General features: G+C 39.3%; 2 protein-coding genes and 1 long non-coding RNA gene across 6 annotated transcripts; 2 read left to right on the plus strand and 1 right to left on the minus strand.

The window, feature by feature from the left end:
* The first annotated feature begins 5,030 nt into the window (after positions 1 to 5,030).
* On the plus strand, positions 5,031 to 34,976 carry cep162 (centrosomal protein 162). Of its 4 annotated transcripts, none has more exons than XM_041794055.1 (30): positions 5,031 to 5,127; positions 7,688 to 7,790; positions 8,798 to 8,936; positions 11,796 to 11,852; positions 12,661 to 12,768; positions 13,378 to 13,555; positions 16,339 to 16,418; positions 16,498 to 16,559; positions 16,905 to 16,935; positions 17,190 to 17,264; positions 18,300 to 18,500; positions 18,663 to 18,744; positions 18,829 to 19,099; positions 19,944 to 20,193; positions 20,314 to 20,468; positions 21,909 to 22,049; positions 23,436 to 23,570; positions 24,472 to 24,584; positions 25,637 to 25,736; positions 26,337 to 26,463; positions 26,554 to 26,717; positions 26,895 to 26,999; positions 27,095 to 27,334; positions 29,651 to 29,851; positions 29,926 to 30,250; positions 30,934 to 31,066; positions 31,150 to 31,291; positions 32,073 to 32,171; positions 33,560 to 33,694; positions 34,649 to 34,976. In XM_041794055.1, exons 2-30 carry the CDS (start codon positions 7,731 to 7,733, stop codon positions 34,859 to 34,861), a joined length of 4,122 nt encoding a protein of 1,373 aa, XP_041649989.1. In that variant the 5' UTR covers positions 5,031 to 5,127; positions 7,688 to 7,730; the 3' UTR covers positions 34,862 to 34,976. The 4 variants fall into 4 exon arrangements, with proteins under 4 accessions (XP_041649989.1, XP_041649990.1, XP_041649991.1 ...); XM_041794056.1 differs by having other exon boundaries at positions 19,956 to 20,193; XM_041794057.1 differs by lacking the exon at positions 11,796 to 11,852.
* Positions 33,607 to 40,250, minus strand: LOC121514003. The gene is made up of 3 exons (XR_005992242.1): positions 40,193 to 40,250; positions 34,661 to 34,789; positions 33,607 to 33,685 (listed from the first exon to the last, which is right to left on the minus strand). It is a non-coding gene; the product is annotated as an uncharacterized LOC121514003 (long non-coding RNA).
* On the plus strand, positions 37,493 to 59,109 carry LOC121514002 (GTPase IMAP family member 9-like). Its single transcript, XM_041794059.1, has 2 exons — positions 37,493 to 37,598; positions 57,831 to 59,109. The coding sequence occupies exons 1-2, from the start codon at positions 37,520 to 37,522 to the stop codon at positions 58,838 to 58,840; spliced, it is 1,089 nt and encodes a 362-aa protein (XP_041649993.1). The 5' UTR covers positions 37,493 to 37,519; the 3' UTR covers positions 58,841 to 59,109.
* The last annotated feature ends 12,261 nt before the right edge of the window (positions 59,110 to 71,370 follow it).

A 71,370-nucleotide genomic window follows, 5' to 3' on the forward strand; every position in this document is an offset into this window, starting at 1 on the left:
CATTAACACCAATGGTGTTGAAAAAAGAGGACTACGGCATGGTGGACAAAGGAGACTACAACTTTGATAAAGAAGAAGATGAAGAAATAATTGAAATTTGATATGTGATTTTTTTCAAAACCAGGCCCATAGCTCTATATTAAAGACAGCCACTGTTTATTATTTGATCTGTACTTTTCCCTGTTGTGAGATGTTTTAATGTTTGCCTTTATATGTCAAAACGTGCAGCAACATCAAGTAAGTTAAAGAGACTATGGTAGGCTTTTATTTGAGGTTCTGCTGTATTTTTTATCCTTAGGAGAGTATTATAATAAACTATAGGCTTTGTGGATATGTTGCGGTGTAGTCAGGTTTGCTGTGATGTCTTGATCTACCAGGAGATCCATAAACCGGAGCGAGGCTGTAGGCATGACAGATCAGCAAAAACACAACTGCTCATATGACGTCTCCTCCTCCCCTCATATCCTTCACACACACCTTGAGTGTTTAAGGTGTGTGTGTGTGTGTTTGCAAGGTTATGAGGGACAGGCGTACAGAGAGGCAAGTGAAAACAGAGTTTATATGGATCCATCCTGACCTCTAAATGTAAGAAATAAAGCCAACAGGCCAGGGTTTATTAGATTACTACTGATCTCTGGTGACAGACTGCCCTTCTACCAACAGACACCAGGAAGACACAGGCAGATCCTCAACTCAACACTGCCACCAAGTGGAGAAAATACAAGCAGGCACTACAACAACGGCCATTTAATGTTGAACTGCTGTCCAGACCACTGAGGTCATTAAAAAACATGTTGAGACGCTATGCAAAATGCAGATAAAACAGAAGTAAATGATTGTCAAATCTCATAAACCCGTATTTTATTCACAAAAGAACATTAAAAAAAAAACATATCAAATGTTGAAACCGAGACATTTAACCATTTATGAAAAATATTTTGAATTTGATGGCAGCCACATGCTTTAGGGATAGGGACAGGGCAACAAAAAGAGCAGGAAAGTACGTGGTACAAATGGAAAACAGCTGGAGGTTAACTGACTACAGGTCAGTAACATGACGGGTATAAAAGGAGTCCCTGGTTCACTTCCCGGTCAGGGCCTTTCTGTGCGGAGTTTGCACTTTTTTTGCAATCTGATATCTGCAGTGGGCCATACTGATTTCATCTAAATTTTGCCCTACAACCAACTAAAAAATCCAGAAAAAACATAACAAAACTAAGAGTTAATGAAAATAAAAATAAATCCAAACAAAAATGGCTTAACATTTTTACAAAATTAGTCATCAAATCCTGTTGTTTTGCCCCTACTTCAGGGATAATGTGGTTAACAGTTCAAGACACAAGTCTATACTGTACAAGTGTGAGACTTTTCCCCAACACTGAGCAGTCTTAAGACATTTGTTCAGGCAGAGGTCGAGATAGAGTAGTAGCAGATATCAACCACACTGGTGAGCTGGCACTCTTGCGGTTTCATTGTGAAAAACCAGATATAATTCGATGAGATGACACTGCTATGCAAGGCCAAGCAAACAAGACATGCTGCGTTTCACTGTGTGCACACTAAAAGTGAAACCATGTGTTGGAATTCACTCATTCCTTGTATAATGAAAGTAGCATTGTGTTTTAAAGGCAGCTAATATACTGTGTGCTGACTATGCCACTCGATCTTTTTGTAAACCAGTAGTTCAGCACCAGTTCTTTGAATCCTGAGTAAATGTAAGGCTGTGAGGTTAAGGCCAACCCTTCCTAGATCGGTAGGAAGAGCTTCCCAGGACCTCTTCCAAAGAGAACGGCTAAAGCCTTTAGCCGATGAAGTAGCTGGCCCTCAAGTCAAGAAAGCTGAGGGCCATTTTAGTAGAAGGCCGTCCAGCCTCCTTGGCCCCCTGGCCGAGGAAGCTGGGGGCCTTTTTAGTTATGGCCCCCAGCTTCCTCAGCAGAAGCTGCTGGAGAGGTTGTGGATGTGGCACCCCTTGTTGTCCAGTCCAGCCTGCAACAGGAGGGCTGAGACCCCATTGTTGCTGCCTGTAGAGCCTCTGACCACATCCAGCAGAGAGGTCAGGGCTACACCTGTACGTCGAGCTGCTGAGGAGCGCTTTAATGATCACTAGAGGCAACACCACCCCGAGGTTAATATCAGCAACAATGTGGCTTCCAGGTGCCAGGAAACAGCCCGAGATGAAATTAAACAGAAATGAAATGCTGGAAATGTGATGTCTGTGATGGAATGCTGTCAGACCATCACAGCTTGAACAGTGCAGAGCACAGACCCCTAGGAGGTTTTCACCATGACACACAGTTACTGGCCTCAGATTTTGCCAAGTCCAGGCCTATCACATGATCACCAGTGGACTTGTCAGACAGACACACAAAACACAAAGGCACTGGGGGGCTGCAGTTTCAACTAAACTTCCTCACTCAGATCCAACAATGCTTGCAAAACAAGTTTTAATCTACACCACCACTGTCTTGCAAGGCCAGTAACACCTTTATCTAACCACCTTGCTGCTTTGAAAGCGGCAGGTGCAGGTGGCATCTGGTCATCCCACAGGCTCAGAATCCCGAAACCACATAAAGGTGTACCTCTAACAAACCCCTGAGCCGGCAGGACAAGCAGACACTACCCACAGATGCTGCATGCTAAGGGCACAAGATGCTCCTCTAACAACTTGACATCTCACTGCCTGTATTGGCAGAGATGGCAACAGACAAGGCAGTAATCCTAAGTCTATGCTCACTGCCACAAACCATATCTATCAGAAGCACCCTATCACCTAGACCAAAAAGACATACAATAAGCTGGGAACAGGCATACTCACCTGTGAAAATTTGAGTTCCAGTGCACAGTGAGAAGATCCGTCTCTGGATCAACCATAACCTGGCAGTCTCATTCACATTCAAGGGTCCGAATAAGAGAACCATGCACACTAATCAGCCAGCCATCTGTCTACAGGTTGTCCTGAGAAGTCTTCTCAAACCCAAATCACCATGCCTGGCGTCCACAAGGCCTGCAAGGCTTAAAGGAGAGTCCTGCGTCTTAGCATACAGCAACCACAGAACCTTGACACACCGAGAGCTCAGGGGTTTGTGTAAAAGGTACACAATTATATGGTTTCGGGATTCTGAGCTGTCAGGACACCAAGGCGTTTTCTGCAGTCACAATACAACTAGACTTTTTGTCTTGTTTTTTTTTTTTTTTGAGTGTAGTGTTATCAAAGAAGGACTACAAATCCAGATAAGCTTACTGATCTGAGTGTGTCATGATCGTAGGTCACCACTCCATCCTCTTCAAAAGAACCTAATAAGGGGGAAAAAAATAAATCATTTTAGAATAAAGAAAACATTCCAGTTTAATCACCAATATCCTGAAGTTCAGTGTAACCACTAACCTGATATTTCATCAAGGTTCAAAGCACAAGGTTCTTCATTATCACATGAAGTCCATCACACATCAGCAGAGTGCTAAAAAAAAAGAAAAAAAAATAGGATCAGAATATCTCAAATACACCTGCAGATGTTTAGCATTTAATTTCATACATTTAAGTAAGTTTTAATGAAAGTTTGACACTTTTCAACTTCCCCCTCTTTGCTAAAAATAAGATAAATTTAGGGCCATATGATATCCGTTTGTTTTAATTTTTTGGAATTCTGTTTAACCTTTCCACTAATTTCACCCCCCAAAAAGAGAGTCTTGTTTATGTAAAATGAATAAAATGTTCACTATTTAAATAGAAATGACCTTAAATATATTGAAAAGAGGGCCATAGTTGGCCCAGGAGCCATTGTTTGGATAACCCTGATATAAAATAATTATAACCAGTGTAACAGTCAGATATTTCCAACATTTAAAGACACATCCTCACTGATGTTTATAATGTAAATGAAGAAATCCTTCTGTTCTCTCAAACACAGAGTGATAGTAACTTAATAAGAAGGTCACATTAAAGTTAAATGGTTAAAAGTAAAACTGTTACCTAAACTTCTCTTTACTCTCTCAATATGTAACGGTCCATGCAGTTTGATGCTGCACTGTGTTTTACTCCTGACTGTAACGGTTCTCTCCATCCTCACATTTAGGGATGATTCCCAAAATGTGTCACTGCGATGAGAAGGAATGCAGCACTGCAGGGAACTCTGGACAGCATGAATGCATGTCAAGGTGGTGTTGGAAGCCGTTTCTTGTCAAGTTTGCTGCTTTTACTCCTTCAAGTGTTCACAGGTTTAAAAGGGCAGTCTCCCTCTCTGTGTCAATGGTCTTAACTCTGCAAAACACAAAATAAGTTATTCAGTAATCTCTTACTATAACAGAGTAAAGGATTGCTGATGTACATGGGACCTTTATTTTGTTTCCTCCTGGTATAAAGAAAAGGTACAATTCTCAAATTCAGTTGCTCATTCTTATGAATCAGTCCCAACCACACAAAATAAAAAGATAAATAAAAAAAATCTACATATATAATGGGTGTAATGGTACAGAAAAATTTCGGTTCGGTATTTACCTCGGTTTTGAAGTCACAGTTCGGTACGTTTTCGGTACGGTGATTGAAGCATATAAATAAAATTTAATTGCAATTTTTAAATTAAATTGTATTAAAACAAATAGGCTGAATAAATTACATTTAAATTATAAATAATGCTGGGACCTCCCTCCAAAAGTTCTTCAATGATTAAAAATATTAATAAATAAATACATTTTTGAATGACTAGGTTATTTTCATTGATATATTGATATATTAACACCCATTCTTTAAACACTAAAATTTCCCAGCTCAAATGAACGCATCATCACAGAACCGCAGTTTATTAAATATTCAAATTAGCGTCTTTTTGGCCGATTTCAACACGGACTTCAGCACTGGATTACTTTTTAACCAATGGGTCCTACTACAAATATAATGTACTACATCTACTAATGTAAGCTATTTCAGCCGAAATTGCAATTTTGATCTCGTTAAGGTTTATTAATGCCGTGTCTCTTTATCTGTAAGTTCATTGGTTCAAATTTATCATGACGTCACCTTTTAAGCCAATCAGGTCGGTCTTATCACCCGGTAGTTGTCGCGGGAACTGATAGAAAAACAAACCGAAGAAACAGACGTTCAACAAGGATTCGTCCTGGAGAGCTGCAGAGGTATGAAGCCTTTTCTGAGTTCCGTTGATATATTTTGTGTATTCTCCTGTTAAAGTTTCTGTTTTATTTATCATTTGTGCGACATTTAAGCCAGTTATTTCGGCCAGCGAATAATATTAGCAAAGGAGATTAAGCTACTGGTCATCCACACCGGAAATAGCATTATACGTTCTTCAAAATAAAATGGCGTCGAAGTTAGTAGCTCCGATACGGCACTTCCAACGAAGGATTCGAACATACGTTGTCGTTCCGCAAAGCAAAGTACAATAAATTCAATAAAAGGACTAGAAAGGAGGCCAAGATCGTGACACAATTGCTTCTTAACTGCTATGATCGATTGCGATTATGGATTTATTTCGATAGACATACCCAGAAGTAGTGCTGTTGTACCCATTAGCTTGACTCTTATCCAACCGACAAAGCCCGTTCTGTTTTAAGTAAATTTTATAACGTCTTTGTTTTGTTGATTTTGTGTTTGAATTAGGTGAACTGTTTTTCCTGACACAAATCGTAAGTCTGTCAAGAAGGATTCGGCTATATAATTTTTGACGAACAGCATCGTATCGCATAAAATTTCACCTTTTAGAAGTGATTTAAGTTAATCCCAAGCGTCACAAGAAGAGTACAGAGACAATCTAGGTCCCTGACAAATAAAAGACAACGTATGGTTGTTAACTATGAGATATTAAACTATTACAAACGTAGAATAAATGGTCTTTCATTTAAATTGCATGGGCATTTCGTTCATTTAATTTCTATCATGTCAACGGTAAAACTTAGTTTCTTTTAACATGCTTGTAAAAGGCTGTCAGTTGAACGTTTTTAATTTTAATCAATTAAAAATCTCTCATTTACCCTTCATTTATAAATCAGGCTCTTCAATTGGAAGCCATGGGCCCGGGTCAGGCCCCAAGGTAATTTTTGTGGCCCTTTAGTAGACTACTTATGCTTAACGATGACCCACACAAGATATCAATGAGATAATGTGAGTTCATTGTATTTTACGATCATTGGGCACTTTAATTTTCAGATTTGTTTGTTCCACCTCTCTGCTTCAGTTATCCTCTTTTCATACATCCCTTATTCATGCCTATCACACGCACCGCTCTCCACCCCAGCATGTCAGCATCAAAGTTCAGCTCTTGTGGACAGCTCTGTAACAAAAAGGAGTTACAGGGAACAGAGACTTACACAGTGAATAGATGGAGAAGTAATGTATTCTTATGTGGTTGTGCAAGGTCTGTGTGCTTATAATGCCATGAGTGCATATTGGTGTGCAAGGAGTAACATTTGAGAAGGCATTTTCAGAAAAAGCATGCTAACTTTGGCACCACTTCTCTCCCCAAGGCTTTGGGGCAGACCACAAGTTGAGAGCAAAGATGTGGTCCTTTTCTGGGCTTGTACTGAACAAGAGAGGGTTAACAGCATCGCGACTAGTGGCATGGATTTAAAGCAGATTTACATCTGCAATACCATCAATATTAGGGGTGCAACGATACACAAAATTCCCGGTTTGGTTCGGTTCAATACGTTTTTGTCATTGTTCGATACTTTTCCTATATCAAATAGTACTGTGTCATTTGGGGGTCCCTGATGGTGTTTTTTCTATTTTTGGCAGAATATAAAACAAACACACTCAATCCCTGACATGAAAACAGTTTGAGAAACACTGTTCTATGGTGTACACTTCTATAAGAATATTTTAAAAAACATCAACTGAAAAATTAAATGTATCTGGTGCAGCTATACCTGACACATGTTCTGCTGTGCAGAACATATCCACTGAGCTTTCAGCACAGAGCGCCTCGTCAGAAGTTGATAAAAGAAATATAAAATTGCGTATTGTTCGATTCAGTGGTCTCGGTTCGGTGCGCACTGTATTGAACGGTTTAATACAGATACATGTATTTTGCACCCCTAATCAATAAGTGTATGCTTTAATCAATCGAAGAGGTTATGATGGCTCAGAAAATCCAAAACAGGTTGACTGATTGACTGAACCTATAAAATGATTAGATAATCTGTTTGTCCTACCCATCACAAACTAATCAAATATCCCTGCCTTAAAGTTTTTGCATTTTTAGAAAGCACAACCACAGTGATTCTGTGGCACCGTTTCTAGGTTAACCTTAAGGGACAGAGCTGGCGAGTCTGGTGACAAATCTCAGTGTTTGAGTGGTTTGTGCTCGGACCATTGGGATGCAATAACTGGGATAGTACCTTGTACTAGGTCAGAACTATTTGCAAAAATAATCAAAGTGTGACCCCAAAGTATTGTGATTCAATATATGGTTTTAATTAGGGCTGGGCAATTAGGCTAATCGAAAACAAATGGCAACACATTTGCACTGTAATGACTTCTTCGTAATGTGTATAGCTGTTATAATATCACTTATATTTAAAAACTTTTTGAGATGTAATCTGCTGATACCAGTATCATGCCAATAATATTGCACATCACAAATGTTGTGTTCTTATCACACACAAATCAATGCTCAACATTTTTAAAAACGTGCAACATGTCAGTTATTCACTCCTGAATATTTTGTGTCTTTTTTAGCTGTTTGCTTTCCCAGTTCACTGATCAAGAAGATGTCACCAAAATGTCTCACAGACTGACTAACGAGGAGCTGGACGAGCAGTTTGAGCTGTTCCTAAAGGAGGTAACGTAAAGACCGTAATACAATATTCATTCATTATCACGCCATTTATTGATTTGTGCAGTATTGCGTAGAAGAGACAATTCCAGTCAATTTCAGTAACACTAATAAAAACTGATTATCCTTTAATTGTATATTAAGTTTAAAGTCAAACCATAGCATAAATGGTAGAAGCATGGACGTATTGCCCTTGTTTGACGAAAAGGCTTACATCCTGACTCGGCAACATAAATGGTTAACATATTGATAACTAAAATAATGAGGGGTTCTCAATAAAGGATTTTGTCTGATATCAGATATGTTAATATTTTCAAACTCATTTATCTGTTATTGATATGATACCAAATTATATACGCCCTTTTTAATTGTTAAGAACTCTCAGTCTCTCCTGAGCAAGAGTTGGCTTATTGCTCTTTTTAATGAAAGTGTAATAGTTTCTGAATCAGAAATCTGCATTTTTTTAGAGCTTCAAACAGATCAGCAACCACCTGCTTATAAACAGAGAGTTATGTGAAGTTTGAAAATAAAAATGTGACTTTTTTATTCAGCTTATACTTGCCTATTGAAGTTAACTGTACCTCTTAAGCAGTGGGTTTGCAATGTGATTTACTGAGACAATCCTAACAAAGGGCTTGAAATAACACGCACATTTTTCTCTAGTGTAAGCCATGAAACAAGCTGTAGTTCAGATGTAAACCTCAGTCCTCAGAGCTCACTTTAAAGCCTAAGGAATGAGGATGATAAACATATGGAAGTATTAATTTTGGCCCACTCGTTCCTCTGAAACCTGAACAAATGTATTCATGCATTCTGCTGATATTCACTGCTAATAAATAAGCTGTAAATTTCAGCAGAAGTTCATGCATCTGCAGACAGTGATATTTAACTTTTAAATCTATTATCTTAGATACCGATGCCTTGCTGCTACTATCATACATCCCTTAACCCAATAATGATTTCTCGTTTCATAAAGTCCCTGCTCTAAACAAACCCCCTTTCCTTGTTTTCAGTCTGTTTCAGATGACTCGGTGGATTTTGGCAGGTTGGAAAAGTGGACTTCTGCTAAAAGCAGCAAGAAATCATCAACCAAGAAACCAACAGTGTCATGGTGGCAAGATGAAGATCACAGCGATGGAGGATCAAGGAGAGGTAATAATAAGAAAGGACTTTTTTTTTTTTTTATTATTTTTGGGTGAAATATCATGACAGAAAATGAAGTATTGACACTGGTGACATGCAGGACTAACAGCATAAAAAGAAACTTAAAACAACACAACAACATGAATGAAGCAGGGACAAAATGCAGGTTCCATACACAAGTATGGGGGTAAGGTTTCTGCTTACAATCTGGGGGTAGCTTGTACAGTTGGAACAGGTTATAGTTGTCATTGGCTCAGTGACGGTCTAAATGGTCAACTCAGCCGTAGAGTTAATGACTGTGTCTATTTTTCTAATTAAGTAGTAAAGAATTTCATCCAGTAATCTGGATATGTCAACATGTTTTTAGTCTGAAAAAATTACGACTAGAAATGTGGAATTGAGGAAGAAAGTACTGCACAATTTGAAAATTATGGGGAATTGCAATTCTACTGGAAGTTACTCTTACTATCATGAATGGTATCATGAGTCTTCTTGCTTGGTTATCAATAAAAATACAGAGAATAATGATAGTTTGGCATGTTAATATTAAGTAGCAGAAAACATGCAAATCCTGAAGTTTTTACAGTGCTACATTTAAAATGACTGTATTCCAAAGATAAGTTTTTCCTTGTTTGAAAGTAAAGGTACTACAAAGTTCAATAGTGGTACTATTGTAAACTTAAAGGCCTTTCTGCAGACATTAGGAAACCTTTGAAGTACTACTGAATACTAAAGTAATGGCAGCATTTTATGCAATTATGTAATTGCACAGCATGACATTGCTATTAAAATAAGTTGTATAAAACTACAATCAGGGTGAAAGACAGTGACTGTAAAAAGTCTGCATACCCCTGTTCATATACCACATTTTCTGGTGTAATAACTGAGGCAAAGACATAAGAAAATGTAACCCAAAACATATAATTCAACTGAAAAGCAATCAAAAATTTTTCCAGGAGAAATACACAGCCTTGGACTAAAATTTAATTTCATCACTTCATCAGCACCTTTTGATTTTATGACAACAATCACTATTAGTGTATACATGCCAAAGTTTGCTCATTCTTCCATGCAAAAACGCTAAAAATCTGTCTGATTATTTTCGTTTCCTGTGCACAGCCCTCCTAAAGTCACTTAACAGATTATCAGCAGGATCTCTGGGTTCTGGCTGGGCAAGAAATGACTGTTATGTTAAAATAACATTGTAGGTGTCTCTTTGAATTATGTGATTTAAAAAACCCACAAGGCCTCAAACTCAGTAGGGTAAAAAGCAATTCTGGCTTGATAAACCTCTGCTCAGATAAGAAAAACCAACAAAGTTTCTATTTTCCCAGCCTAACTCCTTACAGCACCTCTCCTCTCTATCATCACTATCTCTTCTCTCCTTTTCTAGCAAGATGAGCATGTTTTCTTTCCTTTGCATCTGTTATTTCTGTGTGTGTCCTGTGTAAACTTTTTTCTCCCTGAACCTCGCTTTGAAAACCGTTTCATTTCAGGGCTGTGAAAAATGTGTCAAGGTTTGATTTTTCCAATTTTCACGTCTTTTAGAGACAAACTGAGACTGAGGGGTTAATGAGATGAAAATAGTAACTGTAATTTAGTTTAACAGATTAAACTACTGTTTTGACCCAAGATTACTTGATTTACACATTTTTGCATCCTAATTCTTAAAAAAATATTTAGATGAATTGGCATTTTAGGGTTTGAAACCCCAAACCATGTTTGGCACAGCTAAGAAATAAGATGTATGGACTGGTGCAGCCACGCAAAAGTAAGCCCCACTTAGTTAGCTTTGAACCTAAACGTTACACATTGTTGTATTGCAATCTCCATAGATTGCCATCAAATGTAGTGTTAACTCCATGAAAACATGGCTGTCTTTAACAGTATAGCACCAGAACACTGACTGACAGCTGACAATGATCCTTGATTTATATTTGGCAAACATGAACTTGCTAAGTAGATCTCACCTGTGCTTTATTGATGAAGAATTTCTTACCCTTCCCTTCTCAAACAGCCGCATTATTGACCCAACCACAGGAAAAATACATCAAACTATAAATGCACAACATTAGACAGAATATTAGACTCCTTTTATCTTCAGAACTCTCTTAATTCTCTCTCTGGGAAAGTTTCAACACGGTGTTAGAAACATTCCTCAGAGATTTTGGTCCATATTGACATGATAGCATCAAACGGTTGCTGCAGATTTGTCAGCTGCACATCCATGATGTGAATCTCCCATTCTACCACATCCCAAAGGTGCTCTATTGGATTGAGATCTGGTGATTGAGGGAGATCTGGTATTGTCATAACGCCAAGACCGAGGATATACTTCCTTAAAACTTCTCAGGTAGAGTTTTATGACCAGCTTACACCTGAAGATTAAGGCTGAAACTTTAGCAAGACTTCCATGATTTTACTCCTACTTTGTTTTGTCTACAATTCTGAAATTTGAGGAGAAGTTGTTAGGTGTAAAGCAACCTTTAGTCATTTCCTATCCCTGACCCGTCTCCTCGACAACCTATTGACTTGCAAACAGTCACGTAGGCAGTGTATGATGGTTGATGGCAAGATCACAATTGTATTCCTGTTAATCTCTTGGCCAAGACAGGACAATGTTTTTGTCCCATCATCTGACATGGCACCATCTTAATAGACATGGAAAACCATGTAGTCATTAATTGTTGCCTTTTGTTTGACAACATCCAACAATTAATCACTCTTACTTTGAAACATCACATTAAGAACAAAAACATGAATACTGAGGATAGCTGGGAGTATTTTTCACAGCTCTGTACGAGTCGGTTTACTTTCTTTTAAGATTTAAAAACCTGTCTTCTTCTGTTTTTCCTCTTTTTCCTGCAGAGACAACCAAAAGCAGATTTATTAAAACCAGAAAGCCTCAGCCAAAGAGTGATGAAGGTGAGAAATAGTTGAAATGAGGTCTGACTAACTTTCGAGTTTTTTAACACTGTCCTCTAGGGTTTTTTATAATCCCAAAATTAAAAATGATGTTACATTTCAAAGGATTGTGAGCATCTGTACCTCATTGCAACCCCAAGTTCGGAACTTTTATTTTGTCTTCTTCATGTCTGAAGTCGTCAGCTCAGAGCCCGTTCTTAAGCCGGTTCCCAAACCTCGCAAAAAAATTCTGGATAAACCCGACAAGACCTTCAAAGAGAAGGTTCCTCCCTCAGACGACTCAGATTCAGACAGTGTGAGTGCTCCTGCTCACATCCACAGTGAGTCAGAAGAGAGGAGACCGGAGGAGAGTCACAGCAGTGATTCTGCCGCAGACAGCAGTGAGGGCCACACTCACAGAGAAAGTGATGATGGTAAATTTAACCCATAAAACCCTTAAACCCTTGGCTAGTGCTGCTTTAGACCCTTAGAAGTAGAGAGATTTTAGTTGGACCTTTGGCTCTGGCAAGTGTTCGTCATTGTCTCCAGTAGTCCATTTTTAGATGATCAACTTGTAGTTCTCCTTAGAAAGCCCTCTCTGAGCAAGAGAGCTTAGAACCCTAACCCTAACCTTAGCTAGACTGGACCCAAAAATTCCCCACTGACCTTTTCTGAGCCGTGCACCTTACCTTCAACCCGTCCGGTCTGATCGTATTTATTGGCTGGAGCATGATTTAAGCCTCAGTTTAATACCCCATGGGTTCACAGTTTGGTGTTGTGAGTAATTGTGAATTGCAGTAATAAACACTTCTCTGTGCCACATCTTAAGGTCTGCAGGAGTCTGGGAAGACTTTCAGGAAGTCTCAATCGATTCAGGAGGAGAACGAGGATCCAGGAGGGTCTGGATTAAAGGTTGGAGAGTTTAAAGATGCTGATGGTGAGAGTTACACATTGGAATGCATGATATTATCACCATAATAAAAGTTCATCAATGGTAGATATAAATTGGTATTAAACATTTTTTAAGTATGTACAGCAAATGTGAGTCATACATATCAGTTAAGGATGTTCAATTTTTAAACAGAATGTAGAGTCCAACACAGGTCCAATTCTGCACCCATAGAGCTCAGAACCGCGACTTGACCAATTACCTGCAATATCCCACATTTAATACCAGGATCCGCCTGGACTTGTGAATAAACACAATGAATACAAACAGCCACTAACTTTCTTTTAAAGTGCTGTATTTTGTAAGTTGCTGCGCAATCAGTGTCTTTACAATAAGGGTGGTGGGCGACTGCACATCCCTTGATATTCACATGCTTGTGTGCACTGTGCACACAGATTAGCAGTGGTAAAGTCAACTGCGATGCTTTTCTTCCTCATCAGTGAATACATACTTCTGCTAAAACAACTGCCCACCTGTATGTATTGTATTATATTTTTATGGACTAGTTTACCTCTCTAGTTTGTGTTTCTTATCCTCTCTGAACCAGCTATTAAGCTAAAATTTTTATACTGAACCTTAACCTTATTCAATGTGCAGACACTGAGCTGGTTCCAGCTGTCAACACCACCAGTTTGGGTTTGGATACTCTGGAGGAGGAACAAGAGAAAGCTCGCTTTTTCTCACAGCTGGAGGCTGGAGCTTCGTCAATGATCGATTACTCCAGACTGAACAGAGAGCTTGACTCTATGAGCTCTACTGACGGTGCGAACATCAGGTGTGTTTTTATTCTCTTATCAGATACACTTACTGAAGAGTAAAGACCCGTTTATACTTCTGTGTTTAATCTACACCTTAGGGGCCTATGCTGTCGTTATGTGACGGTGTGTTGGCGATGCTCTGCGGTACTCTGCCTAAATATGAGTCGGCTGTGATTTCTACATTTAGAAGAAATGTGTCTCTTAGAAAAAGAGACAGAACTTAATTCAGTTCTCTGTCCTGCTGAAACTCAGTTTACAGGTGCATCTGAAAAATCAGAATAATATAAAAAGTTCATTGTTCCCTATGATTTAATTTGAGAAGTGAAACTTCCGTACATTCTAGCTGCATCTCATACAAAGTGATCTAAAAGCAGCCTTAAGCTCATCTGGATTGTTGAATCTGGTCTCTCTCATCTTCTCAACATTTTCCTAGAGATTCTCTATGGGGTTCAGGTCAGACCAGTTTGCTGGCCGGTCAAACACAGTAATACCATGGTCAGCAAACCACTTTTTCATGACACCTACAGTGTTGTGAAAAAGTATTTGCCCTCTTTCTGATTCATGTTTTTTTTGTTTGTTTGTTTGTTTTTTTTTTTTTTTTGCATATTTATCACACTTAAATATTTTGGATAATCAAACCAATTTTAATATCTCACAAAGACAACCCAAGTAAATACAAAATGCAGTTTCTGAATGATGATTTTATTTATTAAGGGAAAAAAATCCAAACCTATCTGGGCCTATGTGAAAAAGAAATTGCCTCCCTTGTTAAATCATGAGTTAACTATGATTAATCACAGTTCTTGGAAAGCTGAGTTCAATTTCACTGGCCACACCCAGGCCTGATTACCACCAGATTTGTTGGATGAAGAAATCCCTTAAATAGAAGCTGTCAGACAAAGTGAAGTAGGCTACAAGAAATGCATCATGCCACGATCCAAAAAAATGAAAGAAAAAATAAGACACAAAGTGATTGAAATCTATCAGTCTGGAAATGGTTACAAAGCCATTTCCAAGGCTTTGGGACTCCAGCAAACCACGGTCAGAGCCATTATCCACAAATGGAAAAAAAGTGGGAACAGCGGTGAACCTTCCCAGGGATGGTCGGACAACCAAAAGGACTCCAAGAGCGCAACAACGACTCATCCAGGAGGTCACAAAAGAACCCATAACCACATCTAAAGAACTGCGTGCTTCACTGGCCTCAGTTAAGGTCAGAGTTCATGCCTCAACCACAAGAAAGACTCTGGGCAAAAATGGCATCATGGGAGAGATCCAAGGCCAAAACCACTGCTGACAAAAAAGAACACAAGGGCTTGTCTCACATTTGCCAAGAAACATTTTGATGATCCCCAAGACTTTTGGAGAAATATTCTGTGGACTGACGAGACAAAAGTTAAACTTTTTGGAAGGTATGCGGCCCGTTATATTTGGCGTAAAAATAACAAAGCATTTGATAAAAAGAACATCATGCCAACGGTCAAACATGGTGGTGGTAGTGTGATGGTCTGGGGCTGCTTTGCTGCTTCGGGACCTGGACCACTTGCTGTGATTGATGGAACCATGAATTCTGCTGTCTACCAGAAAATCCTGAAGACCAACATCCGGCCATCAGTTCCTGCCCTCAAGCTCAAGCGCTCTTGGGTTATGCAGCAGGACAACGACCCAAAACATACCAGCAAGTCCACCTCTGAATGGCTAAAAAACCCCACAAAATTAGGTTTTGGACTGGCCAAGTCAAAATACAGACTTAAATCCAATTGAGATGCTGTGGTGTGACCTTAAAAACCCTTGGAAAACCCCCCAGTATGGCTGAGTTAAAACATTCTGTGAAGACGAGAGGGCCAAAATTCCTCCATGGCAATGAGAAACACTCATCACCAGGTATCACTAATGCTTAATTTCAGTTATTGCTGCCAAGGGTGGCACAACCAATTATTAGGTTCAGGGGGAATTACTTTTTCACATAGGGCCAGATAGGTTTGGATTTTTTTTCCCTTAATAGATAAAATCATCATTTAGAACTGCATTTTGTATTTACTTGGGTGGTCTTTGTGATATACTAAAATTGGTTTGATGATCCGAAACATTGTAGTGTGATAAATATGAAAAAAAAAAAAAAACATGAATCAGAAAGGGGGTAAATACCTTTCACGGCACTGTAGGTATATTAATGAAAAGCTGACTGGAAGAGAAAAGTATGGTAAGAAAAGTTGAACAAGCTCAGCCCTCAGAGGACTGTCAAACAAAGCAGATTCAAGGACTTAGGGGATCTTCTTCAGCTGGAGAAGGAGGAAAAGAACATACAGCATCTGAGAACAGCCTGCCCTTTCAGCAGTGACCTTCTGTGGCTTGTAGAGGGTGTCAGTTATTGTCTTCTAGAGAAATGTCATGTCAGCAGTCTTCCCCATGATGGCAGTTGTGTGTGCTGAACAAGAGTGAGAGATTGAAGGTTCAGGAAACCTTTGCATACGAGACTTTTCCACAATATTCTTACATTTTGTAGATATACTAGATAGTAGATTTTTTATTTTTGTTTGCCGTAATCATCAAGATTAAAACAAAGAAAATCTTGAAATATTTCAATTTGTATAAGATGAATCTATAATACATGGAAATTTAACTTTCTGAAGTAGGTCACAGGAAAAAAATGAACTTTTACATATTTTCATTTTTGAGATGCACCTGTAAAAGTGAAGTTATGGGATAAATGAAGTATTTTCAAAAGACCTGAATGAAATCAGTGTTTTGATTTTAGTTTCCAGGGTTGTGGTTTTGATTTCAATGACATTCCCCTTAGGAAAGCTGAAGAAGACATGGAGCAGAGTGATGACAATCAGAGGAAGGCCAAAGTGATAGAAGCCATCAGAGAGTCTTCTGGTAGGAACAATAAAGCTTCAGATGAAGTCTCCTTTTCTTTTTGTGAGTCTTAATTAGGTTTTTCTCTTCACCATTACAGGATCCCCACACTACAGCGACGATTTCGAGGAGGAGGAGAAGGGAAAAGAGCCTCATGAGGAGGTCTGAGTTTATAGAAATTGGTCTTTGAAAATTTGGTTGACTTTTTTAAAGACTTCTACTTTATTTAACATTTACTCTTTAATGGTTTGACATGCTGATGACTCTAATTGTACCTTAGACAGCAGAAGTCCCTTTCTGATGTGTCTGCTCTGCTAGGACATAAATAAGCAGGAAGTAGGCCTACCTGCAAAACCCCACATGGATATGTTATTTTTTGGCTCCTAGTTGTGTTTGCTGGCGATGCTGTTTGTGTGTGTTTCAGAGATAGGCTGTTTAATTTTTAAAATATCACAAGCTAATCTTAGGCTGGCTTTTTCAGTAACCCATGCTGTTTTTTTGTTTCAGAAGTCTAAGATGTCGCCAATTCTGGCTAAAGGTAGGAGAAAATGGTGATGCTTAGATTTAGAAAGTTTGTCTCTTTATCTTACAGTAAAAGAGAACACACTACATCCAGCTTTTACATCAGGACATAACAAAGCACTGCAGCAGAGACAAAACCAAAAATCCAGAAAATTGTGCATATATGTTTTAGTTCAACATGGATATCAATACTCCTCCTAGGGAATTTTGCAGATCTGTATAAGAGTTTCTTTATCAAAGGGAATGACTCTTACTAAAGCATTGTCTCAGTTTCTCTGTATGATTCTCTGGAGGACACCGGGGGAGACGGCGGAGGAAAAAACGGCGTAGGATCACTGGACAGAGGTTAAAAATTTTCAAATTCTAAGTGATTTTTTAAGAACAAGCTACCTGGTCTACTGGCTCTGACTGGTGTTTGTAGGTGTTTTGTTGGCAGCAGCCTGACCTAGAATCATTAATGCATTATATGGACAAAAATATTTGGTAATATTACTTGTACTGGGCACTAAATTCAAGTGTTTCAATCAGTTCCCACAGGTGTATAAAATTAAACACATCGCCATGCAGTTTCCATTTTCAAACATTTGTGATCCTAAATGGGTCGTTCTGAAGAGCTCAGTGACTTCTAGGATGGTGCTCTGATGGATTCTGTCTTTGCAATAAGACAGTTGGTGAAATTTCCTCCCTGCTAGATATTCCACAGTCAACTGTAAGTGATATTATGAGAAAGGTGTAAGCGTTTAGGAACAACAGCAACTCAGCCATAAGGAAGAAGAAAATGTAAAATCCCAGAGTGGGGTCAATGACCGCTAAAGCCCTGACCTTAACCCAGTTGGGCACCTTTGGGATAAACTGGAATGGAGATTGTGAGCCGGGCCCTCTCGTCCAACATCAGTGCCTGACCTCAGATTGAATAGATACAAATTCCCACAGAAATACTCCAAAATGTTGTGGAAGGCCTTCCAAGAAGAGTGCAGGCTGTTATAGCTGCAAAATGCCAACTCCATATTAAAGTACATGTCTTTGAGTACTGTCATTACAGTCCCTGATGGTAGAATGGTCAGGTGAACAAATACTTTTGTCCATATAGTGCATCTTAAATAACCATGTGGACTCCACACATTCAATGATTTGACTGGGATGAGCTTTGACTCAGGACCAGCCTCATCTCCTGATCGTCAGAGGTGGCCCTAAAGTCAGGCTTAAAATCATGTAGTGTTTGCCCAGCCTCCATAAAATCATCATCCATAAAAATGTGGCACCAGCCATCAGATTCTCACAGAATACTATCATTAGTTTGCTTTGACAAAAATCTCTTTTGCCCCATGAGAGCAGCTCTTAGTTCTTGGTTTTAAAACTGATTTTTTGTGTTTGGTCCAGGTCAGCCGTACGTGCAGAGTGGAGGGTCAGAGATGGAGGCTCTTCATGAAGCCTACAGACAGATCCACAAGGTGGAAGATTCAGATGACCATCAGCCATCTATAGAGAGGAGAGGAAGGATCAACAGGACTGTGTCTCCATCTCCTCCTCCTCCTCATCATGTGGGACAGTCTCTTCAGCCGGCTTCTACCACTGAGTCAGGTCAGAAACAAGAGGTTTAACCTAGTTTAATTTACTGTTTTAACCAGGGGTTTTGTGGAGATACCTGCCACACAAGTATGAACAGTTTGAACGTACTCCCCTTTCTGAGATGATTGGGAGAAAACAAAAGATTAATATTAATCATCTTGTTTTTATTTCTAGAGCTCCCCACTGCAGAGGAGTTAATGAGACCCATCAGACCAGAGACAGACCACGTCAGAGGATTCACCCTGCAGCCTGTCAGGTGAAATATTTAAACTCCTCACTACTGGTCATTTTCTACCAGTTACTGACCTTTCTTCTTCTGTCTTTACTTTTCTGATTACAGTGCTCTAGAACAAAACCGGGAGCAGCCTCACTTCCTAGAGAGGACTTTTCCAGATGTGACTTCTCCAGAGTTAATCATGAAAGACTCAGAAGTGGCTGATCATGCTCAGGGGAAATACAGAGCGAAGGGACCAAGCAGCCAGCCACTGGGCTCCCCAGACTCTCCAAACATTAACCTTACGTGGAGCATCAGACAGGAAGTGGAGCGGCTGATGAAGGATCAGAACAAGCATGGCACGTCCTCTCAGTTCAGCAGAGCTAAGAAACAAACGGTGAGGAAGACTTCTCTTTGAATCTGCAGTTTTTTATGCTTAAAGCAGCAGCTTATACAAGGAGAGAATGAATCATTTTACATTTGTTATCATGGTGTTGGGATCATAGCTGAAGAAATATACAGCATAACCGAGAGCTATGTGAGTGTAAAATGCTGTGTTGTGCTCAGAGGTGAAAGAAATATTAGACTCTTGACTCTTGACTTGAACAAGTACAGCTACTTTGGTTAAAATCTACTTCGACAAAAGGAAAATTACTGGTCTGTAGACTCAAGTAAGAGTAAAAAGTAATTCAGGTTAACTTAAACTGCTGAGTAGCTACTTATGATAGTAAGGGGACTTGGACAGTAAAACTAGATCTTTTCTAATTAACAACATAGGAACATGGATCTTCAAACCAGGTTTGTCAGGTGATGTCACACTTTTATAATAACGTGAAATGCTGCAGCTGTTTTTGGGCGGAATGTGGAATCATTCAACGATCCCTGTTACCGCCATGTGTAGTCAAACCTGAACCTGAACAACTGCCCAGTTTCATGTCATTGGCAGAGAGGAGGAACCTCTTTGTTCTGACTTTAGGTTTTTATTTTGTATTCATTAGTTGATGCCTTTGAAAATAATACAGTGAAGCACAACACTTTAAAACTTCAAAACATACTTAAGTAAAATATTTCAAAATGTACTTAAAGAAGTACAAGTACACAAAAAGCTACCCAATTACAGTAATGTGAGTAAATGTTATTTGTTACTTTCCGCTCCTGGTTATGCTCCCGTAGAAGATAAAAGATTGTTTGACATCAACCTTGTTTTAAGAAAAACACATTTTATTTTCAGTCTCATTCAGTCTTTTCCCCAGGTCTCCCTTGGCTCCACTTTTTCTTACTCCCCTTCTACATCAGTGAAAAAACCTGCTGCGGCGCCTGCAAGAGGTTGGAGAGTTGAGGGGAGAACAGCGGTTACTTCCAGGTCTGCAGGGACGAGTAGAGCTGCTGCTGCTGCTGCTGCTAAAACCTCATCTAATGTTTCCCGACCTCTGCAGCATGCACAGGGAAAAACTAAAGTCCCAAAGAGCAAGGAAAAAGAAAACTTCCCAGGTGAACAGAGATGAAAAATGATCGATTTGCCTCCTCTTTGAATCTGTGGGTATCTTATTTAGACAGAAAGCTGGTGTAGTCTGTAAACGCACATTTAATCTCCATTGTTTTTTGTTCCAGATCCAGGCCTGAGGGTGAGCAGTGAGCTGGTGTCATCAGTTCAGTCCTTGGTAAACGTCCTTAAACAGCAGATAGACACTTCACATGAGAGGGCTGCAGAGGCACAGGAAGTCTATGAAGAAACCAGACTGATGCATTATTCACAAAAGAACAATGTAAGATTTTATTTTTAATTTCAGGAGCATAAAGCTAAAATGTTTTTGGATGCAATATCTGTTGTGCATTTATGAGTACATTTAAATGATATCGTCCTATCCTGCAAAAGTTCTGCTCATTTATGCATTTTTCTAAGGATATGTGAAGAAATTGAACCCTTATCTAGAAGATAGACACCCTGATGAGGATTGTTGTGATATTTCTCTCTCTCTTTTTTTGTGTTTTGTTCCTCCTCTCTTGAGCACTCAACGCTTGAAAATGATCCCGTCTCAGTCCATCTTATGGAGGTCATTCAGACTTGCATTATCAGGGATTTACTTTCCATGCATCTTTACTGAGCATTCAACACATCTTCACTGACGACCAGAAATCTCTGTCCCTCCTCTGATTCTAACAACCCATACTTAGCTTCTGTGGCTTTCTTAGTGTGGCTGATATCTCTACATGCTCTTTGCAGTGGAGTTGCTGCTAAAAATGAAAGGGGGCAATTAGCCACGAGCTAAGAGGGCAGTGGTGCCTCTTTGACAGCTTTTCTTCCTCTCATTTTGTTATATACGTGCTTTTAAGGACACACTCATATGCTATTTAGCTTAAAAAGTAAAGACGAGAAGCTATAAGAATGGTGAGGTGTCGTTTATATGTGAGCTGGTTTTTAGAGCAGACTTCTTTTGTAAACAGCGGGAGCAAGCTCCTGTTTGAGAGACAGTTTCTTCATTTTTGTTGTAGGTTTAAAGACATTTAAAAAGCCAAATTGTACCAAATCAGGAGCTGTTTGAGAGCAGAACACTACGCTCATATTGCTGAGCTGAGAAAAATAAGCCAGATATCTGAAAAGAGATGCAATTCCCATCGCTCTGAGTGAGGCTGGACAGACATAAATCAACTGCTGTGCATCACGGCTGCATAACGGCTTGGTTTTCATTTCAGTGCGCATGTTTACGAGTCCAAGCCTTCAGACTGTCTGTGTGAGGACATTTTGAGAACAGAAGGCTCGTCTATTTTTACCTCAAGCTGCACAATCAGCCATAACTGACAGGAAAATGATAATAGAGAGCCATACTTGCCTTGTTTGAGAAGATCTATATTTCCACTTTAGAAGAATTGGTCAAAAGGAAGGCAAACACAGAACAGTTACACTTCCAGTTTGTGCTTTTCAAAGTAAAAGCCTGCCTTAACATTCTGTAGAGAAACTCATTTGTACATGCCTTTATATTGAAATTTTCCCATCCCGAGTGTACAATGAATCAAGTCACTTCTAGAGTGATTTAGTGACGTAAAACTTATAAAGATATCCCCCCCACACACAAGGATAGAGGATTACCAATAGTTATCTGAATGCTTGAATCAGAAACAAATCCCTGTTGGTGTAGTCCAAACAGGGTAATAATGCGAGTTTTGATTGACCACAGTTCAATACAGTGCCATTGTCCCTTTCATAGAGGGATGACGAGGAGCAGCGCCACCTGTTGGAGGACCTGAGAGCTCAGCTGGCTCAGAGAGAGCAGGAGCTGCAGGTGATGAAGGACAAAGCCGAGGAGATCAGCGCACTGAGACAGCAGAACTTCCTGCTGCAGAGCAAGGTGATGAAATAAACTCATGACACATTCAGAACTTTCTTTTTTTTGTTATAATATAATATTATAATATTTTATTTGTGTTTATTGATTTGGTATCTCTCTATAAATAGTGGGCCGTAATTAATTAGAGCTTCTTTACTGTGCACCACAGCGTTGATGTTTTACAAGCTTTTTAGGACAAAAAGCCCAAGTGAGACACAATGGTTAAAAAATGTCACAGCACTCAGAGGTTTAAGGACTGAATTACCTAGTAATTATGTATTAATTATTAAGTAATTCCTTGTAATATTGTGGCAGTTCTCTGGTAATTCGGTGGTATTTTATGATGTCATTTCTTAGAAATAAGATGATCATTTTCTTTTTAAGTTGCTTGATAATTCCTAGGTAATTCCTATATTTTGGCCCACTTGATTAAAGTGAGTCTTTCCTGAATAATTTTCAAGTATTTTTTTAGGGATTAGGTTAGTGGCAAGGGTTATGGGTAAAGGGTTGGGGTTAAGGTAAAAAAACCACCTAATTACCAGAGAATCGTTACAATATTACAGGGAACTACTTGCTAATAAATACATTGTTACTAGGTAATGATGCCTTAATATGAGCTTATTTCTGAGTTAGTTTGGTGCAATGCCAACTTATTACTAGATAATCACTGCTTATAACTATGAAGTTACTTAGTAATTAGGGCTTACTGAAACAAAGTGTTACCATTATAGTTTTGATCTATGAAATTATTCCATTTGATTTTTACATGCCTTTAAAAATGGTCAGTGTCTTTGTCTCAGGAGTTTGTTCCTCTAAGTTACAGCAGGCTGAAGCACTACTGATATTAGACTGTCTGATGTTAGTATACATAGTAACCAGCTGATTGGTGATTAATGCAGCTACAGTAAGATGAAAGTAAGATGTCAAAGAAATGTCTGAATCAAAGTGATCATACACACTGAAAGTATCATAAACCAGCAGCAACATTCAGCCGTTGTTCCTCCACGACTCCTCAATATCAGTGGAGCCAGTTGGTAAACTAGGGTGCTTTCACACCTAACCTGCTTGGTTCAGTTCAAACAAACTCAAGTTTGTTTGCGCTGTGTGAAAGCTGACCGACAAACTCTGGTGAGGTTTGTATGTGGTGGGAACACGAACTGACCTTGATCCAGCCTAACTCTAGCAGTATTGAGCTTTTTCTGGATTAAATCAGCCACCGTAGCCAGTTAAATATGTGTTAAAACCCACAGACAGACCTGTGATTTTTTTTTTTTTTTTTTTTTACCAGAAGGAGGCCCTGGCTGAACCATTATGGCAGCCACTGCTCTAACCCATCATTGAAAGTTGGAGAAAATCTTTACATTTGAGTAGCATGAGTCTTTAATGAGGTGTGTTTTCAAACCATAGCTTCGAGGTGAAGAGGAAGCCAGTCAGAGGAAGAGATCGGCAGAGACTGCTGCAGACTCTGCTGCAGGCGAGAGACTCCAACATATGGAAAAAGAAATCAAAGAGCAGGAGACACTTATCAAAGGTTACCAACAGGTGGGTTTTTCCTCCATGTTTATCTTTTAATGTGACTGCTCTTTATTTGGTTTTGTTGCTTTCCTTTAATCTTCTTATATAAATCTTTTGGGATTTAAACCTCCACTTTATTCAGCTTTAGTGTCAGAAATAAAAGCCCTGAAGTACTGATTCTTATGCAACACTTGAGACTGTCCTCCAGGTTTAAATTATGTGTGTATCACGTATTTAAGGGCTGCACAATTATTTTGATTTCAAACATTTTGATGTTCAATCAAAATCAAACATTTTTGACTAGAGAATTTGTATGAATTTTGTCTCAGTTCTGCCCCAGCAACAGACAGGTAACAGGAAATAAACATTTTTAAAAAAGTCCCTAGAATTAATTAACAATCTGGATCTCATTTTTGATCCAAATAATTGTGATAAACTGGTTAAAATCATGAAGCCATGTATTCATGCTCTCTAAACCAGTGATTTCAGCTGGTGGGTCAGGACCCAAAAGTGGTTCCAAAGCCGTTTCCAATGAGTCTGAAAAAATTTGTGGTAAAATGTCTATCATGTATGGAAGCCCTAAATGGACATACAGTACATCAGTATGTCATTTTTTAAAAAATGTTTTCTCCTATTTTTTTTCAGCTCCCTTTGATAAGAAAGCCTTTTCCCGAGATAATGGGAACATTCCTATAAAGAAAAAAAATTAGATAGCATTGATATCGATATTTGCTAAAATTAATTAGTAAATGCCAGATATTTGCAAAAATCCAATATTTTGCGTCCCTAACTGTAAATAAATCTCAGCAGTTGAACATTTTTGAATATTTTGGTGTCCATTTCTCATAAGGAGGTGGTGGGTCATGATGCCAGAGCAATTGAGAAGCACTTCTTCAAACTGTAATCACACCTTTGTGTTATTTTACAGGAGAATGAGAAGCTGTATTCACAGCTGAAGGCTCAGCAGGCCAGGGGTAAAGCCAACGAGGAGGCCATGTTCAATGAAAACCAGACACTCTTGAATCAGCTGGCTTTCACCAGGTGGGTTCAGTAAAGGAGTATGTCATGGCAAGACCCGTCAGTGGATGTATTATTGTGTCTTTGTCGTAGAGTTGTTCCGATTCTGATATCAGGAATGCGTCGAATACTGCTGAAAATACAGGCATTGACATCACTGAGTTCACATGTTTAAGCACCGACCTGATACAGTTTTTTTCTTAACTCACCGTTCTCAGAGTTATTGTTAGAAACCAGAAATCAGTTCTTTTCCGCTACATGCTTTGAACTACCATCTTTAGAGCAGCAAAGAAGAATAAAGGAAAAAGGTTTGGAGGCATCATGACATTCAATATTCTCTCTATGGTTCTGTTAAAAACCGTCTAGACCTCCATTGTCGTATGCCAGTCCAGAGTAAAGCACCAGGCCAGGACTAAACTTTGTACTAATAAACGTTATCCATGCCAGCTACCAGCTCAAACAACCAAACAAGGACAGGACAGGAGTCTGATTTGATGAGCAATAACATACAGGAAGCAAAGGTGCTGGGTCGTGATTGGAAAAAGTGGGTCACCAAAAATAAAGTATAGGAAACACTTGTGTAAAGGCTATTAAGAGCCCAAATCCAACGGCCAGTGAGTTTAGCATATTGAATATGACATTTCTTATAAAAAAAAATATTTTCATGCTGTCAAAGAGTGGTCGCTGGTTTATAGTCAGTAAGAACACGACACCAGTCCCACATATGATCTCTTTTCTCCTCTCTAGTTTCATCCCAGAGCCATAGAGCTCTTCTTTTACATTCTGTCATTTGAGGACAAAAAAGCCTTGAATTGCAGCTTTTTACTTGTTTAAGACAGAAAAAACAAAAGCTTGTAATAGTGTTGCTGTTGCTTTATTCTAATCTACTGCCTTTAATTCTAGGGGCTGTGGTCACCCTGGAGCAGGAAGTGCCGTTGCACTGCTCCCTTTAATATAAACGTTTGGCTGCTGCCCTTCCATCTTGCCCAGACAGCAGACATGATTGTTTTCTAAAGATGTATTCCTCTGTAAAAGCTTACGTTCTTTACTTATTTATGTTTTTCCATCTTGATCAGGGATCAGCTGAGTAAACACTCCAGGCCTGTTGGAAACGTGTGCTTGATGGATCACACTCGACGAATCACAGACTTGTTGGCTCAAATAGAAACGTTTGAGGTGAGAACTACATCAGTAAAATACTGATATTCCATGTGCAGAAGGTTTGTTTTTACTGATGTCTCACAACCAATCCACTCTGATTTAAACCTATGTAGCTGTTTATAGAAAAGTTCATTGTGCTCCTTGAGGTAGGAGTGCAATGAAACTTCAGCGCCATATTTTTAATTGACTATTTAAGGTGCAATCTGAAATTTTTCAAACTGAAATGTCCAAATTAATTAAAAAATGGCTAATATTTTTTTAGGATGGGGTGGTATTCAATTTTTAATACAAATAAAATCTCCAAAAATGTATTTGTAATCTGGTGGTTGAGTTTTGAGCCCAGCTGTTGGTGTGAAGTTGATGAACCCATGGTCCTCAAGTGGTTCTGCCTACCTCCTCTAGTCACCTGTGGAGTCTTTTCAATCAAACCAGGACTGTATGAGGTTTATACACTTATCAGTAGGCCCCTGTCTTTGTTACATGCAATTTGGATGTACAGTTATTTCTGGCTTCTATTTAAAGTGCATCTTAAACTCCAGATTTTAGAGTAAATTGTAGCCAAAAGTTGAGATTAAATCCCCTTAAATTCACCTTGAGATTTGTGTCTGCTTTTAGAAGAATGAGGCCAAGCTATGTGAAGACATTCACAGACTGAAACAGGAGAAAGAGGCTCTGGAGGTGGACCTGCAGCTGATGAAGAGGGAGAGAAACCTTGCCAAAACTCAGGCCACATCTTCTTCAGGTGAGGAATATGGTTCACTTTTTTTAAGCTGCATGTGCATGATATCTTTTTGGTTTCTTTGACTTCATGTATTGTTTGGGAATGCGTCAGATGACCGGACTTTGGAGCTGCATGCATTGGAGGAAAAGCACAGAGAGGAAGTGACGGCGCTGAAGAAGAAGCTGCAGTGGTTCGCTGAGAATCAGGAACTCCTGGATCGAGATGCCGGTAGACTGAAGGCTGCTACTGCTGAGATATATCAACTTAAAGAGCAGGTGAAGCTCCAGGAACACTGTTAAGACTCATTTACATTTTACATTGACATCCGTGGTGGGAAATTAGATACCAGAATGATTACGTTGACGGTCTAGGACTGTAGATTTGCTTTGGCATGAAAAGACGTGTTTAAATCAGAGGCAGTGTTATATTCACAGATTTTCTCTTCATTTCAGGTAGAAAACTTAAAAACAGAGGTGAGCAAACGCAGCAGTGAGCAGCAGAGAAAAGCCAGAGAGAAAACAGCTGACACTAAGAGGATGCGGGATTTGGAGAAACAGGTTCAACATAGTGAAGCTAACATTTAGCACCCTTCCTCCTGGTTATGTTTCTTTATAGTTTTGAGATGGGTTTTTTTTTTTTTTTTCTTTACCAGGTGAAGGAGCTCGAGCAGATCCTGAGACATAGAAATCCAAACTCTCTTCCCGCTCTGATCTACGCTGCAGCCTCCGCTGGTGGTCCAGAGGACAAGAATGTTGACAAAACGTCCCCACCGAGCAGGATCAACACCCTGCTGGAGCGAAGGATTCAGCGTTTGGAGGCAGAGCTAGAGAGTCATGACGAAGAAGCCAAACGCAGCCTGAGAGCAATGGAGCAGCAGTTTCACAGGATCAAGGTAAACATGGTTTTTCCTCAGTTCCATCTATCACTAGATTGCTTGCAGATGTTAAAAATAATCTCTGCCTGAGGTTCCAGTTCAACAAGAATAGAGATCCTGCTGTTAGTTTAATCAGCCATCAGAAAATTTGTAGGAACAGTGCCTATAATAAGTACTCACCCCTTGCATGTTTTACCCTTTTATTTATGTTATAAATCAGTCATGGACAATATTGTTTGGCTTTATCGACAAAAAAATGCAAAAACCTCTTTAATGTCAAAGTAAAAACAGATTCCTACAAAGTGATGTCAATTATGTAAAAGGTTGCGCATAAATATTACCCCTTTCAAGTCAGTATTTAGTAGATTCCCCTGGCTCTAATCATAGCCCTGAGTTGGTGTGGATAGGTCTTAATCAGGCTTACACATCTGGACAGTGCAGTTTTACTCCATTCTCCTTTGCAAAACTGCTCACACTCTGTCAGGTTGCACAGGGATCAGGCATGAACAGCGCTTTTTAAGTTCAGCAACAAATTCTCTATTGGATTGCCACACCCATTTTACCATCTGCCTTTTCAACCCTACTATGGCTGGCTGCCAAAAGGCATCCCCACAGCATGATGCTGCCACCACCGTGCTTCACAGTGGGGATGTTGGGTTTGTGGTGATGTGCAGTGTTTGGTGTCTTTACTGATGACCAAAAAGCATAATTTTGTGCTCATCAGACCAAAGAACTTTATTACACTTGACCGTGGAGTCTCCCACATGCCTTTTGGTGAACTCTAGTCCAGAACTTATCTGGGTTTTCTTCAATAGTGGCTTTCTCTTTGCCACTCTGTCGTAAAGTGTTGACTCTGCATACAACAACTATTGGCCAAGTTCTTCACCAGTCAAAGCTTTATGGGAGAGTGGCAAAGAGAAAGCCACGATTGAAGTCAACAATTGTTGTATTAAGTGTCTCTCCCATCTCAGCTGCTGAAGCTTGTAACTCCTTCAGAGTCATCAGCCCTGGACAGAATGAGCTGTTTCTGTGTCTGTGTTTTTAAATGGTAATTAGCTGTCTGACTCTGCCCCCTGACCACACTCCCCACATAAAATGGGTGTGGCACTCCTGATGTTACAATGTTACAGACACTTTTATGCAAAGTTAAGGACCTGGCTGGGATTTGAACCATCAGTCCCCCAGACCAAAATCGGCAGGGTAACCCACTGAGCTATCCAGCATCTCAACTGACAGCTGAGATGAACATAATGAGAGGAGGGAGGAATTTTCTTCCAAGCGGGGAGGGCCAACCAAATCTCGGGGCAGTGCTTACTCCCCACATGAGGTCATGAGCAGCTTGTTTCAGCACACATTTCCTGCAAGGTGGAGAGAGAGGGTGGAAGAGAATGGATTTTTCACAGGCTAGGGGCACATATTTTTGTTTGAAAAACCTGAAAAAAATAATATGTCCCCTTTAATGCAGCCACTTGTTTCACATTGCATATTTTTTTATAACATTACTCTGTAGCAATCTGTTTTGACTTTGACATTAAGAGTTTTTTTGTCATTTTTGTGAAAAAAGCCACATTATATTGACCATGATTGAGTTATAAATTACATAAAAGGTGGTGAATACTTACTATAGGAACTGTACACTGAGCATGATCCCTAAACATATCAATGAAGGGATTTTTCCCATGAGTTCAATGATTTTCCTGATTGGTGGTGATCAGTATTACAAATTTCTTCGTCCTGTAGAGCTCCTTAGCTGTGCAGGAGAACCCTGTGGAAATTGTGGGTAAATGCAAGAGAACGTTGCACACATCAGACATCCGTAAATGCATGCGTAGTAGAATCATCCATGAGCATCTGTGGTCAATTTGGATATTTAAAACTGAGACGTAAAAGTTACAGCAGATCTTATACAATGGTGAATTAGAAGTTAGTTTTAAATTATCATTCAGAATTCACCAATTATTTACATCTTGTACTTTTCCAACTTTTAGTTTGAGTCATTGAACAATTAACTTAATTATTCATGAATGAAAAAATCTTACGTTTATGGCTACCAAGGCTTCCTCCATTTACATCAGTCTTTTTCTTTCTTGTCTGTCTCTTGCTATCATTCCTCTTGGCTGAAAGTAGTTGATGATGGTAAACTACTCTGCAGGTGTATGCACCAGTGGAAGTCAACTGCACATGCATTTACAAATGCCTGATGTCTGCAGCCAAGTGCCTCTTGTTAATTGTGGATTAACTGTTTGATAATATCAAGTTAATAACTATCATTTCAAACAAACTGTTAATCTCGAAAAGCATTTAAAAAGTGTTTTTCATTGTTTGTGTTCAAAGCTCCGCTATGAGCAGCAGATCTCAGATCTGGAGCAGCAGCTGGAGCAGAAGCAGCAGCAGAAAGAAGCTCAGACCGAGACAAGAACCTCACAGGTTCAAACTCTGGAGGAGGAGCTGCAGCGTGTCAAAGAAAATCACCAGGAGAAAGAAAAATCTCTGCAGGACCAGATCGAGTCTCTCCAGAAACAGCTTAAACATAAGGTAGGTCACAGGAACTTCTTCAGTTTTAGCCTCTCTGTTAGCTCTTAAACTAACATAAACATGTTCCTTGTCAGGTCCAGCCAAGTCCAAGTCGACACCAGCGACAGACTGAGGCAGCGTTCGGCGTCAGAATTGACCGTCTGAACCAGGAGCTTGCCACCAAAACCCGAACCATTCAGGAGCTGAGCCACACAGTGGAGAGGCTGCAGAAAGAGAGAAGGAATATGCTGCCTGGGCCAAAACCAAGACCAAGACCAGAAACTCGGCCTGCAGAAACCAGACTACAACAAGGACCTGCAAAGACTCAGAGCTCAGCTCCTGCAGCAGTGATGTGTGGAGAGGAGGAGACATTTCCAGCTGCTCAGTACGAGAAAATGTACCAGCCCACTGTCTTTGCAGGTACGCAGGAGGTTCAGGGTACTTTTTTTCCCTAAAGATTATTATGTGGGCATTTTTTGCCTTTTTTGATTAGACAGCTGAAGAATTGATAGGAAATGTGGGGGAGAGACCAAACATGCACATGAGACCAGGAATCGATCCTGGGACCAGTGCCTTGAAGACTAGGGCCTCTGCTTATGGGCTCCCTCTCTAACCTCTGAGCTACACCGATGCCTACATTGACTGTACTTTACTACTTACATTAGAAGTAGATTGTGTTGTTGCCAAAAAAACAGAATCTTTCTGTAGTGAAAACTTAAAAACAGATAGTAAAGGTTGGTTGCATCACTGCCAACAATGTGTGTTAAGTGTGTAAAACCTGCAGGAGCTTCAGTTAGATTTTTTACATGCACAGCTATGTTTAGTCTGTCGTTTCATCTGCGAAGCTGCAGCTTCTTCTTCTCTGGGTGTAACAGCTGGTCACATACCACTACGCCACCTCCTGTTTCAGAATGTGTAGTCTCCGGAGGAAGAAAACAAATGCCTTAATCAACGGTGGATTTCATTGCTTTGTGTTTTATTTTTTTGAGTAGTAGGATTGAACAAATATTTGTGGTATCAGCCTATTATTTATCAGTCATGTGTGCCTAAAACATACTGGTTGTTTTCCATGTTTCTTGTCATGGTTGTGTGTTCATGTTCAGGCAGTCACATCTCCGAGGTAGTTCAGGAGAACGAGGATCTGAAACAAGAGCTGGAGCGTCTGCAGCTGCAGAGTGAGCGGGACAGAGAAGAGCTGAAGGCCGATGCGGCCAAAGCTAGAGAGGAGCTGAGCAGGTACAAGAACCGCTGTGAACTCATGATCTCATGCTTCCTACAGACCCTGGATGTGATTTAATATCTTTAATATGTTCTGTCAGGCTGCAGGAGAACTCTGCAGAGCAGCTATCCTCTCTGAAAGCCGAACACCTCAGAGTGTTGGATCAGCTGAGAGCTGCTCACGCTCTGGAATATTCTGCATCGGAGGTGGCCAAACTGACCAACAAAGTCCTCACACAGGAGGTACAGGCTCACTCACCACAGGGCATTTTCACCTGGTCTGAATCATGGACTGATTTGATCCATTGTTGCATAATTACCTCAAGTTTTCCTCAAGGGATCTACAAGGAGACTAAAAGGTGTGATGTGAGAGGAAAATGCTCCCTGATTGGTTTGAATTTCTTGTGAGAAAAGTTCCTGAAGTAAACAGACTGGATGACTCCTGCCTGGCTGTTGATGCCCTAAAGACACTTGAAAAATTGTGAAAATGAACAGACACCTACACAGACTCTTGGCTCTGCTTATTAGTTTATATGTAGAGATTTTTTTATTTACAACAAACCATACAGTTTGAAAATGAGGCACAAATGCTGCTCTAACATAAATTTTGATGGAGTGGAGGCCCAAAGGTGCTTCTCTAGAAAGTTGAGGAGAAGGGTACCCTAATCCTCCTGAACCATCGTTTCTGGAGATCAATCATCTACAGCTGTGGTCTAAACATGTCCATCTGGCTACAGTTTAATCCAGAAAAGCTCTGTACTTCCTGCAGGAGCAGATTAGGGTTGGTTTATTTCTCACAGCAAATGAGCTGCACCAGAGACTGAAAAATAGCAAACTGAGACCTACCTTTCCAGGTGGTATCAGTGTGGTTTGTTTGGTTCACACCAGACTGACTGCTTTTAGACCTGCCCAAACAAACAGTACTAACTCTGCAAACGGACTCCAGGTTACAACAGGTTAGATTCGAAAAACTCCTTTAAAACAAAGTCCTAAGAAAGATGTCTTACTTTGATTGTTTTTGCAGATAATGTTGAGACATCAACAGGAGCAGCTGAGGGAGCTGCAGGAAGCAAAAGACGCTCTGATGATATCGAGGACCAGAGAGGATGTTCTGCAGAAACAGGTGGGGGCCTGATGGAATAGGATGATCTTGGTAATGCTCTGGTAAAGAAAAAATGAACAAGTGTATTTTTTAAATCTTCTCTTTTCTAATTTAAATATTTTATACAGAGTGTGTGTGACAGCTTTTTTTTTCCCATATGAAAATAAATGTAGGTTTTTTTCTCAACTGGTGGGTCAGGACCCAAAAGTGGGTCACGGAGCAGTTTTCAGTGGGTCGCGTATGTGTGTCTGGAAACAATGGTGGCAAAAATCAATCAAGAACATACAACCATACTGTTTATTTTACTGTTTATTGTGATAATGGGTAAATATAAACATTTTATCAGTATGTCGACTGATTTATCTCCTTTTCTTGCAATAAAAGAGCTGCTTTATCATGTTAATGATGTAATGTCTCAAGATCTCTGTAATTGGCTAAATTTGACACGTTATCATGGGAAAAGCGGGGTGTAAGCATGTCAGTTTTGCCCTGCCTCTTGTCCCTTTCATTAAATTCTGTTCCATCCAAGATCTTAAGTGAAACATTTTTATTTACAAATCATGTATTGTTTTGTTTTGTTTTGTATTGAATTGTTGTTGAAAATTTTTGGAAATATGGGTCACAATTTGCCATCAAAGATATTGGTGGGTCTTGAGGCTAGACAAGTTGAGAACCACTGCCATAGTGGGATCTAGCTAACAATAGTTTGTTTCCTTCAAAACATACTTGGACCTTCTCGCCACATTTTGAGTGATACATAATAAAATTAAATCATGCTTTCTCAGCAGTGAAAACAACCCTTAACTTTAGCAGTAGCAGACAGGGGTGTCAAACATCTTCATGGTAGCAGCATAAAGACAACACTTGGTCGAATAGTTGAGCTGAAAAATGTTATTGATTGGACAATTACAGAGAGAGAAAATGCTGGTAGTTATAAAGAAAGCAGGGACACTGAGTGATAAAGTTTTATTTTCTGAATATTTCACAGTAGTTATGTTCTAAAGAACTAGAAACATATCGACAACTCAGCACAAATGTGCAGGAAGGAGAAGGATTTTGTAGTAAAGTGGCGCCACAAGTCTCTGCTCCTCCCACTGTCGCAGCTTCTAACCCTGCTGCCAGCAGTCAGCACATACAATTCATACTTTATCATCTCACTAAAACCCACACATTAACATTATTTTCTGTTACAGAGAGCAGCAGAGAGAAAAAAAATTAGGTTCTGATCTGTGGACTTCTAGATCACCTAGGATGTTACTGTAACAGTATATATGTTCAGACATCACAAAGCACAGACTGGAGCAATATTTCTTTATTGAATAATCACATATTTTAACCTTTGTTACATTATTCTCTGCAGTATTGTTTAATGTCACTAAAAGTGATGCTTTCTTTCTGCTGGTGTTTAGTTGACCAGACTTCTGCAGGAGCTGAAGGAAGCTAAAGAAGCTCAGAGTCCAGAAGTGAAGCTGCTCTGCAGTCTGGAGAAGAAAATCTTCAACATGGAGCTCAGACACCAACACAGAGAGAAGGAGCTGCAGCAGGTGAGAAAAAAAGACACATTCAGTGTCTGTCAGGGGTTTGTGATTGTGTTTTAATGAACCCAAGTCATGGGTGATTTTAGGATCAGACCTTTAGAAGTGCTCAACTTGACAAATTTTTGTATGTAGAGTTTCTAGGAAATGTTTAGTGCTTTCGCAAAACCACAAATTCCATGATATTGGACTGTGATCTTGGGTGAAAAATACTACAAGACCCACAATCCTAGAGTGTTAATAGAAAGCCTCTGATTGGAGTAGCTGGCTGTGACCCATGTATTTCAGCTGTCATTTTTATTATCAGAGTGACTGTTTATAAAAACATCAGCAGTCACTGTTCAGCTCAGCTGTGATAAAAGCTGACACCACAACATCACCTGACTCCAGATCAGCCAGTAGAAGAATTCAGTGGGGAGTGAGTTTCAGCCAGTAGAGGGCAGTCACTGTGCATATTTTCTAAAATAACATGTAGAAGTTAAATTCTCAGCAGTTCCAAATACCTATCCATATTATATTAAATTATATTATATTATATTATATTATATTAAACAGTATGTTATCCATAAATGGTTGATGCATCAGTTAATACAGGCCTTTTTGGTGCATTTGAAACTGAAATTACACTCTTTTGCCAAAAGTATTTGGCCATACCTGTTAATTATTGGGGGCAACTCCATATTAAAGTACATGGATTTGAATATATGTCATTACAGCCCCTGTTGGTGGAATGGTCAGGAGGCCAAATACGTTAGTCCGTATAATGTGAATATCTCTTTTTCGTGCCTTTTGTGTTATTCCTGTACTTTTGTCCAGTGGTTGTGCATAATTATCCATCTCAGCCCAGGTGCTGATCCTGACTTGGTTTTAGTTGTACCTTCTCTGTACTTGTAAACACATTAAAGAGAATTTAGTGAATACAGCCCAGATATGCATCCCGGCCTCTCCATCTTCTCCCTGCAGGTAATCACTCACTCATGGCAGACATTAAACACCAGTCAGCACTCAGAGGTGGAGCGTTGGAAACATCTGGCTCAAGAGAAGTGCAGAGAGATAGATGCTTTCCGTGTGGAGCTGGACTCTATTCTGGACATCCTGAGACACCTGCAGAGACAAGGAGTGACTTTAACCCCCATCAGCGCCATCACAGCTCCAAACACTGCACAGACGAGCTAATGCTTGCACACACATTTTCTTCATAGCTTATTTATTTTCTTTACAGTTTATTTATCTGTTTAAATTGTTCAAACTTAAAAATGCAGTCGTGAAATAAAATTTTGTTTATAAAGTCTACACTGTCCTCTGTATTCGTCCGTGTGTTTTCCTCATGTACTCCTTAATCACACTGTACAACATTATCAAAGCTCTGACTCCGTCTACAGCCTCACCTTTAGAGCAGTGGGGATCAACACATAGCTTGGGCCACATGAGGCTCTTTGAGTCTTATTTGGAGAAATAATCCCTCCAGAAAACCTTTTAAAAGGGAAAATTTTGACCCCATAAATTATCCATTCTAAGTCACATTAATCCGTTTGTTTCTCCACACTTACACAGTAGGCTTAAACTGTCAGTATTTTTCATCAGCCTGTATTTTAATCAGGATATTTTAATAAGATGTGTGTGAAACAAAGAACGTGAGAAAAATATCACTAATTCTTGAGAAAAGGGACAAACTTGACTTTCTACTTTTCTTTTACTGCAATATATTTACTATAGATAATTAAAAACTATGAAATGAAAAGTCGAAACCATTCTCTTCATGCTCTGATTAATGTTTTTATTTAGTTATTATTGGATTATTTAACATTGTGGGCATTCTTACTCAGACATATTTATATATAATTATATATACACACACCAAGGTTGGGACTGTGGTATTGTTTTTCAACAGTTTGCTTCTTTGGATGACCAGGGGTTAAAGTTTCTGAGTCACATACTTAGATCTGATTCTAGAGACAATAATGTGAATTTCTGTATTAAAACAGATTCCCTGTGTGATTGTTCCACATTACCAGAGGTCTCTGGGTAATACTAATCCCATGTGAATGGGGCTTGACATGGTGACACTGTAAAAGATAAAAAGTAATCATGTAGTCTGATCCAAACATAGAGACACTTAAAGGGATTCTTGAAGCTTCAGAATCAAACTGAATGTGCACGATATTTAATGAGTTAATAAAATGACAGAATTTAAATCCAGGAATAACAAAGAGTTATTTATTGTTTTTCTAAATTTATATTTTTTCTTTGGCCAGTATTAGTTTCTTTGGTTTCTCTGTCTTCATCTAAGCCTGATTTTGAGCAGTTGTTCATACAAGATTAACGCCCAACAGAAAGTCCCCAATAACACTTTCACTTTAGTTTCACTTTCACTGTGACTGGCTGGGAGGTTGTGATGGGAATTTCCGCTCTTTTCGGTGATCTGGATCATTTGGCTCAGCTCAGCAAGAAGAGCTGGCTCCTTCAGCTCCCAAACGGCTCTTTATTTGGGTACCAGCTATGTTCATTTGATGTTCACTGGCTGGGCTGCATGACACACCTGATAAAAAACATAAATGTTCCCACATGCTTGTGTCCCTAATGCGAGATGAATCTGTGGAAGAGTATGCAGAAGAGATCATTCCTGCTTATCAATCATGTAACACACAAACAACATACATAATAATAATAACATTAACAGTTATAATGATATAAAATGGTTCTAAATGGGATCCGGCTCTTCTTGTTCACATAAAAGAGTTGACCCTTTGAACCGGCTCGTTCATGAACGACCCATCAGTAGCACATAGATGTAATATGAGGAGCTGCCAGGGAGCTGGTTCCAGCCCTTTTGCTGACCTGCTCCATTTAGTCAGGCTCTGATTAGATTTTGGAGCTGATATCTTTCAGAGTTAATCTGTTGGTCAAATGATCAATCCAGCTCCCTCCGTTTTTTCTGTTTTGGCATCTAGACTTTTTTGGAGGTCCTGGCATGACCATAGAAAGTCTACATTACTGGTCTAACAGTTAAGGTCAATGGACTTGTCCACTTTTTAAACTTTTAAAAAGAAGGCTCACACCATTTTAAGGAGAGGGGTTTCACAATACAAAACATCAATTTTATTGAGTTGACAAAAAATTACCATAGCCTGCCCTTAAAAATTGAGAGATCGAAAACTGAATTTGGATGCTAATTGTTTTACAGCTATTTGTACCATGTTTATGCTGACCGTTGCCCCCTCCATAAGACTTCATCCAAGAAAGTTTCCTCTTTTCCCTCCTTATGAGAAATTTCAGCCGCAGCAGGCATGGCAAGTTTAGTGCTTTAAATTTTTCTTCAGTAACTGCTCTATTTAACACAGATGGGAAAGTAACATTGCTGTGCAGAAAGCTGAAAACATGAGGAAAGCATGTGGTTGTTTGCTGGAGCCAAGCTTGCTGAGACAGGACAAATTCAGTCAGACATCATAAAAGACAAAAACATCCTGCCTTTACAGGCATTTCTAGTACTTTCTGAAGATACAGTAACCTGAAACTGAAAGAGCTTGAAGAATCATGCGTCCATAAAATGACAGAGTTTATAGACCAGTCATAATAAAAAAGTATTTTACTGTTCTTCTTTTACATTTATGAGGTAATTTTCCTGGCATGGGTTATCTTGATTTGTCTTTAAGAATGACTTTTAATTTTTTCTTGATTCCAGATCAATACTCAACAGAAATCCCCTAAAAGCTTTCAGTTTCAATATTACACTGGCTGGCTGTGGCTGGATCAGGCGGTCTGACGTTATAAGAGGAACTGCAGCAGACACAGTGAGCTCAGTCTCACTTCAGCTTCAACATCTGACTCTTCAACATGGAGGGAGAAATTAACATTGGCGGTAAATCCTATGACCAGAGTATGGCTCCTGACTACCTGAACAAGACTGACCCGGGTAGGTCATGATGATGTACTCATGTTGGACAGATCAGTAGTTATGTGTAGACTGTATCAATAGTACTGCTGCTTTTATTTAATGATACCAGTGATAGGGTGGTCATCCGGACTAAGACTAATTTTATCAGAGATGTTTATAAATACAAAATGTTACATATGAAGCCAGATACTTTTCCCCCTACTATCCTCTTGTCGTAGCAAGTGTGGAAGGGTCATAAAAGTTCAAAGGAAATACTACTATAACTAGAGAATGCAATTTCGGAAGAAATTGCGCTGTGAATGCTGATTTGCCGAACAGCTGCACCGACCTGCTAATGCTGAGCTGACAAACACTCTGAAAGAAGCTAAATCATTTCTTGAACGGCTGCGCCAAACTGCTAATGCTGGTTTGGAACGATCCCTGAAAGATGCTTAATGAATTCTTGAATGGCTGAAACTGAATTGCTAATGGTGGGTTTAAAAAATCTAAGAAAGAACCTAAAGGTTATCTTGAATGGCTGAAACTGAACTACGAATAATTGATATGAATAATCTTAGAATCAAGCTCAATGTAATATTAAATGGCTAAAGCCAACCTACTAATGCAGGGTTTTAAATATTCTGTGAAAGAAGCTAAATACTATCTTGAATTGCTAATGTCAACCTGCTAATGGTGGGTTTAAAAAATCTAAGAAAGAACCTAAAGGGAATCTTGAATGGCTGAAACTGAACAATTAAATTTGGCATGAATAATTGTAGAAAGAAGCTCAATGAAATATTGAACGGCCAAAGGACCAAGGTACGTTTTATCAGTCTGTTTCCTGGGTATAAAACACACAAGCAGAAACAAAAAACAAGCTGTTTTTTCATTTTTCCGTTTTGCGCAAAAAAAACAAACAAACAAAAAAACAGAAAGGGGTTGTTTTTTTCTTTTTTTTTTTTTCATTTTGAGCACAAAACAGTTTTTTTTTCAGTTAGGCAACAAGTATGAAATTTCCATGCTGTGATCAGCAGGGTCAATCTGTTTATCAAAATTCAAGATAGTTCTTTTTAAAATCATCAGTAGTCAGAGATAATGTACTTTTACCAAAGTTAAAGACTGAATGTTTTGAGTAAACATTAGGGGCATAGACCCCACAAGCCCCCCATGGCTCCACCTCTGACTGATAAACTTATCCACCACACAAGATTTACACATCATATCAGCACAGTGTCAGAAACATAGGGTTATAAACACATTGTGACATAATTAATTACAGACATAGTTCAAGAGCACCTGCAGCCTTTTTTTTAACGAGAATTATCCTGTTAGCTCTGCTAAAAGAGCAAAGTTGGAGAGCGGTGTTGGGATCAGGTCTGAATTTAATTTTTGCTTGCACTAAAACTGTTTAAGTCAGTAAACAGGGCACAGTCTAATTTCTGTAAATGCCACAGAAGCTGTAACGCTCCTCATAGCGCTGCAGACATACAGAATAAGCATCTCCACTGCACTGATGCGCGTCATGACGCACAGGAAGAGACTGGCACAGAGATACAGAGATAATTCCACCTATGGCTTAAAAACAAAGGATGTGTACTTAAAGTCTGTAAATATGATCCTGACATTACTCTTATCAATATAACCAGGGTTAAATTAGTCCAGGCTGCCAGCTGTTATGGCTGAGAGAGTTTTCTTTCTTGCTTCATTCAGTGAGAAAACTTTGACTAGAACAATGTAAACCTTATTTGTCAAGGGCAGTGCTTAAGTGAAAGCAGTATTATAATTTCTTAAACTGAACGCAGCTCCTGTCATTCCGTGTTTTACGTGGTCAGACTGTAGGAGGAATTAGACGCGCATTTTGCGGGTGAAGGTGGAAGAGAGGGATGATACACACGCACCAGCAGGTGTTAATGATCAGGAAATCAGAGGGAATGGGCAGGTAAGGTGTTTGCTGTCCGACACAGGGCTCTATCGCTACATCCTGTCCATTCAGCGCTGTTTGAATGAGGAAAAAGAAAACTTTTTTTTTTTCTCAACGTCTTGCTCGGCTCCCAGTGTGCATGTGCCAGGGGTGCGCATGGAGAGAGAGAGAGAGAGAGAGAGCGGCGGAGATAAGGCTGGACTGTTTCACAAACGAGGGGCGCAGAGGTTACAGGTGTGCAGGAGATGATGATCTGTTACATTTGTGGACCTATTCAAAATGTACAGGGCTCATGACGGAGCCCCCGTCAGCATGGCGCCCTAGGCAACCGCCTATATCGCCTATGCTCAGAAGTGGCCCTGGTTGGAGGGTTCGATCCCAGTCTTTGGAAGCTGCTATTTTTCATATATGTATATAGGCCTGTACTATTATTACTAAAAATGATAACATGTTTGAAGTTATTATTTTTTAATTAAAATTGGATTGTGCGATAGTAATGATATATAAATACATGTTATCAACTTTGATAACTTAAATGAGACATCAGCGCTACATGAGATCGAGCTTACTAACATGCCAAGCGGCCGTTTTACCTATTAAGCCAAACCGCTGTTCTAAGAGTGTAATTCAAAACATCACATATATGAGAGCACACTGCTTTAAAAGATAAAGTATGAACTTTTGGGAGATCTCCCCCCTGCCAAACACTCACCATTGACAAACAGCTGGTGACCTCCATCCTACGCAGAATCATCCCACACAAAGCCCCGGGCCCCGCCCCCTTTTTGAGGTCATGCTGCCAGAATAAATCCATATCCATGTACAAATCACTGGGATGTTTATAGGGGATGATTGATGGCAAAGTTGACGCACGGCGACACCTGCTGGTCATTTTAAATACTTACTCTCAGTGTGCCTCGTCAGTCTTGTCTTGTTGTGTCTTGTCGCTGATAAATATCTCTCTCTCACTCAGTAGATAGCCTACTTCCGTGTAAACCCTGTACTGTGTACACAACTTGCTTTGATTTAGAATAGGTGCATATGGGGGCAGGCAATAGAACGAAAGTCAGCTTCTCCATGCCTGCCAAAGCAGGAGCTTTATTTTAAAGGGTACAACCTTTATTTTGAAGGGCACCGCACAGGTGGGATTCAAAGTCCCGCCCACCAATGAAACGAAATATGGACAGTTATTTTCATTTTTTGGGTGAAAACAAGAAACACGAAATAACGAACCATTTCCTGTTTATTTGTTTTGTGCTCAAAATGAAAAGAAAAAAAAAAAAAAAAAAAACAACCCGTTTCTGTTTCTTTTTTTTTGTTTGTTTTTTTGCGCAAAACGGAAAAATGAAAAAACAGCTTGTTTTTTGTTTCTGCTTGTGTGTTTTATACCCAGGAAAGGGACTGATAAAATGTACCTTGGTCCTAAAGCCAAACTGCTAACACAGAGTTATTAATTTTCCCTGAAAGAAGCTAAATGTAATCTTGAATGGCTAATGCCAAACTGCTAATGGTGTGTTTGAAAAATCTTCAAAAGAACCTAAAGGTAATCTTGAATGGCTGAACTGAAAAATTAAATTTGGTATGAATAATTGTAGAATGAAGCTCAATGTAATATTGAATGGATAAAGCCAAACTACTACTGCAGTTATTAATTTCCCTGAACGAAGCTAAATGTAATCTTGAATTGCTGATGCTAAACTGCTAATGATGGGTATGACCAGTCTCAAAAAGAAGCTAAATGTAATATTGAATGGCTAATGCCACACTCTAATAGTGGGAATTAAGTTTTTAGGGCAGAAGCTTATTGTAATGTTAAAAAAACTGCATCTGTAAGAAAAGGAAGACAAGTTTTAATCAAACAGGAAGTACTTTGGAAAATGTAACTAAAAATAATCCTTTAAACCAGCTTAATATATTGTTTGAAGGCCCAGGGCCAACTGCTATTGTTTCAACTGTAAAGTAGTTACCAACAGGGAGTCTTGATGTGGTGGCTGTAAAAAGCTTGCTGTAAAGAATTCTGACCTGATTAAACAGGAGAATATCAGAAATGTCTATAAAAGAGCTAAACTGAGAGAGAAAAAATTAATTCATGTTAAATGAGGAGTTAGAATTGGATCTACAGTGGAAAAAGTTTGACAGGTCCATCCTCCTCACTGTCTCTGACTGAGATCAGTTCAGCCCTCTGTGTCTGCCTGGTTGCCATGGTAATTAATGCCTGTATGGTCATGCCGCACTGGTCACAGGGAGCACACATGGGCAGTAATATTATCACTTACACCTGTGAGCAGAGAGCAGCTGTGGGTGATTTTGCTTGTAAACACAGTCTCTTTGTCCTCTCCATGTGCGAACACTGTACATGCTATCATCAAACGGATTTCGGCGTGAGCATCTGCAGGCTTGGAACTAGCAGTGATGTTATTTTGGTGTTTGTGCAAGAAATGAGGCCAGGGGGGCGATCTAAAAACGGGCATCTTTCAGGGTTTGAAGATACAATCATCAGATTCTGTAACATTGTGGCAGATGACAGAGATGTCAGTTTGCCTGGGACAGTTGGTCCTCTCACCAGGGGCGGACTGGGACAATCATTCAGGCCAGGAATTTGATACCATCCCAGGCCACTACCACCCGATTAGCGCCAAATACCAAGAGTGAGTTAGGTTGGGCACCTACTGATATAAGAGTGTAAAATAGTAAAACAAAGGTCCACACACAGCCGCTCTTCTTTTCCCTGTAAAATAAATGTTTCTGTTGTGTTGCAATAACCTGTACTCAAGTTTCATTTACTACTACACTTTTAATGTGCAGGCTCTTAATCTCAGTTGGATTTTACCTGGTAAAATAAAGGTTAAATGAAACAATATAAGGACTTTAGTATTCACATAATTCATTATCTTGTGTCTATGTAAGTTAACAATTTCCTAAAATTTGCAATATCCTTTGTTAAAACTTAAAACATTTTTTTTATTAAGTCAGTTTTAGCCCCATCAGCTACCCTTAATAATGTCAGAAGAAAGGACATTTAACAGATAATAAGCATATGTCTTTATTAGGGCTGTCAAAGTTAACCCTTTAAAATCGCGTTAACTCAAATTACTTTTAACGCCACTATTTTTTTTGTCGTACGATTAACGCATGCGCGTTCTGTGTGACCCTCGACCCATCCCGTAGTTTGCCACATCAGGAAGTGACGCCGTCGTGATGCGGTACAAGTGAGCAGAAATGGATAAAGGACAGAGACTTTTGAATGACAGGTCCAGCTTTCATATCATGCCAGATAAGACTGAAGTTATTTTCTCTTACTGTCGACATGAACTGAGTTATCAGGAGTTTGTACTAGTAGAGTCTTAAACACCCCGTACCACTCGCTAGCCGAGCACACCGCTAAAGCAGAGAGCCGCCCCCCTCACCATGCTGGATTGTTTACGCTCAGACAACTGCAAGCAGTGATGGACTCGCTATCTAGCATAAGGGGGGCATTTCCTGGTGGGTCGACGTGCTTTTGGGCCTGTATGATTTATTCATTTATTTATATCTGCTATGAACTGGCACTACAGCTGCGCTGACCCTTTGTATATCGACCGTTGACTGGCCCGATCACGTCTCATAAAGGTCCGTTTACTCCCGCTCCCATGCCGACTCAGCTCCTGCTTGAGAGTGAAAGTATTCGGACAAAACGAAACTTACTGAAACGATCGACTGGAACAGTAAATAAACGCCAAATTGAAATAAAAAAGACAATCTACATGTTGCAAAAGTGTCAAAGACTGCAGTCCCCATAGGAGGGTCTGACGCTGGTGAATGTAGGCCTACAGCTGCATCATGAGGAGGAGGAGGAGGAGACAGAGCAGCAGAGGCTGGTGTGTAACAGGGGAGCAGAGGTTACAGCTGAGCCTGAGAGTGAAGAAGCTCTGTAGAGTATCATAATATAAACTAAAAGGCATTATTAGACTGTGGGTCCCCTTTATTTATGAAGAAAAAAATGCTTGAGTAATCTGTAGTGTAATTCTCTGACTGTATTTAGTCTTTTTGTATCATCCTGTTGTGAGTCCTCTTAAAGGGATGATTGTGAGCCTTTATTTCCCCCATGTGAGACCAAAATCCTCTGCTTTAGTGTGAAGGATCCAGGAATGATCTTTAAGTGATTTGAACTTCACTGACCATGCTCTTTATGTCAGTGTGATGATTAGACCTGTTATTCTGTGTTAAGCTGCTGAGAACAGAGGAGTTAACTTCTACAAGTCTGTGGTATTATTCAGTAATGTTACATTAAGGTCAGTATCTTCATCTGTTGTGGCTTGGTGGGCTTGAGTTTACCATGATATGCTCTCAGAAGATTTTTAGAGCATTCAGTATCTTTGAGATTAGACTAAAAACATTTCTGGACATTATCTGTTGTGTTTTTTGGGTTGTTGACATGAACAAAGATTTGCATAAAAAAGTATTGTTGTTCACTCATGTTGATAAGGGTATTCAAATCTTGAGAAATAGTTCTGTAAGGGGCATTTGGAACAGACAAAAAAAGTGTGATTAATTTGCGATTAATCGCGAGTTAACTATGGAATTTGTGAGACTAATCGCAATTAAAAATTTTAATCTATTGACAGCCCTAGTTTTTATCTATGTAAGTCCCACCTGGACTAAAGTCTTTATAAAATATCAGAATGTGCTGACTTAGAGCTATGAGAAGATATTCAAAGAGCTGATAATTTATGGGTGTCTGTTTGGGTATTTATATTTCATATTTGGACATTTACTGTAGTTCTGTGACTCTGTTGACTTAAAGTTATGCTTTCTATTTTTTTCTCCTTTCACTATTATTGCTTTTAGCTAAAGGGGGGGAGCAGGGGTGCAACCTGGTGTGTGTCTGCCTGCACTCTGCTGTAGAGAGCCTCAGAAAAAGAGAGGAGGGGGTGTGTTTGTGTCCTACGTTGCTGGTCAATCTGTGTGAGCTTCATTGAGGCAGATACCCTGAGCCGCACGACGGATTGTTTATTAAAAAATTATACGCAACAATCGCTGAGTGGGCCATTTCGGCACCCAGGCCACCAGGAAATGTCCCGGTGCTCCCGATGGCCAGTCCGCCATTGCCTCTCACGCCAAAAGTGTGCATGATATGGCTTTGGTTCTTGGTTTGACAGTAGCGGGACAAGATTTCCTCCGTTTTGATACAGTTTTTATGTGTGTGGTGTTAGATTTGTGGTTTCAGTGGAAATTTGTTTGGGAGGGCTTCTGTGCCATATCAGCCTGCCCACTGTTAGGCACTTGTTACCTTGGAGACAAGAGACTCACCTTACTTCAGTGGGTTTTTAGTGGGATCTGACCTGAAAACATGCTCTGAATCTTAGGTCGTTGTGTCAAGACCGTAACAGCTATCGTCAAACGGATTTCGGCGTGGGCATCAGCAGGCTTTGAACTAGCTGTTTTTTGTTTTTTTTTTTCCAACATGCTTTTCATTTGTAAACCTCCCTGCATTTGTATGTGGATGTTTTGAGACTCATTTAGCGGTGACAAGATTCACAAATGCATTTTTTTCTACATGGGGCCCGTCTGCAGCCAATCAGATGTCTCGCTCCTTTACAGCCAATCACACCACTGTATCCCCACGAGGAGTGTTATGTGATGTCACTGCAGCGGGCAACGGATCTAGAATGATCTAGATCTAGACCCATGCGCCAGAACAGAAATGGCGTCTGGAAGCGGCAAGTGAGTGTGAATGATCGCTTAATTTGCGCAAATTGCACGCACAATTCGAGGGAGTTTACTATTTTTTAATGCACGCAAATAAACTCTCTCCGTTCACGTGTATTCGCTGCCCAAAGCCGCGAAGATGACAGCAGCCTCCGGTGCTATTGTCGGCTAGCCCGGTTAGCCCCTGTTAGCTTGAATCAGTGCCGGTGTTGTGCCGTAGAAAGCCGGGATATCACTCCAAGATATCAACTACAGCACTATCCCAGCTGCAGATCACCTGTCCATCTCTCTCTGGTGAGTAACTATGCATGTTTTGTTCATCAGTTCATGTTTTTAGTGGAAAATGTTTCACAAAGTGACACCATGAGAGGGGGAGTCATAGCTGCAGAATAGGCTGTCTGTATGTATCTGTGGTCATGACAGAACTCCACTGAAAGGTCACTGATTATGCCTTTAGGGTGATATTGAAGTTACAGAACTTGTCTTTGATCCATATCTCATCATAGCTCACCACAATATATATAGACGTGTGTGCTGTTGTATGTATGTTAAAACACACAAACGCCCTAATGCAGTGATTTGAAAATTAAAATCACATGTCAAGGTGTCGACAAGCTACCTTCATACACCTGTCTTTGTTTCATTCACTTTGTAAAGTTAATCTGTGTGACATAAAACTCTGAAAACTTATTGAGCTGCTTTCTGCTATTGTCTTACCATTCAGGTGAATATGACCATATGTAGTTTCATTAACCACAGTTAAGTAAACAGAGGCAGGAAATTATCTCACCCAGATGAACGGAAAAATAAAAGTGGCTGCTAGATTTCACACACCACCATTACCAGTTTACAGCAGAAGACACGAGGACACTCATGTGCAGTCATGTACACATGTAATATTAAAATGATAATATTTCATGGTGACTCTCATCTACAGTTTTTCTTTGCTACTCAGTTAAATTAAATGTTTTTCTTGTGTTAAAGCTATCTTCCACTCATGACTCCTTCAGGATTATTGCTAGCAGCTCCTGGATCAGTGTTCCCTCTGTCTGAAAGATCATCCTGGATATAATCACTGCAGTCCGAAAACCTCATGGCATACTTCTCAGCAGGAGCAGTCCCATGGCAACCCACTATGTAGTTAGGGCTGGGCGATATATCGAGTATACTCGATGTATCCCGGCTTTTGCCACCCACGATGTATAAAATGACTATATCGTGAATATCTGAGTATAAACTATGTGGAAGTTTTGAGCCGTCAGCGTGCATTTTTCACTGAAGTTTCGGTTCTCCCATTGTCCCTGAACACATCTCTCACAGCAGAAAGCTCTCTCTCTCTCTCTCCTGCACGGCTGTGGCTGCCCCCATCCAGGCAACTCCTCTGCACATGTGCATCAGTGGTGAGAAGGGAGGAAAGAGGAAGGTAAACAGAGCAGCTAGCTAGTTAGCTGGGGGCTAGCTGACTTTAGAGACAGCAAGAAATAATGCTGGATCTGCAGCATTGAGCAGTCGTTCAACTTTGAAAAGGAAGAGGTCGAACTCACTCGGTATTTGTTAAAATATGCCGCAAGATAACTCCGAGATAACGGCAGCAGTAACACAACACGTCACTAACATGAGCCCAGTGTTGCTGAAAAGACACCTAACTTAGAATACGAGATTTGCCTGTGCACGAGGATTTTGCTGAAAACTCCCTGCCAGAGTTGTACATTTTAGAGAGAAGATGGTCCTACAATGGACAAATGTGATCCACATCTCCACAACTACGGAGCCTTATCTCAGCCTAACAGTTCAAAACACCAACAACGAGAAGTTAAAATGTTCCTTCCTCCAGACAGATAAAGATACATTTCTCTAGGCACCACGCATAGGAAGTTATAATAATTGGTAGCCTATTCTTGACAGAGTAATGTCCACAGATCCAGAAATAGCTCATCTATAAAGGTCTTGATACTAATAACATACTTAATCTACTGGGAAAAAGGAGGTAGATCCTGGGCTTTAGAATGAGTATTAACTTCATGACAGGAAGCTCTTTACTTCAGATAAAACTATTTTAATCTAAGTTTAACAAGACAACAACATATATCACGACTGCTGAATCTGTGAATGATTTTTTGACTGAAATTTAGTATTTGTTCTTTTAATTACCTTGGTAAGAGGCTAAATATATAGAATACAGCAATTTAAGATGGCTTACAATCAAGAAGTTTTTGACTGAAAGTTATCTCAGATTTACCAGCTAAGCAAACATGAGCAATATTTAGACTTAAAATGATCATAAAGTGCTGACACTGACATGAGTGTTAATGTTAACCAAATATCTACTCCATGATAACAAGAGAAACACATGAGATTGTTACCTTAAAAAGTCAAACTATAATTATTAAAATACAATTTAATTTATAAAAAGGACAAACATTTAACATAACATTTAAACAAATTAATTTGCAACAGAAACACAAAAGAGCTTGCTTTGAGGAGTTAGATTGGAGGGAGAGGGATCAGAAGGAGAGGAGAAAGGAGATTAAAGTCTGGCTCATTCCCTGCAGAGATCATTGCCTCAGTTTGTAGAAACCAAAACTACTGTTGGTTTGTTCTTGCTGTAAGTTCCAATTGTTCTAGATTAAGCAGAACAGTGCTATATTCATCAATCAGTTTATGAATTTAAAGACAAATTTTTTTCATCTGAGGCGGCAATCTCTGCAGGGAAAGACTTTTGAGGAGCATTTCATCCTTAGAGAGAGGAGCTGGAGCTGCTGTTGGTGGACTGGTTCTCAGGGCCTCCAGAAACATCCTGTATACCTCCGTCAGCTGCTGTCTGGGGTGACCCGAGGGTCTCCTCCTTGGAGTCTCTGTAATGGAAAAAACATATTTAGTGATACAATTATATTTTACCGATAGATTACAACTAAGGAAATACACAGAAAAGGATCAGGTTGTGACATGAGAGGCAGCACTAGCTCTACCAAAGATAAACATACATGCATGAATTACAATCATAAAATATCTGGTCTAAAGAAAGCTGTTACAGATTACCTCCCTCCTCCTTTAAAGTGCTCAGACTGATCAATTGTTTGTGTTTCAGAGAGGAGTACATGATGTTCTGATAAAATACAAAAGTGTACATATTAACACGGTATACAGGTTCAGCTACACTATTGATATTTTTGTTTGTCCACATAAGAACAACTTTCCATTTGTAGCCTATGAAGACATTTCTCCCTAAATATTTCCTATGCTGAGTGTGCGGTCAACAAACTTTACACCTCATCTGCTGGCCCTGATGCTGCTGCTGCTGAGCCCTGATCTTCCTGGAAGTCCAGATGGCCCTGCACCCGACCCACTCCTCTCTGTCTCCTTTCTTCTCTTCTGCAAATATGTTTCTCTCGGATCCTTTCATTTACTATACCATACCTCATCTGAACAAAACACGTAACTGTCGAGTAGGGAGGGGAAAATTAGCATGCCTGACGATGTTATGCTAACTCAGGCAGTGCTAACTATGGTGCTAACCTGGTCATAGATGGCAGAAAACGAGTGATAAACGGGTGTTTGTACAACTTACCAGGCAACCCAACCTCCTCACTCACTTTCCTCCAAGCGAGCTCCTTTTACTCCTGTGACTGTTCCACCTAACCTTGCAAAGAAGATGGATACGCCCGTTTCCTTGTTTCTCACTGACGAATCCATCTTCCAAAGCTCCCATCTGAACTGTTTGGGCCCGGTTAGAAAGTGACCAATCAGCGACGAGGGGCAGTCCTTTCAGGCGCAGCAGAGTCGTGACGTTAACAAGCAGCAGCAAGAACTGGTGCAGTTATGGAGGAAAAGATTAGCTTGGATGCTGCTAAAGCGCTAGTTTTATCAGAACTTGATGACAAGTCTACAAAGAACAACAGTGAGTTGTTTTCTTTTCAAAAACGAAAAAAGTCGAGCACTTACTTGGTTTAGTTGTCATGTTTCCTCAGTAGCTGCGCACACACAGCTCTATAGCAGCTACGCCGCATGTTTTGTTGCTCTGATTGGCTTGTAGAGATGTGACAGACAGAACATTCACCCAATCATACCCCAAGTTTTTTTCAAAGCCTCTGCCTTTACTCAAACGTTTACTGTTGAAGTTTTCCCAGATTATGTTCCACCGGCACAGTCATTGGAATAACCACTACTGTCTCGCCGCTTCCAGACGCCATTTCTGTTCTGGCGCATTGGTCTAGATCTAGATCATTCTAGATCCGTTGCCCGCTGCTGTGATGTCACATAACGCCCCTCGTGGGGATACAGTGGTGTGATTGGCTGTAAAGGAGCGAGACATCTGATTTGCTGCAGACGGGCCCCATGTAGAAAAAATGCATTTGTGAATCTTGTCACCGTTAGACAAGTCTCAAAACATCCACACACAAATGCAGGGAGGTTTACAAATGAAAAGCACGTTGTAAATGCATGTTAGACTGTTCACATATGTATTTTATGAAAATAACAAATAGCTTTACATGCATACATTTGTGAATTTTCATTGCACATATTTAAAAACAATAAATATTTGTGTGTGCATCACAAACATGTTTACAAATCTTATTTTTATGTGTAGATTTCTTTTTTACTTATATATGGATTGAAACACATTTTTGTGTCCATTGAAAATGTTTTGTTTTGCGTCACAAATATATATATATATATATATATAAATCTCAAAATACATTTGTGAATCCTGTTTGTGAATTTATTCATGTCTGTGTTAATTTATTCTTTTTGAGACTGATCTAGCTCCACAGTCTCTCATTTATCTGGGATCTTATACAGATGAATATTATGTGGCTTTTAGACTCTAGAAGATGGTTTGATTTTGTGTTTAGTCTGGCCTTATTGACTCCATCATGTGGAAACAGTTAACTTGAGAATTTTTCTGCAATTCATAGCCAATATATAGCCATTTCATTTTTAGTAAAAAAAAAAAAAAAAAATAGTGCAAAACACACCGAAATATAGGATATCAAGGCTTTGAAGTTCAAAGATTTCTGGGGGAGGACCCCAAAACCCCCCACACATCTGAAGTAAATCTACATGCCTCACTAACTACTGTACATGTGATTTACTGTTTGGTAGTTTTAAGTTTCAGAGTAAGGTAAAGGAAAGGATAAAAATAAATACAGGTGCAGAGTTAAGGACAGTTGTGACGAAAATATGAGGAAAGGACCCTTACAGAAGAAGATTCTCCAGGAGAAAGAGTGAAATGACTGACATCAGGGAAAGAAAAAGGGAGGAAATGTGTGATGAGCCAAGAGAGGAGAAGAGGAGAATGATTACAGAAAAGCCTGAGGTTGAATTCAGATTTGAGAAATGATGAAACACGAAGTAAAAGAAAAGTAAAAAGAGAAAGAGAGAGGAAGGAGAGAAGAGGAAGTGATGTCACTAGTGGTTTTAAAATCAGGTGAAGACAAAGAGGTAGAAGCTGAAACTGTTGATCAGGTGATAGAGCTGTGTTACAGAAAAGATAACAGAGGAGCCAAGAGTTGATGGGACTAAGATGCAGATAAAACTTGATCGTTTAATAGTAGTATAATGGTCATAAATCTAAAACTCCGTTTTTATATTTTCTTCTTTCAGTGGAGCAAACTTCCATCCAGGAGTAAAAGAGAAGAGCAGCGAGAGAAAGGGAGAGATTTGAAGATTAAATGACTAAGAGAGAGCAGAGTGAGTCAGAAAGGATTTGATCAGATAGTAGCTGTATGATAAGTCTAATTTGAAATTCTGTTATGCTGTTTGCCTTGGGAAATTTTAAAAACAAACATAATAGGGTTACAGTTGTAAATTTAACACTTATGTGTTTATTATGAGATAAGGTATATACTCAACACTTTAAAATAATAGAAATTGTTTTTTTAATAGACACATTAAGTTCCTCCAAATAATATAAGTGCATTCCATGAATACAAATGGCTTAAAATCAGTGAAAATATCATCTGTAAAGTTGGAAAAAGTCTCATTGGGAGAAGGTCCCCAGACCCCCTAGTCTTGGGCTAAGCTCCTAATGTTGGCAAAACCTAGCTCTGCCCCTGCTACAGCCTTTAACTTCTCGTGGATTTTCTCATAAAGCGTGGTGCTGCACATGAACGCAGCTGGAGCCTTTTTTCAGAATATGATATATATCTGCTTCTCGGAAATGATTTAGACTTATCTTTTTTCTTTAAGTTTTAATAACTAATTTCAGCCCGTAGACTCATGTCTCCTCCTCCACCGGCTACATATCAATGCAGCTGATGGAGGAGACAGGATTAAAACTTCCGTGTTAAGGTTAAAAAAAGAGTTAGTCACTTCCAAGAAGCAGATAAAATTTAAAAAGGGTAAGTAGAAATATTGTTCTTAAAAAGGCCATCATTCTTTTGCTGTGCTAAAAGCAGGAAGCACTGCACTTTCAGAGAAAATCCACAAGAAACCAAAGGCTTTAGGAGAAAAAATTGTCCCTGGAAAAATCAAACAGTCTCAACAGGATTTTGTAATAATAAAATGGTCTTGCAATGCATTTTTGTGTTTATATGTGCGTGTAAAATTTTGCTGTCGCGCTACGATGGTGATGATGAGGAGGATTTAGGGATGTATTACTCTCATGCACACGTGTGATAAAAATGTTACATATCAAAAACACATGAAAAACACTGTCCTTGTTGTAGGGACAGTTTTATTTTGCAGTAAATCACCTCATTAATGCGTTTTTCTGTTTCCTGCATTCTCGTGTAGATGGAGATGGTTTTCAACATGGAACTTTTTGGAAATTAAAATGGAAAACAAAGCAAAATGTTGTCGTATAAACACGGCCTAAGGTGTAGCCTGCTTGTGACCCCATGCCCTACACTCGCATGCAGTAGGTGGAGGGCCCTCACCCTGGGTGCCTAGCCTCCCAGCTAATGACACCAACTCTGGAAAAGAACAAAACAGAATAACCTAACACAAATGACACCCAGTTGGTTTCAGCCAAAATAAATGAAATAACTAAACAAACAAGGGGATAAAGTTACTCAACTACTAAATGCAACCAAACTAATAGCTAAAGCAAACTAAAGGCAAAAGAGAACCAAACAACCAAAATTACAAAAGGCTATTGCTAAAGAATCGAAAGAACACTAAAGGGAACTAAAGGACAAAAATAAACACTAAAAGGGGCAAACTAAAGGAGTACTACATAGGCAAAACAACCACTTAAAGAGGCAAAAACAGATACTAAAGGGGGGAGCAAAAGGGGCATAACCCATCTAACAAGGGGGGGCAAAAACAGCAGCAGATGTTCTGAAAATAAAGAACACAGATGTCATTAAAAAGGAATTAAAACTACAACTTCTAATAGGGAACCAAACATCACTCCAGGACCACCACTGCAGTAAAAAGTATTTAGTTAAGGAACTAAACACTACTAAAATTAAATAAAGGGACTCTCTCCTCTCCTCTCCTCTCCTTATAATTATTTTTCTTGATCTCAGATTTTACAACATAGCTACTTTATTTATGAAGCTTTGTTAGCTATTGTGATGGGAATTTTGTATGTTTTGTATATTTTAACCTCTGATTTAGTTAGTCTGTAGGTTTAGCTGTGCATCTGTCTTATTGACCAAGGAATGACCTGGCGAATCCTTCTGTTAACCCAACTGTAAATCACATCATGATCACCACAGGGCAGTAAGTCATGAGCTGAGCAGCTATATGTTGTAAAAGGTCATAAAGACCACTTTTTGGGAAGTGACCATCTGTTTTATTGCACCCCAACTGAATTACCCTTCTGCTTAAGAAGTTCTTTGAAGGTGGTCAAAAGCTCATGTGTTTGGTCAACTGCTCAAAGGCATGGTTTAGATGATATATAAAGGGGGTCCTCCAGTTGCTCAGTGGGCAAGCCTCATACTGCTAACTGCCGTGTGGCTGTGTGGGTTTGCTCCCTCTGTACAGAGTGAATTAAATTCTTGATGCATGTATCTTACCAGTCTTGTTTTTTGACTCTCTATAGGTAATCGAGAAATTTCATTAACACTATAGATTTAGCTACATTAGCTAAGTAGATAACATTTTTCTAGCTAAATATTTAGCTACATTTAGCTATGAAGATAACATGGCCTTGTTACCTACGTACGGGATTACCTAGGTAACTTCTTTATCTATGTAGCTTTGTTAGCTATAGTGTTAGCTACATTAGCTATGTAGATAATTAAGCTCTGTTAGCTATGGATTTACATTTATAGCTACTTAAGCTATATACAGTTGAAACCAGAAGTTTACATACACTATATAAAAAGGCACATAAACTTTTTTTTCTCACCGCCCAACATTAAATCAGATTAAACTTTTCCTGTTTTTGGTCAATTAGGATTACCAAAATTATTTCTATTTGCTAAATGCCAGAATAATGAGAGAGATCATTTTTTTAGACATTTTTTTTATTATTTTCTTGAGAGTCAGAAATTTATATACATTTCATTAGTATTTGGTAGCATTGCCTTTAAACTGTATGACTTGGGTCAAACGTTTTGGATATGCTTCCACAAGCTTCTCACAATTGTTTGCAGGAATTTTGGCCTCTTCCTCCTGGCAGAACTGGTGTAACTGAGCCAAGTTTGTAGGCCGCCTTGCTCGCACATGCCTTTTCAGCTCTGCCCGTAAATTTTCGATGGGATCGAGATCAGGGCTTTGTGATGGCCACTCCAAAACATTGACTTTGTTATCCTTAAGCCACTTTGTAACCAGCTTGGCAGTATGCTTAGGGTTATTGTCCATGTGGAAAACCCATTTGCGCCCAAGCTTGAACTTCCTGGCTGATGTCTTAAGATGTTGCGTCAGTATTTCCACATAATGTTCTTTCCTCATGATGCCATCTGTTTTGTTAAGTGCACCAGTCCCTCCTGCAGCAAAACAACCCCACAACATGATGCTGCCACCCCCATGTTTCACAGTTGGGATGGTATTCTCAGGCTTGCAAGCTTCCCCCTTTTTTCTCCAAATGTAACGATGATCATTATGGCCAAAAAGTTCAATTTTAGTTTTGTCAGACCACAGAACATGTCTCCAAAAATTAAGGTCTTTGTCCCTGTGTGCATTTGCAAACTGTAATCTGGCTTTTTTATGTTTCTTTTGGAGTAATGGCTTCTTCCTGGGAGAGTGGCCTTTCAGCCCATGTCGGTACAGGACTCGTTTGACTGTTGATAATGACACACTCTTACCAGCTTCAGCCAGCATCTTCACAAGGTCTTTTTCTTTTGTTCCTGGGTTGAGATGCACTTTCGGACCAAAGCACGTTCATCTCTGGGACACAGAACCCGTTTCCTTCCTGAGCGGTATGATGGCTGGACATTCCCATGGTGTTTATACTTGGGTATAATTGTTTGAACAGATGAACGTGGCACCTTCAGGCATCTGGAAATTGCACCCAAGGATGAACCAGACTTGTGCAAGTCCACAATTCTCTTCCTGATATCTTGGCTGATTTCTTTTGATCTTCCCATGATGTTACACAAAGAAGCAGTGTGTTTCAGGTGTGCCTTAAAATACATCCACAGGTGTGCCTCTAATTAACTCAAATGTAGTCAATAAACCTATCAGAGGCTTCCAAAGACATGACATCATCATCTGGGCTTTCCCAAATTGTTTAAAGGCATAGTAATCTTAGTGTATGTAAACTTCTGACTTTGAAGAAAGTAATAAAAATTGTCTGAAAAAAATCCTTTTCTCATTATTCTGGCATTTAGCAAATAGAAATAATTTTGGTAATCCTAATTGACCAAAAACAGGAAAAGTTTAATCCGTTCTGTCTCCAACAGAACATGGACCAGCAGAATCTCTCACTGTTACACAGGTTCTGTCAAGACTGGGCCCTTGACATTTTAATTTACAAAAAACAAAAATCATGATATTTCAGAAAAAGGCCGATCCCAAAAATCAAAACATAATTTTACAATCAGAGGAAGCACACTTCAGCATACATTGTAATATAATTACCTGGGCATAGTCATCAGTGCATCAGGGAGATTTGACAAAGCTATAAGCTCTCTCACTGATAAGGCACGGAGAGCCTACTATGGCATTAAAAGATCTCTAAATAAACTTCATCCCCCAGTTAAAGGAGACATACTTTACCCTTTTAAGACAAGCTTATATTGTTCTCAGAGGTCCCCAAAACATGCCTGTGAAGTTTGTTGTTGAAAAGACACTCCAGTATTGGATTTTTGTATGTCTAAAACCTCCTCTGTTTCAGCCTTTCTCAGAATGAGCTGTTTCTGTGTCTGTGGCATTAAATGGTAATTAGCTGTCTGACTCCGCCCCTGACCACACCCCTCTCAGGAAATGGATGCAGCACTCCTGGTACCACAGACACTTTTGTCCAAAGTTTAGGACTTTGACTGGGATTCAAACCATCAACCTCCAAGACTGTAGTCAGCAGGATAACCTACTGAGCTGTCCAGCATCTCTGCTGGTAGTTGAGAGGATCAGTAGAGGAGGGCAGAACTTTCCTCCAAGTGGGGGAGGGCCAACCAAACCTGGGGGCGGGTGCTTACGCTCCTGGTGAGGTAACCAGGAGCAAAATCTGAGAACAGCTTGTTTCAGCACACATTTTCTGAAAGGTGGAGAAAAGAGAGGGAGAAAGGAAATGGATTTTTCTGGTACTTGAGGGCATTGTCGACAGGCCAGGGACACATATTTGTGTTAGAAAAGCCTGAAAAAATGATTTTTGTATAATATGTCTCCTTTAAAATTTGGCTAAAATTATTCAGTAATGTTATTACCCCTATTCTTATGTATGGAAGTGAAGTGTGGGGCCCTGTCCTAAAACAGTGGCAAACATCCTGGGACCTAACTCCAACAGAAAAATTTCATTTCTAGTTCTATAAAGAGACCCTAAAGGTCCACAGAAACTGTCCAAACCTGGCATGTAGAGCAGAACTGAGGGAATTCCCTCTTTCTCTACATATGGTTAAAGGAGCCATTAAGTTCCAGGTTCACCTAGCACAAGCTGATCCTGAATCACACCATCACCTGGCCTTTCTGAGCAACAGCCTCTGCCCTGAGACTGACCCCCTTAAAAATATTAAAGAAAATTATCAGCTAAAAAACCAAGAGGTACAAAATCTCAAATTAAAAACACAAAAACAAAAATTAAAATTATTGACGAAGAAAACAAATCTAAATACATTAAATATTGGCAAAGTGAAATAAAATCCTACAATAAATTAGAATGTTGTTGTCTACCAAGAAGAGAGTACTCTTTTGCTGATTATCTTGTGCATGTGAGAAACCTCAGACAAAGGAAAATTTTAACAATGTACAGACTCAGTGACCATAAATTAGAAATTGAAACAGGTCATCATAAAAACTGGAAACTGAGAGACCAAAAAATTTGCGAATATTGTGATTCGGGAAATACTGAAGATGAAACCCTGCTTTCTCCTCATCTGCCCACTATATGAAGCTGTAAGAAAGAACTTTTAGCCAAGTTACAGCAACCAGATAACCTGAAGAAATACTGAGACTGTTTCTAGCTGAAGAACCTCAACATATGCGCCTAGCTGCACGTTTTGTTTCTGAATGTCACCAGATTAGAGATAGTAATAAGTTTTATAATAGTCAATAATTTTGTGTTTTTTTGTTTTTTTTTTTTGTAAATATTTTACTATCATCAGTTGTGTTGTCATTATTGTTATTCGTTTTGTTTTGTTTATGTACTCTGCTTTGGCGACAAAGGTTTTAACCATTCATGCCATTAAAGCATATTTGAACTTTGAACTATGTAGCTTTGTTAGCTGCAGCTTTAGCTACATTAGCTATATAGATACCATAGCTTTGTTAACTATAGATTCAGCTACATTATCTAGCTACATTACATTTTTCTAGCAAGAGATTTAGCTACATTAACTATCTAGATAAGATGGCCTTACTACCTATGGGGTTACCTATGTAACTTTGTTATCTATGTAGCTTTGTTTGCTATAGATTTAGCTGCATTTTCTTCATAGCTTTGTTATCTACATAGCTTGTGTAGCTTTGATAGCCTTAGTCTTTGCTCTACTAACTGTGTTAGTGTTTTCATGGTGGATGAGCTTTTTCCCAGTAATCAGATGGTTTACTTAATTTTATTTAATGTTTTTGTGTTGCAGGTCAGGTCTTTGACTTTGAACTTTTGGTATCCTAACCTTAACCCTAACCAGTGGTGTAGTGCAGGGGTTACTCAGGTAAACCAACTCATTTTTATGTCTCCATAGAGCATACCAACTTCTAAATGAACATAGAGAATACCCACCTCTGAATGTGCCACTACACCACTGACACTATCCCCTTACTCAAATCCACTCACTTTAACCCTAACTGGAATTCTAATGGAATTTTATTTTGAAAAGGTTTTTGTTAAAGATTTTTTGGTGGCATTTTGCCTAATTTGATAAGACAGCTGAAGAGAGACAAAACATATCAGAGAGTGTGAGAGGACATGCACCAAAACCAGGAATCAATCACGCAATCATTGCAATGAAGGCTATAGCCTCTGCCTGTGGGCGCCTGCTCTGTCCACTGAGCTACACCAGAGCCCTATTATGAAAGTTTTGGCATGTATTTCGTCTCCGACAGATTGGGCATCTCTGAATTTTTAAATATAAATTGGTGTTTATAAAAACTGTGCCTCTCTCTGTTTTTTCCAGGAAACATCATAACAAACAACGAGGAGCTGAGAATCGTCCTCGTGGGAAAGACCGGCACTGGCAAGAGCACAACTGGAAACACCATTCTGGGGAAAAAGGTTTTTGAATCAAAGATCAGCGCCGAGTCGATGACCGTGGACTGCTCTAAGGGCAGAGGGACGGTGGATGGACAGAAAGTAGCTGTCATTGATACTCCAGGTTTGTTTGACACCAGATTCGTCCTGAAAAAGACGGCCAAAGAAATGGGCAAATCCATCATTTTCGCTGCTCCTGGACCCCACGTGTTTGCTGTGGTCATCAGGCTGGGCAGATTCACAAAAGAGGAGAAGGAGGCGGTGCAAAGGATTCAACAAATCTTCGGTCAGGCAGCTGACAAATACAGCATGGTTATCTTCACTGGTGGAGACGATTTGGAGATGGAAGAGACCACGATTGAGGGGTTTCTGGAAGGAAGTCAAGACCTGCAGGAGCTGGTGAAACGATGTCACGGTCAGTACCACGTCATCAATAACAGAAACAAAACAGATCGATCCCAGGTCAGCCAGCTAATCCTGAAAATCAGAAACATGGTGGCCATGAACGGAGGAAGCCACTACACCAACAACATGTTCCAGGAGGCCGAGAGGGCACTGGAAGCGGAGAAACAACGCATCCTGAAGCAGAAACAAGAGCAAATCCGCAGAGCTAAAGAAGAAATGGATAGGCAAATACAGAAAAAATATGAAGAAGAGATGAAGAGGTTCAAGGAGCAAATCCAGGCCCAAAAAGATAGGGAAATGAGGGCGTTAGAGGAGGAGAGGAAGAGGGAGAGGGAGGCGATGAATGAGGAGAGGCGGAAGGAGAGAGAGAGGAGAGAAGAACAGAGTAAGAGAGAGAAGGAGGGAATGAAGAGACAGATAAGGGAATTACAGCAGCAAAAGCAACAAGCTCTGGAGGAGGGGAGGAAGAGAATTCAGGAGGAGTATGAGGAGAAGGCCAGAGAGGCAGCAGAGACAGGCTGCTGCGGCTAGCTGTAGGCAGAAAAGTCACTGTCATTGGTTCAGTCTTTACAGATCTTTATCTTTGCTTTGGTTTAGTTCCTGGATAGAAGAAGGCATTTCCATTTGAAACTTTCTTGTTCTCACTTAACCATTGATAACAGCAGTCCAACGGCACTCCCTCACCTTCAGGGTGGATGAGTCCTGACACTGGATGGCAGTAGATTAGAAAACAGCTATAGCCACACTAGTAAACCCTACTGTGTTGTTTTCTTGCACTCATAAATAGCTAATAAAGCTTCTTGAAGACATGTCATTGTTTTTGTTTTTTGTTTTTTATTTTAATCTGTTACTCAAAAATAAACATAATTTACAGCCAAAACCGGCAAAGGCAGTATTTTCTTTCCCTGCAAGAAAAAGCCATTAATAAAATTAAGTAATGATAACCAGATTGTCAGATTTCAAAAGCAGGCATCCTTTTTTTTGTGGACTTCAATTTACAGTCGGGGGATTAACACTAATAAGAAACTATTTTGAAATTAAAAAAGTCAAAATGATACATTCAAGTCAACAGTCTTTGTGAATGCTTTATTCTGTAAATATTTAAAGTTCTTTTTATCATTTTAACATTTTAACAAAGACTGTGAGCACTGCCCATTATAAATAATTCACTTTTGTTTTTTCGTTTGTTTTGTTTATGTGTACTCACACTGTCACACACATATATACAGGGCAGGAAAGATAACTATTAACAAAAACTAAAAGTCTAAACAAGGATGTTCTGGCTTTCTGACAACAAAATGAAACTGTCCAGCTGTTTGGCTTCAATTACACAATGGTCAATAGCGCATAGAGAATTAATCAACATTACATCTTAAAATATTTAATGGACTTCACTTGATAATAAAGGTGTGTCTTTACCTAAACATCTTGAGTAATATTCTGTTATTATTGTTCATTAGAGAAATATATTTTACAGTACAGCCTCCTCCTTTGGTAACTCAATACTTTGAGTAAACTTTATACACTGTGTAGACCACAAGAACGTCAGTTTCTTATGCTTACATGGTAAAAAAGGATTCATCATCTTATTTATCAAGTGACTAACATCCACAGAGTAAAATGAGAGCAGTTAACTCCAGTGTAATGCAGCACAATGATGGCAACACCATAGGTTGGCAGTTAGCAATAACTCCATGCCTAGCGGTAATAGTCCATCATTTTAAACAACACCAGAGAAGTTTTGGCAGATTAAAGATTGTGTCCTGGAGAGACTAACCGCTGCTGTTTAAGAAATAACAGACATTTTTAAAAGATTCCTTATTTAGGTCCTCAGTTGGCATTTTACAAAATCATTATATCAATATTTTACTCCTGAAACTAAAACACCAGCTAACATTTGGTTTGGCTTAAAACGAAAAAGAAAACAGAGAAAAGGTTGACAATACTTTTTGTCTAGTCTAGGAGAATTAAACAGTTGGTCGGACAGCAGCCGTGAAAGTGAGTAAAATTCCAAATGTAGTGTGTGCTGTCAAGTGTTTTCTGGGGAGCACAGGGGCCTGGCAGACATAAAACCAGAGAATGACACAGACACAGGGTCCAAAAGAGCCAAACTGTGGTGTCGCAGTTCTTTATTCCCACAGCCGGACTTTACTATTAGGCAACCCAGGCAATTGCCTGAAGCCCCAGGGCCCATAAGATGGGCTTGGGGTCCCATAAAATGCCCCCTTTCCCTGTATTTTGGTCATTCATTGTGTTTTTACAAAAATCCCTTCACAAAAAATAGCATCGGAGTGCCTAATTTTATCAATAACCCATGTCTTGACGGAGTCTGTCTGCCCTCCCACCTCTTCAGTCTGCACTACATGGACTATTCCATGATGCACCTCACGGCACTGCGCAGCACGAAAATGATTCGAGCGACAACAGCAGGAAGACAGAGAGAACTGAACGATGAAACGAAGCTATGAAAGTGGATGTCAGAAAAAAAAGAAGAGGGAGAAGAACAGAAAGTGCTTGTCTGTTAGTGCTTTTGATTTAGGCTTGTTACAGAGTGGCCTTTTGGCACATAAAGGCTCAAATTTCCCTCCAAAATAACTGAAAAGTGGCTGGTCTCTTTATCCATTCGTGCGTTTTTATGCAGCGCCAAGGGCTTTGATGCTGTATGATACACACAACCGCGACACACACATATACGGACACACGCCCACAGACGTGTCGGCAATGTGGACTGAAGGCTTCTGCCTGTTTAGGGAAAATGTTTCAGAATAATGGAGGATAAACTCAGACTTGAACTTTCTCCTCCTCCACCTCTCTGTCCACAGAGGATCAGTGCATCAACGCTGTTGGTGTGTGCGTGCACTCCAGCTGTGTGCCTCTGTCGCTCATGCGAGCCAGGGTGTTCAGTGTGTCTGAACATTGATTAATACTTCATCTATATTCTTTGTTTGCTAAAGGGGATCTAAATGATAAAACCTCCTCATGCACTCATAATTTAAATGTTATTAAAACATCTGATATATTTGTATAATAATTTGTTGTATATCAATAATTAACGGATATAAAAGAGAAGAGAAACTGCCAAACTTTGAATAAGTTCACTGAGGCAGTAGAAACAGAGGCAGAAGGATAAAAGTCTGTAACTGTTCACTTAGGAGTAAAACAGAATTAAACTGATTTTTTTGTTGTTGTTGTTGCTTCTTTTATTAAACATCAGACAGTACAGTTGTTAAATGTTCTCCAAACGTGACCTTCATGCAGTCATCTATAATTTAACCAGATATTTTAATTAATTTCAGACACACATATGAAGACATTTCTACCATACAGTTTAAAGGAGAATAGAGCAGAGGACAGAAGAAGTTTGACACTCAACATCCTCTGGTGGAGATTTGTCAGAGTGAAAATTAGAGATGTTCTTGTAACCTGCTGTATTTTTTTCCTAATAAACAGCCAATTAACAGTATTTAATATTAGCATAAACTTAATATTCATTGAAGAAAATATAAAAATCTAAGAGTCTTGAGGAGAGGGGAGACTGAAGCAAAAGACAAAAGCACTCAGAATATGAAAAAAGCACAGAGAAGAGATGAAGACACAACAAAGAGAGAGAGGCAGGAGATATAAGGACAGGACATAGAAGGGAAGAGAGATTAAAGCAAAAGACAGAAGACAAAAGAACACAGAGAATATGAAATATGCACTGAGGAGATATGAAGACAAAAGAGCGATAGAGCAAATATAAGGAAAAAGACAGAGAGAGAGGAAAGATGAAGACAAACACATTCCGAAACAGGAGAGGAAGATAAAAGATCAGTCAGATGGGAGAAACAAACAGTGAGACTAAAGAGCAAGAGAAGAAGGTGCAAAGAGAAAAAGTAAACATTTTAAAATGATAATACTTTTGTGTCTCCATAATTGATCTTATTGTCTTGTGTGGTATCCTCTCATCATAGCTGTCACAAGACACAATAGAACACAAGACTACTATCAGCCTACTGCCACTCTCTGGAAAACCAAGGTAAATGATGAGATGTTTCACAGGATATTAGACCAATAGATGGGGGGGGGGCAAATGACTGTTTGTCTAGAGCCCCCAGATGACTAAGTCCGCCACTGTTTATTCCCACACATTTCTTGAAGCTGATACTGTAAAAACAGCTTTCTAAGTCTGTTTCGATGGGAGTTCCATTCATGGGACATCACAAACATTATCTAACCTTATCAAATCAAGAGGTTTTTCCTTCTGTCTGCCTCTGAGCTCTTCTCAGTTTGAGAGGACAAGAAACCCAGCAGCGGGGTGTGGCTTCAGACATGAGGGTCCCCATGTAAAGAAAAAAACACACTGGTATGACACAAGTTTAGCCAAGCTGACTTTGATGGATCAAATGGTCATATATAACTTAATAATCCTGCCCAGATTAAAAGTGTTAGTAGATATTTCTCTGTATTTTCCATAATAATGTAAAAGTTTAATATATTCAAACGATAGATATGGACCCTTTTTCTTAGTATATAAAGGGACAGATGACAAATATTTTTATCTGAACTGTGATCACTTTGCTGTTTTATTTTCTGGTTTAAAGGGAGCAAAGACTGAACAAATGTACTAAGGTAAAAGTGCAGTGTCTTTGAATCAAATTTACTCAAGTAGAGGTAAAATAACTGGTCCTTAAATCTACTCCAGTAAACTTACAAACAAATTAATTCAAAGGGTATTTAAAGGAGTAATACATTACTTTTGATATTGGAGGGGTGGGGTTAAAATGTGAAATATTATCTTTAAAAAAAAAAAAAAAAAAAAAAACATTTTTAAATCTGCCATAAAATATGAGTTTCCAACCAGGTTGATAGCACACCTTTAAATTTAAATTGCAGCATAACTGCAAATTTCTAGGGCTGTAGTCAACCAAAGAAAAACTTGGTCGACCAAATTCGCACCGTGGTACCAATTAATCGATTTGTCGTTCAGGTAAAAAATTTCATTCATTATAAAAAGTTACCTCGTTGGGGACTACTTCAATCCATCCAGGCTCCTCACTGCACCTGCTTGGTACTCTAAATGATCCTAAAATGAATGTAACAAGCCTTTGGAAGCATTAATACATCTTTTCGGCTCATCACGTCTTACTATAGAATATAATTGATTGAGAGACAATCAGCACACACCTGCCTTTGACCTCCATGATCCCGGCATGGTAACTCTTTAAACTCATACAGCCCACAAAATAACCTCATATCATCGTTTTTCATCCGTTTGTAACTGTAACTAATAACAGGATTACTTGATCCAGCCCGCGCTGTGTCATTTATGAGCATAAAGCAGACAGCAGGCAGCGTTTATTTACGGAGGTGAGGGGAAAAAGTTCACTTGTCGGGACTTAAGACCAGCAGACATCACCTTTTGTCACCTCTCCTTTCTGAGTGACTGTAAGAGAAGCTAACGCTAACGTGAACACTTTAAGGAGATTATAAAACGACATTAACCTACGCAGCCTATTTGCCAACAGGTAAATTAAACTGACCGTGGGAGTTGATACAGTGAGGGAGGGCAGAGCAGACAGACTCAGCAGCGCCACTTCAATACAAACAGCCTGCAACTTTGTGACGAGTTGATGTGATGTTTCTGAGCGTTACTGCTGTAAAACATCAGAAAATATCCCACTCTGGTAGCTTTGTGTGCTTCTCTACCTGTAATTCCAGCAGCTTCATTGCTCCTGTTCCCAGCAGCACGTCTCTCTCTCTCAACTGCTCACACGCTTTTGCCCCCAGACCAGCGTCTAGGGGCGGGGGGCGATTCGCCGACCAGGGTGATCTTGGTAGACCTAAAGCTTTCTGATCAATTAATCGACCAGTTGACTTGAAGCTGTCAGCCCTACAATTTTCAAGGTCAGCCGCAATGTGCTACTGACTATCTAGTGGCATAAGAGGTCAAATAGCTGTCAAGTGATGGCAAGTTTGGACCACCATTTCATAAAATATTGTTTTAATTATTTTGCTTAGTAACAGATGCTGTGTAATTTGACAAAAGTACAGTAATTCCCTCAAAAGTTACCTGATTGAAATCAGTAATTTAAAAACACTCCAAATGTAAACAATGGCTTACATGACAAAACTCAGAGTGGATATACAGTAGTCATGGTAGGCACCCCAATTCTCTGGCCCATAATGGCTGTGGCCCCGAGGGTGTCTTTTATTTTTATGCACAAAAGGTGGAAACCTAGAGAGAGAGTTAGCCTAACACCTGTTATCTGTGTGTGTGCTTATGTGTGTGGGCAGTCACCGCTACTACATCTCTTTTGAGACTCGTCCTAAACAGTTCTTTTTCTCGTGTTAGGCATGTTATAAGGATGAAGATATCCATTTTGACTGATTTTGCTCTCTCTGAATTTATTCAGACCTCAGCTATGAGAGATTAAAATTGAGCCCCATGAGACCAGCCTGTGTTCCTGTTTCATTCCAACCTTGAACACAAAGCAGAGTAGCTGCAGTGAGTAACACAGCGCAGCCCCGGTTACAAAAGCACAGTGAAGTTAGACACCCAAACCCAAGACACCTGAACAGGAGGTTGACGGATTAAAACCAAAATAAAACCCAGGGAAACCAAAACCACCCACACTAACCTTTTTTAAATAAATGCGTTATTATTGTACATAGATAACCTGGTATCCCAACAAATTAAGAAAAAAAATGAACAGAGGAAACTGATTTTTATAAGATGAACAAAACCATTATCTGATGGAGTTGAAAACTATCTGACAGAGTTGACAGTGGAGATAAAAGTGATGGTTTAAACTAGCTTTTTAACCTGAATAATCACCAAATGCATTGATTGATTCATTGATTTACTATAGATAATTAAAATTATGAAATGAAAAGTTGAAACCATTCTCTTCATGCTCTGATTAATGTTTTATGTAGTTATTATTGGATTATTTAACATTGTGGGCATTCTTACTCAGACATATTTATATATAATTATTATATATATTATATACACACACCAAGGTTGGGACTGTGGGGTTTGTTTTTCAACAGTTTGCTTCTTTGGATGACCAGGGTTGAGGTTTCTAAGGCACCTTCTGACATCTGATTCTAGAGACAATAATGTGAATTTCTGTATTAAAACAGATTCCCTGTGATTGTTCCACATTACCAGAGGTCTCTGGGTAATACTAATCCCATGTGAATGGGGCTTGACATGGTGACACTGCAAAAGATAAAAAGTAATCATGTAGTCTGATCCAAACATAGAGACACTTAAAGAGATTCTTGAAGCTTCAGAATCAAACTGAATGTGCTCGATATTTAATGAGTTAATAAAATGACAGAGTTGAAATCCAGGAATAACAAAGAGTCATTTATTGTTTTTCTGAATTTATACTTTTTCTTTGGCCAGTATTAGTTTCTTTGGTTTCTTCATCTAAGCCTGACTTTGAGCAGTTGTTCATACAAGATTAACGCCCAACAGAAAGTCCCCAATAACACTTTCACTTTAGTTTTTACTTTCACTGTGACTGGCTGGGAGGTTGTGATGGGAATTTCCGCTCTTTTCGGTGATCTGGATCATTTGGCTCGGCTCAGCAAGAAGAGCTGGCTCCTTCAGCTCCCAAACGGCTCTTTATTTGGGTACCAGCTATGTTCATTTGATGTTCACTGACTGGGCTGTATGACACACCTGATAAAAAACATAAATGTTCCCACATGCTTGTGTCCCTAATGCGAGATGAATCTGTGGAAGAGTATGCAGAAGAGATCATTCCTGCTAATCAATCATGTAACACACAAACAACATACATAATAATAATAACATTAACAGTTATAATGATATAAAATGGCTCTAAACGGGATCCGGCTCTTCTTGTTCACATAAAAGAGTTGACCCTTTGAACCGGCTCGTTCATGAACGACCCATCAGTAGCACATAGATGTAATATGAGGAGCTGCCAGGGAGCTGGTTCCAGCCCTTTTGCTGACCTGCTCCATTTAGTCAGGCTCTGATTAGATTTTGGAGCTGATATCTTTCAGAGTTAATCTGTTGGTCAAATGATCAATCCAGCTCCCTCCATTTTTTTCTGTTTTGGCATCTAGACTTTTTTGGAGGTCCTGGCATGGCCATAGAAAGTCTACATTACTGGTCTAACAGTTAAGGTCAATGGACTTGTCCACTTTTTAAACTTTTAAAAAAGAAGGCTCACACCATTTTAAGGAGAGGGGTTTCACAATACAAAACATCAATTTTATTGAGTTGACAAAAAATTACCATAGCCTGCCCTTAAAAATTGAGAGATTGAAAACTAAATTTAGATGTTAATTGTTTTACAGCTGTTTGTACCATGTTTATGCTGACCTTTGCCCCCTCCATAAGACTTCATCCAAGAAAGTTTCTCTTTTCCCTCCTCATGAGAAATTTCAGCAGGCATGGCAAGTTTAGTGCTTTAAATTTTTCTTCAGTAACTGCTCTGTTTAACACAGATGGGAAAGTAACATTGCTGTGCAGAAAGCTGAAAACATGAGGAAAGCATGTGGTTGTTTGCTGGAGCCAGGCTTGCTGAGACAGGACAAATTCAGTCTGACATCATAAAAGACAAAAAAAAATTCTGCCTTTACAGGCATTTCTAGTACTTTCTGAAGTTACAGTAACCTGAAACTGAAAGAGCTTGATGAATCATGCGTCCATAAAATGACAGAGTTTATGGACCAGGCATAATAACAAGCATTTTACTGTTAAACTTTTACATTTATGAGGTAATTTTCCTGCTGCATTGGCATGGGTTATCTTGATTTGTCTTTCAGAATGACTTTTGTAAATTTCCTAAGTTCAATGATCCCATTTGCTCCATCAGTAGGATACTGGCAGAAGCTTGACTCCTTACTATGACATTATGTTTGTAATGTGAAAAAGAGCCCAGTATAAAGTGGTCAGCTCTTCAAGTTAAAAAGACAAATGGAGGTTGGTCTTGTCCTAATTTTAAACTTTGTCACTGGGCTTATGTCTTGAGAAGTGTTAGCTATTGGTTTAATGAAGATAAAGTGTCTCCATGGAAATGTATAGAACAAGATAGCACGAATAAGACAAAAGCACTTTCCTCTTATTGGTGAATTGGTCAAAAAGAGTGGTTTATATTATGGTCCTATCGTAAAAATGAATGGTATAGATCATCTGGATTATGGAATAATAATCAAATTGAATATAAAAAGGACTGACTTTGAATTTTTCTTCATCCAGATCAATACTCAACAGAAATCCCCTAAAAACTTTCAGTTTCAATATTACACTGGCTGGCTGTGGCTGGATCCAGCGGTTTGATGTTGTTAGAGGAGCTGCAGCAGACACAGTGAGCTCAGTCTCACTTTAGCCTCAGTATCTGACTCTTCAACATGGAGGGAGAAATTAACACTGGCAGTAAATCCTATGACCAGAGTATGGCTCCTGACTACCTGAACAAGACTAACCCAGGTAGGTCATGATGATGTATTCATGTTTGTCAGATCAGTAGTTACGTGTAGACTGTATCAATAGTACTGCTGCTTTTATTTACTAAACCAGTGACAGGGTGGTCATCCAGACTAAGACTAATTTTATCAGAGATGTTTATAAATACAAAATGTTATTTATAAAGCCAGATACTTTTTTTCCCCATTATCCTCTTGTCCTAGCAAGAGTGGAAGGGTCATAAAGTTCAAAGAAAGTACTACTACAATTATCAATCATCTAAAGATGACACAGCATTGAAAAAAGAGGAGGATTCAGGAGTTAAAATGAGATTCAGAAAAATGAGAGAGAGAAAAAAAAAAGAATCCTATGTTGGCTGAGGGTGGGAAAACTGCAAAATAAACAGATTGATAATTGAAGCTTGCTACCCATAGGCATAGAAACCGGGGGGATGGGTGGGACGTGTCCCCCCCAATATTGGAGACGGGCGCATCTGTCCCACCCAAAAAATATATTCCGGAGGAGAAAAATATTTGATTTTGAAATTTTAAACTCGTGCTTTTATTTTGAAAGCGCCACACAGCGTCCTGTCACTGGCCCGCCCCCTCCCTCACCACTCTGAGAGTGTTTGAGAGACGGGAGACAGCAGGCTGTCTAATGACAAACTCTTTTGAACGAGGTAAAACGGTCTGTAGGGAACGTTGCCATGAATATGGCTTGTTTATAACGTCATGTTAGTTTCCATTCATTTTTAGAAACTATATCTTTTGAGTTAAGTCATCTTAATCCTGGGCTGGTCACTTGTCCATTATTTAACTGCTAACTTCGTCAGTGTTCCCAAGTAACGTCAACGCTAGCCAAAATGTTTTGTCATTTCATTTTAGCACAGTGCCACCACTGAAGAAAAGGCTGAAACAGCAGCAAGACTTGCTTTGTTTTTTAAAAAGAGTAATGTCAGTGTAACCGTTACACAACACAAGGACAACACCTAATCATACTTGACTATTTATCAACATGTGTGACATTATAGTTGATAAAATGTTCAATAATATCTTATCAGGAGAATGATAGTACAGAGTAGTGAGGCAGTTCAAGCAATGAAAGGTGAAGAGACTGAGGAAGCTCAGGTGAGGTCTTAAACTGATTAGTGAAATATGTATTAGCCCATTAATATTTTTAAACATGAACAATTTTATCATGAGAAGAACTGTAATACATTCAAGGAAGAGACAGGCAAATGGTGCTTCAGGGTGTGGGGTAAGGTTCAAAACCATATTATTGATTATAATACAGTGCTCAACAAATTTATTAGACCACCCTAACCCTAACCAAAGTAAGGTTTATGCCACAGCTGCCCTAAATTAACAGCATCAGTAATTACCAAAATCATTTTTTATCTTTCTGCAATGGTTGATAGACCAATATGTAGAAGCTCTTTAACCCAAATGATATTTTTAATGCTAAAATTGAATTATTATTGTTATCCATGAATTTACAAAAAACACTGAAAAAATAGTAAAGCACATTAATATTTCTTGATTAATATGTCAAATTATAGTTATTTACTTGCATTCCTGAACAGAAACATGAGTTTTAGTGGTTGAATGTTATGTTTGATTCATTTCTGACTTCTCAGAGAAGCCCAGTGAGCCAGCTCAAACTTGAGTGAATTCAGTTTGAAATCCCTCATTCCTGTTTAAAATGGTAAAACTTGGAGAGCTCACTGAAAATGAAAGAGTCCACATTAAAGCACTTCATGATGCTGGATGGTCTTTGAGACAAATATGAAAGGTGGTCTAATAAATTTGTTAAGCACTGTAAATTCAGAAAGGAGAACAGGTGAGGACTGATCTCAAGTTGATTTTTTAAAGATCAGTTTTCTATAATTATTTCATTATTTCCACAGTACTATATAGGTTTGGATTGGGTTATGATTAGGTTATCAGCTGCACTAGAATACCACACTAGTGTTCTGCACATTTGTATTATATGAGATTATGAGATATTTTATGAGATTTGGAAAGATGCTATGAAGAATTATCAAAAAGCAATTAAATAAACAAGACCATCCTTTTATTCCAACCTGATTTTATCCAACCGCTCCAACCCCAGAGTGTTTATTTAGAGTTTTAGATTCTATCACCAACTTCTCTCCCTGTCATTTTATTGATGCCTCACATGAGACATGTGAGTCATTTTTAACATTTTTTACAGATAAAATTGACAGCATTAGAATACAGATTTTACCCCCTGACTTTGTTTTACAACCACACCAATCCTTTTATCATTGTTTTAGCTGTTTTAATCCCAGCACTATGCCGATTTTATCAGACATTTTATCTAAGATGACCCCAACTACATGCAGCCTTGACACCATACCCAGCAAATTTCTCAAAGACATTTTTAACACGGTTGGGCCCAGTATTTTATCCATTATTAATAGCTCACTTTTAACTGGCCATTTTCCTTCTGCTTTTAAATATGCTGTGGTCCAACCGCTTTTAAAGAAACTAAATCTTAACCCTTCTGATCTTAGTAATTTTAAATCAATTTCTAAACTCCCATTTTTATCCGAAGTTTTAGAGAAAGTAGTTTTAACACAGATTTTAGATTTTATGAATGATAATGACATCTTTGAGAAATTTCAATCAGGTTTTACAGCACAACACAGCACAGAGACCGCCCTCCTCAAAGTAATAAATGACCTTCTTTTAGCTGCAGACAGAGGAGAGGGTGCAATTTTAATTCTCTTAGATTTCAGCCAGGCATTTGATACAGTTGATCATGCCATTTTAATTGAACGTCTCCAGACCTGGGTTGATGTCAAAGGCTCTGCACTTTGTTGGTTTTATTCCTATTTTTTAAACAGAACCTTTGCTGTCACCATAGGTAACCACACATCGTCCACCTCTCATATTACCTGTGGTGTACCGCAAGGTTCTATTTCAGGCCCACTTTTATTCTCTGTTTATATGATTCCTTTAGGTTTTATCATAAAACGTCATAACCTGTCTTTCCACTTTTATGCTGATGACACAGATATATATATACCTCCTGCTGAGACCTGGTGATTTTAACTGTTAACTGTTTTTAACTGTCTGAGAGATATCAAATGTTGGATGGCCCAAAGTTTTTTTTTTACAATTAAATGACTCAAAATCAAAAGTTATTTTATTCAACTATCCAAACTCTCAAATTCCTCAAATCCAAAGATCCCTTGGTCCACTGTCATCAAACATCACACCACAGCCAGAAATTTAGGAGTAATCTTTGATGCACATCTCACCTTTGAAAAACACATTAAACCAGTTGTACAGTCCTGCTTCATCCACATCAGAACACTCACAAAAATCAAACCCATCCTGCCCCCTGCTGATCTGGAAAAAATCATACATGCCCTAATATTCTCCCGACTAGACTACTGTAACTCTCTTCTCTCTGGCATCACAAAAAAATCCCTCTCCCACCTCCTACTGGTCCAGAACACAACAGCTTGGCTTTTAACTGGTTTTAAGAGACGGCACCACATCACACCTATCCTCGCTTCTGCCGCTTTTAACCTTGACTTTTCCTCCCTTTGCCATCTTAATATCATCTGATGTTTATTCTCATTTAATTTTTCCTTTAT

Source organism: Cheilinus undulatus, linkage group 8 (genome assembly GCF_018320785.1).
Source record: "Cheilinus undulatus linkage group 8, ASM1832078v1, whole genome shotgun sequence".
NCBI lineage: Eukaryota > Metazoa > Chordata > Actinopteri > Labriformes > Labridae > Cheilinus > Cheilinus undulatus.

What these genes read in the sequence shown, in the direction of transcription:
- cep162 (XM_041794055.1), top strand. Translation starts at nt 7,731, where the DNA reads ATGTCTCACAGACTGACTAACGAGGAGCTGGACGAGCAGTTTGAGCTG. An exon ending in CGTAGGATCACTGGACAGAG is followed by an intron (nt 17,265 to 18,299) that starts GTTAAAAATTTT and finishes TGTTTGGTCCAG; the next exon opens with GTCAGCCGTACGTGCAGAGT. An exon ending in GGAAAAAGAAAACTTCCCAG is followed by an intron (nt 20,194 to 20,313) that starts GTGAACAGAGAT and finishes TTTTTGTTCCAG; the next exon opens with ATCCAGGCCTGAGGGTGAGC.
- LOC121514002 (XM_041794059.1), top strand. Translation starts at nt 37,520, where the DNA reads ATGGAGGGAGAAATTAACATTGGCGGTAAATCCTATGACCAGAGTATG. An exon ending in CCTGAACAAGACTGACCCGG is followed by an intron (nt 37,599 to 57,830) that starts GTAGGTCATGAT and finishes TGTTTTTTCCAG; the next exon opens with GAAACATCATAACAAACAAC.